The sequence below is a fragment of the Glycine max genome, chromosome 2 (genome assembly GCF_000004515.6).
Source record: "Glycine max cultivar Williams 82 chromosome 2, Glycine_max_v4.0, whole genome shotgun sequence".
Classification (NCBI taxonomy): Eukaryota; Viridiplantae; Streptophyta; class Magnoliopsida; order Fabales; family Fabaceae; genus Glycine; species Glycine max.
The window spans coordinates 43,468,027-43,540,115 of NC_016089.4; the positions used below are offsets into that span (position 1 = coordinate 43,468,027).

The following is a 72,089-nucleotide window of genomic DNA, read 5'->3' on the forward strand; positions in this document are numbered from 1 at the left end:
CGCAAGACACAACCCCAGGAGAGGGTAACATAGACATTATGGAATATATGAATACATAGTTAATTTGCTCCTATAATATTATTGTCATTCAAAAAGAAAACCCCCAAAATAAAATAAAATAAAATAAGGCATTTTCATATTGTATATTATCTTAACAAATTAACTATAGTCAAATTTCTTACCTTTGTTCCTTTTTTTTTCTGTTGTTTATAAACACTATGAAAAATAAATTCTATACTTCTATTTCATAAATGTCCAAATTTTATAACCTCCAACATTCATTCTTATAATCTTCTAAATAAAAAATAATAAAAAATGGATTGATATTATGACAGATTTCAATATTGAATAACAAAAGGAACAAGAACTTAAACTTTCTTTTATTATCCAATATGAAAAACTTTTTTTAATAAAGATGTAAATTAAGAACACTTTGAGAGTACATGTTACACAAGTTACCAACTTTAAAGATGATTTTTCTTTTTCATATTTGTAAACTTAATCAATGGCACCTTGAGACACATATATAATTTTGTGAAGTCTCAATATAAAAAATAAGAAGAAAACACTTTTGCCACCTCGAGACACATTATGTTGTGAAGTCGAAAAAAATATTAGAAGAAAACACTTTTGACTTTAGAAGAAGATTAGTAGAAGACTAAAAGTACTAAAAGTATAAATTAAAATTACCAAAAGACATGAGGTGCGTGTTTCACTTCATAGCTAACACCCATCTGCAATGCTGCTAAGGAAATTGTCAAGAAGGCCAAGAACCTTGTCACACAATGACATTTCTTCCTTTGATTGTCATTGAGGGACATTTTTAAGAAAGAAGAAAGATTATAAAATATTTGAAATTTTGACTTGTAAGGAAATTAAAAGCTACTTATTTTAATTATTTGCTCTGAAAAATAAACTAAGATGCCATAACTATGGCAGAAGGAGTGCGGGACACAATCAAGGATATTCCAGTCAATGTGTCAGGTTTCAGTCGTTGTTTTGCATGCAAATCAATGCAGAATTGTCGGTGGCGTTCAGTGGGAGATCAAACAGTTGGGGATGGGTGTCTCGAGTGATATGAGTGGGGGCCCAAATGATGTTGGTGGCGAAGAAGTGATATGAGATTTGGAAAAGAGGTGATCGCTAATACAATGGAGGGTCGTCGAACGAAGGAACTTCCAGTGAAGGCATCGTCTAAGGTGGTTGAGGGGTCGCTAGAGATGTAGAGAGGGAAAGAGGAAAAATAAGGTACAAAGTGATTTGATGTATAGGGTATATCATAACAGGGGAAGGAGTTGGAGGAATAATATGGTGTGAGAAGTCCAAAATAAAATAATGTACCAAAGATTAATCCAAGGACTAAAAAATTGTGTATCATACACAAATTATTACACTAGAACATGGTAACATGTGTCATTAGCTCATATTTATTCATTTTCCTTGTTACATTTTATACTTTTTAGCTATTTATAGTTTACTAAATACTTCTAATTTAATAAGTTGATTTTTCAACTTCCAACTACCAACTAATTTTCTAACTAGTTTTGTCAAACATAACCTTAATTTACTTAATCATGACTTCTTTAGTGGGTTAACATCTCAATGGGTTGTGTCTAAACATTTAGGGGCCTAAGGCCAATTTTCAAATAAATTTAAAATAATATTAATTATCAATTTTATATTAATTTTCTAGATTTTTAAGTTATAAAATTATTTATTAATACTTTATAATCAAGTTATTCTAATATGTACATATGTGTGTGTGCGCGTGCATGCATGTGCATTAAAGTTGATAAGATATTTTTTTGTTTTTTCCTTATTGTCTTTCTTGATATTTTTATGTGTATTTTACTTTTTTATGTAATTTCTCTTTGGGCTTATTAAAGTTTGGCATACATAACCCATTAAAGTAGTGAATACTTTAGTTTTTCTTTTTCTTTTTTCAGAAATGGACTCAAGGTGGTCCAATTGGATGTTTAGAAACAAGGAAAATAGGTATTTGTTAGCCCAATGTGCCTTGATTGTTGGTAAACATAAAATTAAAATAAATATATCAAGTGGTAAATAAAATTGGATGTTCAAAATCCATCCTCCAATTGATCTAGGAATACTTCACATTCAAATTACTCACTACTGTTTTTGGCCTTTAAAAGGATCATGAATGAAACTCAAATACTCAATACAAATTTAATATATCAAATGATCAATTCTAATACGAAAAGACTCTATTATTAAGTAGTATTTCACTCAATTTTGTTAAGTTTTTTTTTGCTTTCAAAGTAAAACTTATTTCATTAACTTCTATAAAAGTTCAATTTAGGACTTTTGTTCATAAAAAACTTTTTGTTTTAAAAAATTAGAATTATGTTTATCTATTTTTTTCTTTTATAAGGGATAGATCCAAAAAAAATTGGGTCGAACACTTTAGAAATCATCATTTTTAAAAATAAAACAAAAATAATAACTTCTTAGGGAACATTTGTTTCAAGTTATATATTATTATTTTCATGAATAACATTCATGAGAATAATATACCCGTGAATAACATTCCAAAGTTTTGTAATAAAATATGTTTGATAATTTCATGACAATCATTTTTATATTCTTGGGAATCATTAAACATGTATTTGGTTCAGAATATATTTTTCTGTGAATAAATGTTACAATTATCAAAATTCCCTTATTATATAAAAAACATTAATTTTTACTACAATTCATAAAAAATAAAGTTTTTATTACAACTATACATATTTTATAATTAATAATTTTTAGTATCATTTATATTTATAAATTATTTTATAAAAAATTATAACTAATATTTAATATCATTAGTTGACAAATACAAGTATTTTTTTCTGCCTAAAATTTTAAACCATCTAAAAAAATAAGATCTTGTCATCCAAATTTGTATTTATTTAAGTATTTACTTTTAGAGTAAGTGGATCCCTTCTCTTTAATTATTATATATAATCAAATTAATTCTTTGCTAAGTTGATATTGGAAGTAACTTTTTAAACTTACTTTTAGAGTAAGTAGATCCCCTCCATTTAATTATTATATATAATCAAATTAATTACTTGCTAAGTTGATAAGAATACTTATTTAGTTTTCAATTTTCAAACATACTCACCTAATGAGTACTTATATTATGAGTACTTAATATTATGTATACAAAGATACATGGTAAAAAATGTAATGTTGTTTTTTTTACCAAATGTATACAAAGGTATAATCACAAGTTTCATCTACTTAATTATTTAAATTTATTGGATGAGGGGATGCAAGCATTATGTATGACCTTTTTCCAAAAAAAAAAGTTCTTTTAAAATTTAAACTTATTATATTTTCTTGAATGAAAACATTAATAGAAAATGTAAGGTTGTATGTAATTAAGTGATTGGATACAAATAATTAATGCGGTAAAGTTAATGTTAAATTATCCGGATACTAAATGACTTTGATTCTTGGTTGAAACTATTATTGGTCAAATTTATTTAACTCCCAATCAAATTTTGGATTAGTCAATTTTTTTCCCTAAAGAACTAGAGAGTTAAGACAAAAAAAAATGTAAGGTTGTTTGTCATGAACTTCTAGCCCAACCTATATCAATGCAGGTCAAATAAAGTTTATTTAAGAAATAACTAGGTTTATTTAAAAAAACCTAGGTTAAGATTTATTGAGAATCACTAATTTTAGTAGGTTATAATTTATTAAAAATCACTAATTTTGATAGGTTTTGTTTCTTAATTAATGTTTCTCTCTCCTGATTTATATTAAATGAAGTGAAACCTATTAAAATTGGTAATTTTCAACAAAAGTCTATTTAGTTAAAAAATTAAACTTTAGGTCATTCAAAAAATATTTTAAGTCTAACAAGTTGGTTTATTTATGTAAACATAAATATTAGTTTTGTGTAATGTATTGAAATTATGTGTTTATTTATCTTTTTAAATATTATACATGTCACATACATAAAAGAGGATTTCTAGCCGTATAATATCTAATACACTATTTCTAAAACACTATTATTAATTATAATTATACGTACATAATTTATTATTAAATTGCAAGTCACTAGTGGATGTGCTAAACTCAAAACACTTCATAGTCATAGAAGTTGGAACAATTATTTAAGGTCATTCATTTTTGGACCTAGTTGATTCCGCAGGTGAGTTGTTACAACATACTTTGAAAAATTCATGAATATGAAACATGAAGAAAGGGTATGAAGGGTTTTCTCTTCCATAATTTTGTCCAAGGGAATATTTTTTTATTAAGTTTAAAAGTGGCTAAATATGTAAATTCTAAAGAAAAAAAATTAAAAGGTCGTGCTTCTGGCGTCGATTCATCTTGAAACATGATTGCGATAGTTCATGCGGATGTTGACGTAATGTGATTTCTGTCCAATACTTTTAATGTCAAAATGAACAAAATTCACTACAAGAGAAATCATTATTTCTAGCAAAATATTTCTCACGGAATTTTTAAAACAAGTCAATTAAGTCATTCATTGTCTAACAAGAGCATTTAAATCTTTTATCTATCCACATATTTTCGATTGTAGTCCTACTTGTATTAAACCCTACATTCTTCATGAAATAATATAAGTATGTTTCCCTACAAAAAAGATAAAATGTGAAATTCATAAAATTTTATGATTTTCAACTAGCAGAAAAATTGGTGTTTAAAAAAGTATTTTGCTAACATTTCGTTAAGTCTATATAAACTTATTAAAAAATAATTTTATACTATCATATTTAAAACTTTATTATAAAATATATTTTAAAATAAATTATAATCAAAGTTATTGGGAACACTAATTATGTCTTCGACTTTCCTTTATTTATTTCATTAAATTGCTTTGTTTCATATTGATATAATCTCCCTTTTATTCCATGGGTTCAGATGTACGAGATCTTGTAGCACTTACCAACGAGACTCTATCGATTAGTATTATACAAAAAAAATCCATCACAGACACTAATATAATTAGATCTGTTCTTCATAGACAAACTTGGGATTTTCGATCTCAGGTAAGATCGATTCAGGATCATGGGATCCTTTTCTATGAGATAGGAAGGGTTGTTTCACAAAATGTACTTCTAAGTAATTGTTCCATAGATCCTATATCTATCTATACGAAGAAGAAATCATGTGACGAGGGGATTCTTATTTGTACAAATGGTATTTCGAGCTTCGAATGAGTATGAAGAAATTAACGATACTTCTTTACCTTTTGAGTTGTTCTGTTGCTCAAGACCTTTGATCTTTACCCGGACCTGATGAAAAAAATAGAATCACATCTTATGGACTCGTTGAGAATAATTTTGATTTAATTAATGGCCTACTCACGTACAAAAAAAAAATTACAGTCAATTTGATAAAGATTGAGTGACATTAAAGATTGAGTGACATTGCTTCTTAGGTCCGAATCAAGGAATCCAATCTATTACTTTTTGAAATATTGGAATATTGGAATCCAATCTATTACTGTTAAAAAATAATGTGTGTCATCAAGAAAATAATTTGTATCATAATTAATTATATTCAAGAATAATTAAGTAATTGTTAAAAAATAACTTATATGTACAATTATTATATTTTGTTTAGAATAAAAAAGGGAAACATTGTACGTATTAAGTGCCATTTTATTTAAGATTAAAAAAAAGTGATTTTGATATAAAATAACTTGTAAGTTCTTTTGGAAAAAAAAGTTTAAGAAACAAAAGTTAATTATGATACTGATGCATGTACGTGACGGGAAATTAATTTGATCAACGGTCCAATCATTTAACGTGTCCGTGACTGAGTAAAACTTCAATCATGGCTACTAAATAAATTGCACTTAAATTTTTTGATAAAATTATTACCTTGATTGCTTAATTTAATTGTTTTAATTATTCCCTTAATTACATTTGATTACTCTTCACTTCTTTGTCTTTTTTTTTTTTTGAGGTGAACTCACTTTGCTATATATAGATAGATATCGCACGACCTCCCTTAATTATCACCCTATAGTATATACTACTTTAATACCATAGTAGCAAATAGGTAGGGATTAGCTTCTTGCCAATATGCCTCAACTTTCCAACCCAAAAATCTGGTGGCTCTGGCTCATTATCTTCATCATCATCGTTTTGTTGACTGCTGGGATCTGTTTCTTGGTGATCGTAATCAAAGATTTGAAACATCAAACGGTTGAGTCTCCCCATACCCTTACCAAATTCATTTACACTAAAAGTAAGGTCAAGTCTTATCATGGTGTCCTCACTCCTCACCCAATTCAATTACACTAACAACACCCTTTACTACAACCTCACCCTCAACATCATCATACTACGACTACATAAATGTAAGTGTGTCGTACCAAAATGTCACATTTGGTTCCCAAACTATGGAAATGTTAAACAAGAGCCCCAGTGGGCTAAACATGGATCTCAATGGCCACGATTGACATGGTTGAGAGGTTGAGAACAGATATGGGAGGGGTGGTGTTGGTTGAGGGAGCGGAGGATTCTTGGGTGTGACCACATAAACAATCTGGAAAATACAGTGTTAAGTCTTCACATAAGGCTTTGTGCGAAAGGATTGAGGATTCAAATATTAATGATACTTTAGTTGATATGTGGAAAGTGAAACTTCCTCCTAAGGTGAGTATTTTCTTATGGAGGATGATGAGAAACAAATTACCTAGTAGGGGTAACTTCATGAGAAGAACCATAATTGGAGAAGATGCTGCCTATTCTGTCAAAATTCCAATGAATCTGTAATGCATTCGTCGTTTGGGTGTTTGCGGGTAGATGAAATTTGGAAAACCTGTTATGCATGGCTGGTTATTAAAACTGCTTTCCCATACTCTGGATGAGTATTACTGGCAACATCGTATTCCTCCGGAGAACAAGTCATTACAAGCACGTTGGGGGTTCATATGGTAAAGCACTGCATGGGTGTTATGGAACAACATTGTTTTTAACGGAGGTCACTTTGATAAGCAGAAAATAGTACAGGAAATAATGTTCCAATCATGGACGCGGATTAAAGAATTTGATAAGTCTTTCTCCTACTCGTTTGTCCAGTGGAGCATGAATGAATCCGGGACTCTGCTTGTTGGGTGTTAGGGTAAGAACCCTAAAGCTGGCTTCGAGGGCAGCAACCTCCAGCAAAAAAAAGAAGAAGACACAGAGGTAAGAAAAGGGAAATATCATTTCTCATGTCCTGCTTCATTATTTACATAGCTATATATAGAGGAATTCTTCTTAACAGAATTGTAAATTCTATCCAAAAGGAATCTAATAACGGTTTCTGTTTTCATATGATTGCCTATGAGGGAACAACCACTACAAGCAGGATTTGGGGTTGATTCTTGCAATTCCATCTTCCAATTTTGCCCCTTACACGTAGTCAGCCAGGTAAGCAGGCTTTACCACTCTTCTCTTGGTCCCTTCTCCTCTCTGCACCATTGATGCTGGTGCTTCCTGTGTTTCCGGCATTCTATCATGCTTCCCTATCACTCCCTACCCCATCAAAAACACCTTGTCCTCAAGGTGTTGGGTTTTCAGACTAAGGCCTCCAAAAACAATACCGGGGTCCCAAGGTTTATGCCGATGAAGTGTACTAGGTGTGTCAATGGGTAGTAAGTCAGGAGGAGCTTCAGGAAATCCAGCAATATGGAAGCGCGAAACACCCTTGTTGTTCCGACAGAGGTGGCGGAATTGGTGTTGGGGAAGAAGATGCGAAGTGGTGGCGTTCGCGCCCTGCAATTCCACGCAGCGTCCGTGATGGAGGAACATCACACGTAATGGGTTTTGGGCCGATTCCGGGTCGGGTGTGTGGTTTGGGTTCGGGTCGGTTGTGGGTTTTGGGTCTGGGTCAGGTGTGGGTTTTGGGTCAGGTCCTTCAGATACGGGTGTGGCTAGCTTCGGGTCAGGTTGTGCTGTATTAAGACCCAATGGGTCTGCGGGTTCTTCATCTTCTGCGATTAAGAGATGAACCCTAGAGGCACAGCGATGGCCTCTATGAGACTTCTCATCGCATGTGAAGCACAACCCGTGCTCATGGCGCGTGGCTAACTCCTCCGGGGTGAGACACCTGACGGTCGGAGCCTTTGGCGGTCGTGGCGGAGAAGGCAGCAAAGGGGGGGGGGGGGGGGGGAGGGCGTGATGCAAGAGGGAACCAAAGGGGCTGACGGTGGAGCTACCAGCGGTGGAGTTCGCAGCCGCGGTGGAGGCAGACGAAGGTCCGACAGCTTCTGCTCCTCGATCTTCGTAAGGCCGGCGGCCTAGTTCACAGTCATAGGCTGATGGGCCTGGACTGCGCGGCGGATCTCCGATGTCAAACCCGAGATGAAGCAAGGCAACAGGAAGGTGACCGGCAAGCCGATAATTCTATTAGCCAAGTCTTCGAACTCCTTCAGGTATGTGAGCACTGAACCCGTCTGAGTGAGTTTGAGCAGAGCATCGGCGGGGTCCTCAAACGGTGATGGGGCGAACCGGGATTTTGCAGGAACAAAGGTGGCGTGGTGAGGAACTGGTGTGGGTTTGGGCGTGGTGGAGGAAGGCACAGGAGCATGGCAATGAAAAAGCGTGTTCATGTTGAAGGTCATACCGCACATGGTATTGTCAAGACGAGCATGGGCCTCGTCGAGGTTGCAGGAGGCCATGAGGATCAACAATGAAAGCACCAATTGTTAGGGTAAGAACCCTAAAGCTGACTTCGAGGGCAGCAACCTCCAGCAGAAAGAAGAAGAAGACACAGAGGTAAGAAAAGGGAAATATCATTTCTCATGTCCTGCTTCATTATTTACATAGCTATATATAGAGGAATTCTTCTTAACAGAATTGTAAATTCTATCCAAAAGGAATCTAATAACGGTTTCTGTTTTCATATGATTGCCTATGAGGGAGCAACCACTACAAGCAGGATTTGGGGTTGATACTTGCAATTCCATCTTCCAATTTTGCCTCTTACACGTAGTCAGCCAGGTAAGCAGGCTTTACCACTCTTCTCTTGGTTCCTTCTCCTCTCTGCACCATTAATGCTGGTGCTTCCTGTGTTTCCGGCATTCTATCATGCTTCCCTATCATTGGGGCAATGAATCACGATAAAGGGAGAATGGGGGATCAGCAAGGAAAATGCAGGTATGCTAGGAAACAAAAATATGGTATTGCCGGATTTCAGCCACGTACAAAAGGAGTAACAGGGGATATCGGGTGGTGAAGTTAGAGAAAGGTGCAAGGGTAGTTGATTTTGTCAATATGCTGATATATAAAACAACAATGAATGTTTGATTGATTAACTTTCAAGAATGGCTGGAGAATATCATAATGGCTACAATGTGATTGATTGGCACAAAGGCACCATGTGCTGATAGTGGCTACGTGTAGGGGCTGGAGGTTTTGTTGTTTTGACTCTAACTAGTAATTGGATGATTTTTTGGGATAGTTTTATGGTTGGGCTGAAAGGGATATGCCATGCATGGTTCTTGATGCAGGATTCTGATGTTGGCGCGCGTTTGGTTAACCAATATTTGCATAGCTTATGTTAAGATTGAGTAACCAAGGGTTTTTTAAGAATTGATACAAAGATTAGTACATTATTCTGCAAATGGATTTTTCAACATCCATCTGTCCTTATATATATATATATCTTAGCTGATAGTTTAATTTTATGTTTTATGAGATATGAGATATTTATATTTATTAAGAGTTCTTATTCAGTCTTTTGGTTTTTTTTATAGGCAAGCAACTTTTTATTAAAATTATAAATGGTACCAGTGGTACCTCAACTCTTACAAACGAACCACTTAACATCTTTTTGTCATATCCTCTATACCTGAATACAAATACCTTGTCCTTTGACCAGCCCATTAATGCCCTTCATAAATACATGCATGATTCAATTGTCCATTACTTAGCCGGCTCTCATAGACCAACCCTCCTTGAATAAATGCTATCTTCCACGTTCTCAATTTAATAGCCTTATCCTCTTCCTCTTGTGACGTCGCATGCATGTTGTCATCACCTTAGTTCCCATCCGTTGTCTTCCTATGGTTTTTCCTTTTACAAACATTGTAGACATACCAGTGGATTAGTATGCCATTCAAACAGCGAAAAATTGAAGCCTTTGACCTTCGACTCTAGCCACAGCCAGGATTTAAACTTCATTGTTTCCAACACGGAGTCAAAATTCAAGCTTTGAACATCAAAGATTATCTTGTTTCTATGGCACCACAAAGACCACAACGTTGCACACCATGCATACCACCTTCCAACAGTTGTTAGTCACCCTCCCCAGCCAGTCACAATCATGCATAAAGAAATGTTGTGTTGGTTCATTATGTTGAACAAGCACAACCCCTAGCCATGCGTTGCAAGCATTCTAAACTGATGAGGCAAACATGCATGTAAACATCACGTGGTTTAAAGACTATTTCCCTGGCCTTGTTGGCAACCTATCCAAAGACAACCTCCAAATAAACAATAACACATTCTTTGGAATATGAAGTTTCCAAATTAAGTATTTGGTATAATAGGCTTTCAACAGAGGTTGGATCAAAAGCCATAATTTCATAGACCTCTATGACCGAAAAAATCCTTGTTGAATTACTTTTCCACAACACCTTATCCACCTCTTCCCCCCTCAGGCTTACCCCTCCTAACTCCCTCATGAAGATCTCTACCAAAGATTTCTCCCATTCAAACCACTCATGCCTCCAAATCAACCTCCATACCCATCTCCCCTCCCCCCAACACCCACAATCCCCCACCCGAGCTTCTTTTTGCATAGAGTTTGTAAACAACCTCTGTTATTTCAAGGCCAATTAAAGCCTCATTTCCAACCCAAGTGTTGTTCCAAAAGCTCAGTTTTTTTCCGGTTCCCCACTTTCCACATGATGTTTTTATCAAATCATGACATCTCCACCTTCTCCCCCACACATGAACTATGTCCCTCCACCAAATAGAGTCTGCATTTGATACCCGTTTTATACCCACACCCTCCTCCCCACCATACTTTGATTTTAAGACAAGACTCCGTAAATCACCTTTATCTTCCAAAAGCTTTTATCTCCATTTACTGAGCACATTGAAAGACACATTTTTAATACCCAACCCCCCTCTCTCTAGGCCGACACACATTTTTGTTTCCAACAACTTAACCGCTTCCTACATTTCAACAAAATAGGTTCCACACACTCTCACTCCTAGTGTTTGCTCCTATTCAGTCTTTTGGTATCTCTTAATTTAAATATTGCTAGCTTAGTTACTCTATCTTGCACCATATTAAATTTACATTTTATAATTTATAAGAATAAAATTTTTATATTATTTAAATTTCTAATATATTATTAATTATTTAGTTTAAATTTTAATAAAAATATATTAATAGATATGTCAATAAATATTTAAATATATTTTTATACACATATGTTTTAAAAAATTGTTATTATTGAATGTTGTCTTATGTAAGATTTCTTTTTCACTTTATTAAGTTTTGCAGGTTTTCTTTTTGATTTTTTTTTAAAAAAATTAATTTAGTTTTTTCACCTTTGATTTAAGATAACAAATTGAGTAAAATTATTTAATTAGAATAAAATTTCGTGTTTTTCTAATCAAATATATTTATCATGATTTGCACACGTATTTTTATATTTTACACTTGTAACTTGTAGCTAATTGCATAATTTTAATGTTTGAAATATATCACAATTAATAAAGAAAATATTTTATTTATAATTTTGATCACATGATAATTAATTATTAATTATTTTAATCATAAAAACTATTCCAAAAAATAAATAAATTAAAATAATATATAAAATAAAAATTTATATAAGATTTGACGATTTAATTAAGAAAAAAAATGTTATACATTTAATTAATTAGAAATTTAAAAAAAAAAAAAGATGAAACACTCTCTGATACTATCTTAAAATTTTAGAATGTGGATTTAAGTGCAAATCAACTCTAAAAACTAATTCAAGGGATGAGGATTGTCCCTCATTTATATATTTTAATTTGACTTTATTTTTAGTGGATATGAGACTTAGATTTTTTCCAACACAAGGAGGATGATGGGTGGCTTGCTGATATTTGTGTGAGAATTAGAAAACTTTGAGGTTTCAATCTTGCAAGAGGCTTGATCCCAATCTGGATATGGAGGAGTATTTGGGTTGCTGCCTGAACGGTTGTACTAGCAGATAGGTCAGTCGTGCTTGTTGAATATTTTTTTAAAAAAAAATTAATTAATTAAAACACAATAAAAATGACATGACAAATTCAAAAATGGGTTGTATGCGTAAAGTTATTTTACTCTCATGAGCATTTTTATCTTAAATTAAACCAAATATATACTCGTGAGTCATGACAAAATTTTTGTAGATAACTTTTTGTTGAAGAGTAATTAAAACTAAAAAATAAAAAAAGAGAAAAAAATCACAAATAGAATGATAAAAAATCCTAACGAAATAAAAATAGAAAGAATGTTTACTATATTGATCATAATTATCTTAATGATTTAAATTGTTTTATTGAACAATTAATTAAAATTGTGTATGTGCATATTTTATAATGTTGTGATTTGATTTAAATTTTATTGTGTAAACTTTAGCTGTGCGAATCAATTAAAAATTGTTTTTAATCATTATTATTAATGAAATTGTTTAAAGTTTACAGGTATATATTTTATAACAAAATAGATTACTTTATGATGGTCTTAAGCATAGTTTAAATAGGTACGAATTCCTTTATCTTTATAAAAAAAATGTTTTACTTGATGATGGTTTTAAGCATAGTTTATTAACTATTTATTTTATTGTAATCAATTTTGTCTTATATGTTTAAAGAACATTATTAAATTGATTATTGTTTTTTCTTCTCCTGCATTCTGAGCCTATCTTTTAAAAGGGATTAAAAACTTGTTAGTGAGAAATTTTGTAAGACTTAATTCACCATCTCTTAAGTTATTGAGGTCAATTGTTTAACAGAAGATACATGGAACAACTATATTTTGATGGCATGACAATATGCAATTATGTTAGATTTTCAGATTTATTCTTGACTTTTACATGTAATCCACAATGGCAAAAAATACAAAGAGTTTTAAGACCACTTAATCTCTAAGCTCAAGATCAGACTGATATAGCAGCAAGACTATTTAAAAGATCAAGCTTGATCAGTTGCTAACTAACTTAAAGAAGAATAAATTTTTTTGGGAAAGTACTTGCACGTAAGTTAAACTTTATTCCCCATTTAATCTCATATTATAATTAAGCGTATACTAATTCAAAATTATCTTAATGCACTAATCATGCTTATTATTTACAAATTTTATCCTAATATATTTACACTATCTAATTCCAAAAAGGAGGTTTACCTCAAGTTCACATTATTTTGTTCTTACATCCTTCTAATAAGTATCCAACTCCTGAAGATATAAACAAAATTATCTCAATCGAGCTACCAGATCAAAAGGCAAATCCAATTTTACATGAGTGCGTCAAGAATCAAATGATACATGGTCCATGCGAATCAGCTAACAGACATTTACCATGCATGAAAGATGATAAATATTCTAAATTTTCCCCTAAAAAGTTTCAACTAACAACTATTGTTGACCAAGACGGTTATCCTATATATAAAAGAAGGAATAATGGGAATGTCATCGAAGAAAGTGGTGTCATGCTCGACAATCATTATGTTGTCCCTAATAATCCAAAGTTGTTGCTAAAGTACAAAGCACATATCAATGTTGAATGGTGTAATCAAAGTACTTCAATAAAGTACTTATTTAAGTACATCAACAAGGATATGATAGGATAATTGTTGCTATTGTATCATTACTAGATGATACAAAAACACAACGCATTGATGAGGTAAAACAATATCTTAACTACAGATACATCTCACCCTATGAGGTTTGCTAGAAAATCTTTTCTTTTCCAATTCATGGAAGGACACTAGTTGTTGAGAAATTATATTTTCATCTACAAGGTGAACATTCTATTATTTTTAATGATGATGAAGGTATGAATTCTTTACTTTCTAAGCCAAGTGTAAAAGAATCTATGTTTACTTCTTGGTTGAAAGCAAATAAAATCTACAATGAAGGGAAAAATCTCACATATGCACAATTTGTTACAAAGTTTGTCTACATTGCAAAAAAATGATGTTGGCAACCAAGGAAAAAGGTCTATAATATCGGTAGACTATATTGGGTTCCACCAAACATTGGCGAATTATTTTACTTAAGAATGATGTTAGCTGCAATTAAAGGACCATGTAGCTACAAAGAAATTAAAACTATTGTTGGCGTAGAATATCCTACTTTTAGAGAAGCTTGCTTTGCTATGGGATTCCTTCATGATGGTAGAAAATATATTGAGGCAATTAAAGAGGTCAACAACCAGGGATCATGTCTTACAAAACTCAACTTGCAATGTTGTTCAAAGTAGTGAATTAGCCAAGCTTTTGAAGGTCACCAAGCTTATAATATGGGATGAAGCTCACATGGCCCATAAGTTTTGTTTTGAAACGTTAGAAAAAAGCCTTAGAGATATTATGAGTTCATCTAATTATAGAGACTCACCTTTTGGTGAAAAGGTAATTGTATTTGGAGGTGACTTTAGACAAATACTACCATTCATCCCAAGGGGTAGCCGATCTGAAATTATGAATGCTACTATAAATTCTTCATACCTTTAACAATTTGTCAAGTATTAAAATTGACAAAAAAAACATGAAATTACAAAGTGATAACAACAACTCAAATCTTCAAGAGCTTCAACAATTTGCAGAATGGTGGTTGTGTGTAGGAGATGGCAAATTGGCTGAACCAAATGATGAATATGCATAAATAGAAATTCCTAATGAATTTCTCATCACAAGTTATGCTAAACCAATTCAGGCAATTGTAAATACAACATATCTAGATTTGGTTGAACATTACAATGATGAGAAGTTCTTTGATTCTAAAGCCATCCTGGCCTTAAATATTAACACTATTGATCAAATTAACGATTACATTCTTTATTTGGTTCGTGGTGATCATAAAGAATATCTTAGCTATGACATAGTTGACATGTTTGATGTAGTTGATGCCACTCCACTAGAGACAATTACTTCTGAATTTCTAAATACATTGAAGACATCTGGTATTCCTAATCATAGCATCAAATGAAAATTAGGTACTCCAATTATGTTGCTTAGGAATATGGACCAATCTGAAGGTTTATGCAATGGAACAAGATTAATAGTAACAAGACTTGCAAATCATGTCAATGAAGCAAGAATCATTTCTGGAAAGAACATAGGAAATCTAATTTACATTCCAAGAATGTCTTTGTCTCCATCTCAATCACCTTGGCCTTTCAAACTTAGCAGAAGACAATTTCCTTTAATTGTCTCATATGCTATGACTATTAACAAGTCTCAAGGGCAATCACTTCAAAACATCAAATTATACTTGCCTAAACCTGTATTTAGTCATGACCAACTCTATGTGACCTTTTCAAGAGTCCAAAGTAATGCAAGATTAAAAATACTAATACATGACAAAGAAGAAAATTCATTAAAGACAACCATGAATGTGATTTTCAAGGAAGTTTTCCAAAATCTATGGTAAATATCTCAAAATTGATTCAGTGTATTTATAATATTTATCTCTCTATGAAATACTAATCATATTCTTGATAATTGTGCATATTTGCACACTACAACAATAATTAAGTGCATTTTGAATCGACACTAAATATATTTTGGTAAGTACTTTTAAAAATTGATGTTCTCATATTTGGTACTTTTGCTTCCAATTCACAAATTCAATAATTATTGACAACACGCTTTCTATATAAAAATCTAAACGATAATGTCAACTATTATAATAGAAATTCTACTGATAAATATTTTGAAAACTATACATTTGTGTTGACACTAATAAATCAATATTCTAATTTTTCATTACATAAATCACTAATTTGCTAAGTTTATGTTACTAGGTACCAGTTTACCACAATAGATTTAATCACGATTGTAGATGCAACAAAGTATACATTGACCAACTTTTGTCAATATGAGTTATAAGTTTCTTTTGAAAAGGATTTGTAACAATTGTATTAGAATATTCAAATACAATTATGTTGTTTTACTAATTTATTGTAATAAACATAATTATTTTTAAGATAGGAGATTTGATTAAACTCATTTCTTAATATTGTAACTCTATCTTTTTGGTTATATAATTTTTAATTAATTGTTCATTTCACATATATATTATTTGTCAATTGATATAAAAAACACATAGGCAGTGGTATTATCCGTCCATACGCATGGCTATCGAACTAGTTTAATTAAAAAAAAAATGTTTGTTCTTTCACATCTCATGCGTTAGCAGAAAACTATTGTAATGACTTACGAGCTGTGACACAAGCCACCGATGCCAGCAACTTCCCGAAAAGGTGCCTGATGTGGGAACCTTCAATGCTATTATGAAAACAAAACAATAGTAGTTTATTTTGTAGCATGAAAAATTGTTAATTGCTGGAATCACTTATCAAGAAAATTCAAATTAAAGATGCTAATTGGTGAATCTCAATTTCTAACCTCATTGGAAATTTGGATAAAGAAATTAGCTTGACAGCTTGAAAGGGATTTTGCGCGAAAAGTAGGAAAATGGTAAATGAATTGCTACCACTGTCAAACGAAAAGTATGTCAATAGGGCGTTCACGTATGAGAATAAACTCAAACATTTGAAAATGAAGGAACCAAAGACATGTTTGAAGCTTGGAAAGCTTGGAAACCTCGTCAACAACATCGGAATCATACTAATCGAAAGTGACATCTAGTTTTTTTGTTGAATTCAATTTCTTTTAATTTTTAAAAATAATTCAATTTGATTTAATGGTTATCTTTAAAATTAAGTTAATGGTATTACAAAATTATACTTTATATGATATTTTAAAATTGTCATTAAATAATTTTAAACCATCACAAAATTTTATTTCTTAACACTGATTTTTAACTTGTCAAAAGATTCAAAATGAATTAGTTTTAAAAATTATAAAAAAAAATTAGAAAATCAAATCAAACCTAAATAATAAATTAGAGAATAAAAAAAATTAATTTAATCTTGCTTTTTTCAAGTTTTAATATGAATCGCTGGATGTATCTAAGTTTTGCTGGAGAGGAGTTGGAGGCTTGTGTTGGAGACCATCCGGATCCATGATTTTGGCTTTTCGGAACTTTGATACTCATGATTCATTAGCCAAAAGTAATCAAGTTATATTAAATATTTTAATGTTAAGTAAAGATTTTATTATATGTTTTATTTTTTATTTAGTCACTGTATAATTAAAATATTTTTTTAAACAAGCAATGAATAAACAGCAATGTGTCAAATATTGTGATCAAAAGGTTCTATATCTCCAAACCTAAAATGTCAAATTGCTTGCAAACTACCTGTTGTCTTTTTATGGCATCTAAGAAAGAGTTATGAGACTACAAGAGCAATACTAGTAGTTTATGGGTCTCGTGTCTCACATTTTTAGAGTAAAACGAGTTGATAACTCCTGCATAGGTCGCGTTCGTTAGCTATTTATATTTAGGTTAAATTAGTGTTTTATTCCTTTAATTTATTTTTTAAATTCAATTTTATCATTTAGTTTTTTTCAATGTGGTCTTTTAATTTTTAACTTATACACATTTTCCAAAAAAAAATGAATAATTTTTAAAAATTAGAGAACTAAATTGAATAAAAAATCAAAGAACCAAATTAAATCAGTTTTAAAAATTAAAAAACCAAATTAAAAAAAATAAAGTATTAAATTAAACCTAAATAATAAATTATATGATCAAAATACTAATTTAACCTTATATTTATTCATCTTAAAAATAAATAAGATAGCATATGAAACAACATGAATAATTTAAACCATAACTAACCAAATTTACCATCCCAAACATATCATGTTCACACTTCAAACTAGCCAAATCCTCATGTTTCCTTTTTTTGGCTCAATAGTTTCTGTGACCATTTTCTTCGTTTTTCTACCTTGGAACTTTTCATCAACCAATGCATAGTTCTTTGTCATGGCCTTTTAAGTCAGCTTCAAGTTTTTAATTAGCAAAATTGTGACAATTTGTTAACTTCTACGACTTTTTCTATCTTGATATTTATCAATACTTTAAGGCAGTTAGCATGATCATTGAAGTCATAACACAATTTTAATTAAGACATCAAGGTTTTATAATCATGAATGACTTTTATAAACACTAGTTAGTAGTATATATTCACAGGGATATTATTATTATTATTATTATTATTATTATTATTATTATTATTATTATTATTATTACATGGGGACTTGAATGACTTAACAAATTGGTTTATTCATGATCACATGTTTAAAGGAAAAAATTATTTATATTTACCCTTTGAAGTCTAGAGTTTAGACTTCTCGCGGGTCTACAAAGAGACCTCTTGGTGGGGTGTTGGTTAATTCATGAAACCTGTTTGTTCTTCCATTTTTCTTCAAAGCCTTTATACACCACAAGTCTGGACATGAGAACAATTTCCAATGTGGAACATGATGAATAAGCTCATGATCTCTTTCTCCAACTTCTGTCACAATGATCTTGCAATGCTCAGTCTTAGAAGCCATGTTGTGCACAAACTTGCACAAGGCCCTCACCAGCTTCCCAGAGAAAGGCCCTTCTTGGTACACCCCATAGATGAAGTAGAATCCAAAAGGACTAAAGAAATTAGGCAAGGTGGGCAATTTCAAGCAAGGGAAGATTCTATTCATCAAGCTCAAACTCTTTGTGAATAGCATGCAAGACAAAGGTGTTTTCCCTAGCCTTAGCTTGAAGATTTCCCCACAATTCCATACACTAAGCATAGCCCAACTATTGGGGACTTTTCCTTCTAAATTACCAAAACCACTATCCCCTTTGAAATAAGCCACCCATGTTCCCAAGCTTAGGTTGTTGGTTAGTATATTCTCTATGTCACTAGGGAAGAACTCAGTGGATGCTCCCATGAACCCTCTATAGAGGGATTCAGCTTTTTCAACCTTGATCCTGGCTATCTCTATGTTGGATGAGATTCCAAAAGGGTGATGATTCACTGGGTTTATGAGTATAGATGGAGTCCTAAACTTGATGTAGCCAAACTTGTTCATGAAGAGATTGATTGATGCATGGTTTTCTTTCTCTGTGGCCATGTATGCATAGTCCACATCATTGGAAGTGAACCATTCTTCTAGCTTTTGCACTAGGCTTGAGCCAATGCCTTTTTTTCTATTATGTGGAGAAACTCTTAGGCCTAAGACGTACCCTACCTTTGCCATATCCTTATTAGGATGATGATTATGAAGTGTGACCGTTTTTATTGAGCCTTGAATGACACCAACCAATTCGTTGTCCATCTCTGCCACCTAACACCAAATTGACCAATAAGTGATATGTACAAGTGAGAATCAAAGAATTAAAGGGAAGATTATAAATTGTGATCCATATATATAGAAATAAAGGGAGAAGGGTAAGGGGTGTGGATCATGAAGATTAATTAAGTAATAAGTAGTTATTAGTTAATGGTATATATGGTTTTGTATATTATACCAGCATTATGTACATGGGACAGTTTCGAATCCTACACATGGGGTCACCCATAGTGTCTAACACGCTTTCTGATGGCCCTACCTTGCATCTTCTCTCAAGATCTTCTACCTGAGCTCTATCGAATTGACACTCATAGCTTCGGATTTTGAACTCCTTCAATACCATATTCAATGAAACGTGATATTGTGTTGAAGATGTTTGAGTTATGCGTGGAGCAATAAGGAAAAAAATGGAGAAGCTCAAAGCCAAAGAAAATGTTCCAAATACATGTGGCAGATTAATCCAGCCAAAGGGAAGTAATAATACAAGTACTATAAGAGGAATAATGGTTGGGGGAAGACTTCGTGCTGGTAATCATTTATATGCACGAAAAAGAGAGATGTTACTAATAATAATGTATTTTTGTAAGTGTTCTTTTATCTTTACTTTTTCTTATCAATTTTTTAATCGCATATTCGTACGTATCACATGTTTCTCTTTATTGTAATATATATATATATATATATATATATAGTGAGATTATTAGTTATTTTGAGAAATAAGAAAAAAAATATATAAAGAGATCATCAGAAAGCGAGAGACGTGGGAATGCCTCTTTTTTTTATCAAACCATTAATAAATTAGGCCTCTATATAAAGTTTAATTTATTAACTATATTTTTTAATGAGTGATTTTAATTTTTTATTTGAATTTTATCCTTTCTTTTTAATCATTCAAGTCAAGTACTTTAATTTGTTAGTATTTTTAACCTTAAAGTTCTCAAATTCGTTTTTTTTTTATATAAACTTAACCTATTAAACTATTTTAAGCTCTCTTTTATTGAAACTCACCAATTAAAATGTCAAATTTGTTCAAATTTATAGGTTTTGGACCTTTCCAATTATTTCGTATTCCAAAACTCTCAATTATTAGTAGAAATAAGAATTGAGGTTTTTACCTAAGTAAAACTGATAAAAAGAATTAATGGTAACGTACAGTTTGAAAAATATATAAACCAAATTCGAATAAAAATATTGAAGGAATAAAATCTTACCTTAATCATAATAGAGAGATAAAAAAAACAATGTAATAAAGGCTGATAGTAAATCGAATATAGATTAATAGTGGAATGTGTCTTTGTACGATAGTTCAACTGAACATATTACACTCATTAAGTAAATCCGCACTTTTCATATCATATCAGTCTAAGTTTTATATATATCTACGCTCGGTCTCACGAACGTACCTATAAATGCCTGTGTTAATTTCTGTCCTACCCTGTTCGTTACTCGTTGGCCAATCGATTATGAGAATATGCACAAAATCAGGTGCATGAATTTGGAAAGTATATATATATATATATAGTATGAACTTGGTACTAAATAAACTTTGATTCATCTAACTAAAAGTACAAATTAGTACAAATAACCCATTGCGATTTGCAAACCCACACTTCATCCGTACTAAATAGAGATCGGCAAGTTATTAAATATTTTCCAGCAACAATAATCCAATCAATGGATTAACGACGATTAGTAAGACTCTGTTCATTCTTAAAAAAAAGACTCTGTTCATGGATTAATTAATTAATTAATCAATTGTGTTAACCAAATCATACATGTCATGTCTCTGTTATAATTTATAAACATGTTAGCAAAAGTGCGAAAGAAATTAAACATTTTTTTTACAAGAAATAAAACATATTTAATTAAGTGAAATAACTAACTTTATGATATTAACTTAGAATTTAATTTTGATTTATTTCCTCTGTAAATATATATATATATATATATATATATATATATATATATATATATATATATATAAAGAGAGAGAGAGAGAAGAGTTTGTCTTTAATACAAATAATTTAAAAATGTTCTTCCAATAATATGATAATATATATTTGTGTAAAAAAGTAATTAAATTACATTTCTCTTAAAAGATGCTTAAATTTTACTATTTTCTTTTCTTATATACACTCTCACACACACGATTAACGAGTAATTTTACATATTTACTATCAATTTTAGGATATTAGAAGATGAAATAAAAAATCTAGAAGACATTTTAAAGCAAATAAATAAGGTATATTCAAAACTTTATTCAACTTCTAAAATACTAGAATCAATAATAGGTTTAGTTGTTTTTTTACAGAAAAATTAGTTGTTAATAATATTAAAACTTGTAGAAAAGGCTAAATATCATTGAGAAACATATGTTTAATTATTAAACAGTATTAAAAATTTATATTAAAAAAACTTAAATATATTTATCATCCCTAAAAAATAGGTTAATTTTAATTTATTATCTAAAAATTTACATACTTGATATTTATTTATGTTTTAATTATATGTTATTAATCTCATTTTGTTAAATAACAACATCACAGATAGATAAAGTGTGCAACCTCATCAAGCATCATTTTTATTATTTAATTATTTAAAAAATCAAATTCTCCTTCTTCCACATCAAGCCTAAATCCTCATTCCTCAGCAGCTTCTTCAGTTCTCCTTTCCCTTTTGCGATTTACACAATCCTCATCCTTACCACCGGCACCCAGCATCGTCACCCTCGTATGTCGTCTGTTGTCTGTACTTGTCCTTCTTCGTGTTTCTACACCTCACCTCAGAAGTCACTCTCCCTCACACGACCAAACAGATTCCCACGGAGAAACCGCTCTTAGCCTCGGCCGATGGATTGGAGGTTTCCAACGAAGCAACGGCAGCGGTGATGTATTTGACTGTTCTTTGATTTTTTTTCTTTCCTCGCCTTTTCATGAAAGTTTATGCATTCCACCTATATGTTTAAATTCCCGTGTTAATCATTTTCCTAACTAAGTTCATTTAGGCTTGCAGTTGGGTTGTTGTTTGATGCATACCATTTTTCAATTGTTATGGTTCCCATTTCTGTGAACACATTCTTTGAAATCTTCTATTCCCAATAGGATCAACTTCTTGAAATTTGGTTTTGCATCTACCAAATTCAAGAGGCTTGATATTGAGAAGGACCAGATTTCGTAACTAACTCGTGCCTTCTTCGGGTTCTATTGGGTTAAGAGAGCGCTTCAATGGTACGTGAGGGGAAAGAGAAGAAGGGGAAGGAAAAGGAGAATTAATTTTTTTTAAAATAATTAAAAATGATATAAAACTCATGTGTTAATGATTAGGCTTAGATGATGCCACATTTCATGGTTATCATCTAATACAATGAAACCAATGGTATGTATTACATTAAAATATAAAAAAATTTAGATACTTAGATAATAAAAAGTTAATTTCAGGTAATAAATTAAAAATAATTTATTTTTTAAGTATGAAAAATATATTTAAGTTTATTAAAAATAACAAAATACTTTTATAAAAATATATAATATTTGATGTTATTAATATGTCTTGAAAATAATTTTTAATAAAGGTATTTTTATTTGTTATTACTTAAACCAATATCTCACCCGTTAGAAGCCATTCTAATTATAAAGATTCTATGCATTTTGAGTGTGTGATCGCGGCGGGTGGCCCCTTCTTAAAAGTTAAAACACGAGATTCTTAACTCTTAAGTGAAAGTTTTTTGTTTTTTTTAAAGAGAACTCTTAAGTGAAAGTAAATTAAAACCCGCACCCACCACTCACTTTCTGCAAAATTATAGTTTTATAATTAATGATGAGATTGCCATAACTACCAAACAACGGCACGACTGCTGCCACTAACAAAGAGTCACACTACATGACAATTCTAAAAGCAACTTTTGAGGGAAAATAAAAAATAAAAAACCCTCTTAGTTGGAATCATGGCCAAATTGCTTGTTATTAATGGGGTTTATGAAATGTGAAAAACATCATTTGAATTTTAAAAGGTCAAGGGTATCCATAATTGATTAGAAAAATAGTCTCACATTTATTTATTTTTAATTAATAGCAGTAAAAACAAGACAAATATGAATTGCCTTGTTTCATCAAATTTGGAGACAAACACAGAAGAAAAAAAAGTGGCACCAGATAAACATTTTTCTTACTAAGCCGAAATTAATAGAAGCAAAGCATGTATCTGGTTAGTTTGTGGAGATCATAGAACCTAAGCTAACTAAATAAATATAAATAAATATCAATATAAGATTAGATATAAGTTTAATAGGTATGTACCATTATTATAGAAGTTCTGGCAATGTTAGCCGATGATAAATCATCTTTAATATGATTTTGAAGATTTTTTTTTTATTATAAAAATCAACAAATTATCATATATATAAAATAAATTTACATTATATAAAAATGGTTACAAGAAGAAAAAAAACGTATTATTTTTCTATTAAACATTTCATTATTATTAATGAGAAAGTTTAATTTCATTTTATTATTATATATAATGGTAGTTTCTCTTTTATTTCTTACCTTATGATTTTACTTTGTATCATTTTAAAAAAAATCAAAATTTAAAAGTTAATGAAATAATGTGATACTTTACAATTAGAAACACACACGCACACAGTTAAATAGAAACAAAAAACAATCCACAACGCATTATTTTTCTTTTAAAATTTTTTACAGGTACACACAACAAATAAAAGAAGAAAAAAAATAGAGTGTCGTCCCTGAAAGTTAATGACCATCAACTCCTGAACGAATACACTCACTGGATACTGAGGATAGTGTGGCTTTTCTTTCTTACTAGGAATCTAGGGTAAGAATCATGCATATGCTTCAGGTTTGGTTGAGCTAATAGTTAGACTCGGTCTTAATCATAAATTGACTCAAAATAAAACTGATGTTGACCATGTCTAAAATTTAGACAATGTATAAATATATAGGCAATAAATGTATGTGACAAAATAAGATTTTGAAAGAACCAATAAAATATTAATTTAAACTAGATAGCTGTATACATATACTTTTTGTAAAAATATATGATAAATCTAAGATATTTAAAACATTAAATTGAGTTAATCCAAAATATTTACAAGTCAATTCTGATATAAAAAAAATACATCAAACCTAATTTTCAAATTCAATTTGGATCCAATTAACTTCATGCCATACTGAGCTATCACACAATTTAAGTATTTAATCACTCCTATTTTGCACCTTTTATCACTAACAAAAAGAGAATAGAAAAGGGAGAGGAAGAGGGCAGGAAGGGGATAGCGTGGGTTTGTTGGTGGAGGATGTATAAGCCAAAAGAAGCGAGGGTGAAAATAAAAGATACATAACTTAATAGTTTAGCACTTATAGGAAAATATGCAAGATGTAATGAAAACCGGTAGAGGAAGGAGATTCTTTGAGAAAGAGATCCAGTTCTGGTAGCAAAGTATAGATAATGATATTTCTTTTATTAGAAAATATTAATTATTTGTTTGTTAATTTAGATTAGCAGAAAGGATGAGATATTAAGATAATAGTATCTTGATAGAGAGGGGATAAGGGAGGATTATCTTTAAAAAATGGGTGGGTCTTTTGATGGAAGGGACTTTGAAAAATTATATATATGAAGGTTCAGTGTATCGTGGAAAGATATTTGGATACGTACGTGACCAAGGGTAAGAAAAGGAGAGAAAATGGAATGGACTTTATTTCGACACAATATTTGTGAAAAGAAGCTATGCCAATCATATGATAAGTTTAATATTATTTTCCTTCTTTATGAAAATATAAGGAAGAGGATAGGAGTATGTGACTTAAAAAGTGACCTTGAATTCAAATTATGAGTATGAAAATGTGTTAAATATATTTTTTTGACAAAAAAAATATGTTAAATATTTAAAGAAAGAATTTTATCAATCAATTAATTAATAGTGATCTTATTTAATTCTATTAAAATTATTACTTTTTGAAGAATACACATGTGTTTTGTACTTAAAAAATAAAAAGGGAAACAGAATACGGCTCTTAAAAAAATAAGGAAGAGGAGGATGAGGGGATAGGGATCGGAGAATTTAGGGAGGGGAAAAGATAGAACCATGGAAAAACAAAAATCTATCAATATACCTAATTAAAATTTAATACAAGTTTCTTTAGATGAAGGTAATTATAAATGAGTCAACCAAACTTAAAACTCAATTGGAGTAATGATTAAATTTATAAAACTTAATTATCATTTTATAGAAAAATCATTTCTTTTATCAGCTATAGAAAAGTTATTAAAGAGTGTAAATTTGTAAAACATACCACTAATATCAATGGATCTTAATTTTTTTTTCAATGGGGTGGGTTAAGTTGAGTTGATTTATGAGTCACAATCCATTTGATGATTCTATAGAATATTTTAAATCTATGTAATTATTTATTTTAAACTACCCGCACATAATTAATTAAATGCAAATCTTTTTTATTAAGTGTTATGTAAACTTTGTTTGATTGCTTACATCACCATTAATCCTTTTCTTTTTCCTCTTCTATTTATTCGCTTTATAAACCATTTAACCTGCTAAGATTCTTCCTTCCACCTACCTTTTATTCACTAATTTATCATAGCCCTCACTATTAATGGAAAACACACCATCACCAACATGAGTTTCATCATTCCACCAATGGGAAAATGCACACGTGTAGTCAAACGGGGTTGGGTCCAAATTCAAGGCTAAAAGAAAAGGTTTCTAAAGGGGTTCCCTTTGAGTTCATGATTTTATCCTACACAACAAATTGCTATTGATCCAACAAGTGTGCCATCTGTCTTTTTGTGTCTTTCTTTGCATGCATTATGTTGTCCTCCTCTCTGCATACCCTATTGGATGGATACTTTAACTTTACGAGTTTTTTCTTTGTTTTAAATTATTTGTCATTAATATACATATTTAAAAAATATTAATAACATAAATTATTATGTTAATTAATATAATATTTTGATACAGAAAAACAAGTTTGTTTGATTCCAATGAGAATGTTATAAATAACAAAATTCTTCTTACAAGTATTAAATTCCAAGTACATATCCAATACGGTATATATATTTATTAAATTTTGATAGTTTGTTTGATCACATGAACAAGGTTTTTTCTACGAGTATTAAATTGAATTACATACACAATACTCAGTATATGCAATTTCATTTATTGCATTATCAACGCATCTAAGAGAATATTAGTTAATATCAAAATGAAATTGCATACATGTTTATCATAGGAGAGCTACATCGCATAAAGAGATCATCAGCATTTTTCTACTTCCATTTCCATACCAGCCCTTATTTTGCATGTAAAAAATAATTGATGTTACAAAGGTTTCATATACTTATCTAAATACTTTCTTTTGACATCCTTCTACATAATTGATCCAAAAGGAGGCCAGGATCAGTACAAGAAAAGTTGAATTCGATCATAAAAGAACGCTTGAGATGCAAACCAATAAAAACAAAAATTGATTGTGCTGGTATAAACAAACTATAATCTTATAACGAAGACTAAAATTTGAAAAAAAATAATAATGGTAATATATCATTGAGTTCCTTAAAGAACTTTGTTTCTTTGTTTTCACTTTGACATAAATAAGTTCTGCCAAAAAAAAACCTTGCTTCTTTGCTTTCTCTTTTGCTTTGATTTCATGAATAGGTAATTATCAGTTCGACTTGAAGTCATTTTCATATAAAGCAACCGATTCCTCTCTACCACACCATATTAAATTTTTTATGTTCTTTTAGTCAACATTTTGTTCTTTTAGTTGATGATGGCTAGTCGTTCGAATTAATCGTATCACATGGAATATTCAAAAACCATTTACAATTGAATTGCAGATAGGAAGAGAAAAAAAGACAATTAACAGAGGATTGATTGGTATGCTAACATGAAAACTACATGTTTTTGGTTAGATTCATATACTATTGTTTAGGCACTAATATTGTATTAGCTGGTGACTAGTAATTAATTCAATCGGACAAATTACTTGTAAGATTAGTGTTGCCAACACATTTTTTTTAATATTACATATTTTATTAATGATTAAAATTTATTAAAAAAATTAAAATTATGAGTGAAATTCATTAAATAAGAAGTGAGATTTTAAAAAAATATGATTTTTAATAAATTTTAATAAATAGTAAATATTATGTTGAAAATAATATTAAATTAAGGGATTTAGCTTAGTTAATTGAATCATGTACATCTCACATCTGAATTCGATTTCTCTATTAAAAATAGCAATTTTCTTACTTGTCGATGACAATTACCTAATTAACTTTGTGATATTGAAAATGGGAGAGCCTGCCGTAATTTGATAGCGAAGTGTTAAGGAAACTAAGACATTCATCACTAGCATTTTGGAATCTTTGCTGACATAGAAGAAGCAGAATTGCAAATGATTTTGTAATCCTTTTGTTTGTTGTCCATCATTGTTAGCAGACTTTAACTTCATTTTTATTTTGAGGTAAAGATTTCGTCAACTTTTTTTATTGAGGTAAAAGATGTATTTGATTTTAAATATGTCGCAGGTGCTGTATTTTAATTTTTTTTTTTAATATTTTTGTTAGATAATAAGTGATGAAATGGGAGACATTCTCAATTAAGGATGAAAATGAGTCGAGTAACTTGTTAAAGGGTTTTTGACTCGACCTATTTAAAGTTTGTTTATTGTAAAGGTTAAGTTCAAACTTTTTAAAAAAGTCTTTTTAAATAAAAAGGTCAAACCCAAATTATAAAAAATTTGTTAAGCCGACCTATTTAATAATAATAACTATTATTATTATTAATTAAAAAACTATTAAAACGATGATTATCTATACGATGATTATCTATACTTTAATTTATTGGTTTAAAGGTGTATATCTTGAACTATATTTTGTTTGCTAGCTTTATAGCAACTGACAAATTAACGATGATTATCTATACCATTTTTATGGCATTATGAATCACAGGATGAAGTGACATAAGATGCTTAGAGAGTTTGCTTGCATGTGAAAAATTTTAAAAAAGAAAAAGACTCAAGCTAAAAGGATAATGTAACCACATTAATACTTCCAAGGAAAAAGAAGGTTTTGTAAAGATATTTTTAGACAATTTAAATATTTTTGTTTGGCAATATTAGTATAAATAATCTCTAATCCATACATTTTTTAATATTATACTCACTTTTTTTATTTTCTTTTGATATACTTTGTGTTTTAACGGCTTAAATTCAATATGATTTTCTTTATCAATTATTTTTGAATTTGTACATTACTTATATGAAATTTTATAAGTTTCTTTTTTTTAGTTAGTATTTCACCAAGTTTTAAAATAATTAATTGATTAAAGACGTCTTTAAACAAGTTTTTAAATAGGTTCGTAAGCCAAAATCATACTTTTAAGTAAGCGAGTCAAGCCTTAAAAAAAAATCTATGACAGATAATGAGCCAAATTCAAGCCGAGTAAAACTAGACTTGACTCAGATTATTTCCACCCCTACTCCCAATACAATAAAAACTCTCTCAACCACATGCTAGTGTTATCAGCTGAGATCTACTTAGAAAATAATTAATTGATATTGTACAAGCCTCAACGACATACTAATCAAGTGATGGTTGTTATATACAAATTAAAAATAGCTATAGAAAAAAAAATCCAGTTTCAATTGTATCCCTTATTGCTGTACTTCTCAACTCAAACTTGACTATATATATATATATATATATATATATATATATATATATATATATATATATATATATATATATATATATATATATTTTGGTGCAAGCTTGACTAGTATATATGATTACCAAATTCATGTTCGTCAATCCTATTGTTGAATAATAATATTTATGATTTTGATTTAGCATTTAATTAATTAATTTAAAATACACGGGAAACAAGAGTTAAACAAATTACTTTAATTAATTTTCCATGCAACGATTGACCAAATATTTTACCTTAGTAATAAGTAATAACCATTTATAAATATAGATAAAATTAATAAAAAAAATTATCCACAAATTATAATGACTAAATGCATGTGTATAATCCCAATCCAAAGATCTACAATTCTTTTTTCTATCAAAATTGACATACGATTCATATGTATACATAATTATGTGTGTATCAAACTCGAACCCAGTCACCTAATTATTATCAAAAGAAAAAAATTATATATATGCATTATAACTATAACAGATATAAGGTGGGTCTGTGGATGAAAAAGAAACAAATACGTGAGACAAATAGGTAGGGAAAATATTTTTGAAAATAAGAAGAAAAAATCAAAGCATGTTGAAAAAAAACTATATAAATTAGTGAAAAAATAATAGATGCAAATGTGCAGGAAAAGCAACCATGCCATTGAAAGGAAAAATGGATGGAAAAGCCATGTATATAAGAGGGGAAATGATGAAAATGTGCAAAAGAAATAGTGGAAAAATTCTTTATATATGAGGAAAAAATCATGGAAATGTTTCGAAAAAAATAGGAGGAAAAACATATTTAAATAAATAAGAGAAAACTATGACTGTCAAAAAAAGAGAAAACTGTGAAAATGAAAAGTAAAGGAACTGAAAAAAAAAATGAATATATCGAGAAATGGGCTAACAAAATAAGTAAAATGACGGGGGAACCAAGCAAATAGACAAAAAAAAGTTTAAGAAATCAATGAGAATAGATGGGGAAATGGCAAGAAAAATAAGTTACGTAATGAAACTTTAATTATAAGAAATAGAATATAAACAATAATAAAATAACTACAATAAATCATTTTATACAAATAAAAAAAATATTTGTTTTTGTTCTGTTTAATTCATTTTATTTTAAATGACTCATAAAATTAATTAAAAACCATATCAAATGATTATAATCCATCTGGAGAGAGCTACTTTGATAGTATAGTCAATTTGTTCCAAATAGGTCTGTTTCTACTTTTAAAAAATACTCAAATATTTGTCACAAATTGATTGTAAATTAAAACTTATTAGATGGCGAATCAAAATAACTATACACATTAACATTCATATTATGGTCTACTTGTGGAGAAACATTTACTTTGAACTTTGTATCATCATCTTAAACATTGTTGGATAAACATTATTGAATAACTAAGGCTCAAACTCGAGACAGCTTTTTAAGCTGAAATAACCGTATCAATTTTAAGTTGATATAAAATTAGTTTGGTAATAAAGAAAGAAGAAAGGTGGAAGAGATATCGATGGTAGACTCAAATTCTTCTAGTAACAAAAAAAAAATTAACCACTAAAAAAATATATGCTCTCCTAAAACTTTATTGACACATTTATATTAAATAATTTTTATGCATCTTTATCGCATCTTCTGTTTATCTTATTTTTTAAACCTTTTCTGTTTATCATCCTCTCTTTTATTATTATTATTATTATTATTATTATTATTATTATTATTATTATTATTATTATTATTATTATTATTATTATTATAGTAAAAGTTATCATAAGAACCGAGTGAGAATGTGTCATAAGAATGACATTATTAAATTCAAAAAGCTGGGTGACGTTAATAATTCCTTTACGAGTACATGTCTGCATGTGTATGATTTTTCTCCAAAATCTACTTCCATCCACGAAGGCAAATTGGCGTGTAGCAATTATGTTGTCATAGACTCAGAGCAGTCGAATTTTACAGAATGTTCGTCTTAAATAGGCTTAGCAAAAGAAAAAAAAATTGGCGCGGTATTGTACTAATACTAATACTTTGTAGTTAAGTGTTGATTTGAATTAGAAGCAGATCGATCCTGTGTTTTTCCATGTCTCTGTGAGGTCCTATGGGAACACCACCAAAGCTATGATATTCATCTAGAAATAAGGATAATGACTCTAATTAGTACCACATATGTTGAAATGATTCTTGCATGTGTACTAAAACTAGTAGCTTTCACCACCAACCAAACGCGTGAATCAAACTAGTGTGAGATTGATTTAGTTTAACTAGATTAAAAGTCATGAATATGTAGTTGCGTTAAATGTTTGGAGAATGAGTTTTTTCATCCATAGTATTTTTATTCGGCTCAAATAGGATTGCCTCAAGTGAAAGATGTCTATGGTTTAGAAAAAAAAAAAAAAACTTGTAGCTTCAAAGTGTTGATCGAGTTGAATTAGAAGCAGATCCTGTGTTTTTCCATGTCTCTGTCAGGTCCTATGTGAACACCACCAAAGCTATTATTCAACAAGAAATAAATAAGGATAATGACTCTTATTAGTACCACATATGTTGAAATGATTCATGCATGTGTTACTAGGCTGTGTACGGTATAAACTTTTGTACCAAAACACTACTTTTTCTTTCTTGTGTTATAATTGTAACATTGCAAGCGGTGTTTTTGCAAATGACAGTTGGGGGGTCCCTATCCTGAACCACTTTTGTTTGCTTACTCCAGTGTCGTCTTTTGTTATTCTGATACTTTCTCTCTTGCTTCTCTCAGTTAGCTCCACCTTCCTCTTTCTTTATCCTATTGCTATATTTTACCAATTTTAGTTTTACCGTTGTTGTTGGCAATGAAAAAATCATCATCAGCTTCAAAAGGTGCAGCAGCCAATGATGGAGTTATTAAGGGAGGAAGCATAGATTGGGAGCTAAGACCTGGTGGCATGCTTGTTCAGAAGAGACAACCCCTTGATTCCTCTTCTAGTTCCATGATCAAAATCAAGGTCTCTCATGGTTCTTACCACCATGAGGTCACTGTTCCTGCACAATCCACTTTTGGTAAGCTTATTATTATACATTATGCAGGAACATTTAAATTTTGGGGGGGGGTCAATTGTTTCCTCATTTACCTTCTTGGGTTTTTATATGAAAAGGTAACTTTTATTACAATTTATATAGCCTCTTTTGAATTCATCAAAAGTTTACTTTAGAGAGGTTTTATTTTTATCTCGCGTGAAGTATCAAGTGGGAAATTTCTTTTATTAGGTGATGTTGGAATTAGTGCTTCAGGTGTAATAATTCTTGTGGAGAAATTCACATTCACAATTGCTACTAGTCTTGACTCTTGAGAATATTTCATCAATTCCCTTCTTCCCTTTTATGTTTGATCTTTATTTGACATTGACCTTGCTGAAAGCATACGTTTTGGCCAGCAAAATTCATCATTCCCTTTTTGTACTATTATTATTATTATTATTAGTGCACCTTTAATGTTAGGTTGATAAAAGTTGTTACAATTTAGCTTTCATTAATTGGGGTATTTTAGAATAGGCATGTTGTTCAAATAAAAGCACTTTGCTAGATTCTTAAATTGAAGCCTAAGTTCTCTGTTTTGGCTTAATGGAAGGGCATCTAAAAATGGTGCTTACATCCGAGACTGGTCTTGAGCCTAAAGAGCAAAGGTTACTATTTAGAGGGAAAGAGAAAGAGGATGAGGAATGCTTGCATATGGTGGGAGTGAAAGACATGTCTAAGGTTATATTGCTAGAGGATCCAGCCAGCAAAGAGAGAAAGCTTGAGGAGATGCATAAGAGTGAAGATATCTCAAAGGCATGTGAAGCCATCTCCAAAGTCAGAACAGAAGTTGACAAGCTATATCAAAAGGTGCTATTACTTGTCATGGAAATTGAAACACTTGCATTGAAATTTTGAAAATAAGACTAGCAATATTTGATGATGCTTGTTAGGTGGTTGCTTTGGAGACAACTGTTTGTGGTGGTGCTAAGGTTGAAGACAAAGAATTTGCTATCTTGACAGAATTGCTAATGGTTCAATTGCTTAAACTGGATTCCATTGCTGCTGAGGGAGAAGCCAAAGGGCAGAGAAGAGTTGAGGTTAGTGATAACTAAGCAACTTTAGCAATTCTTGTATTAAGCACAATGTATATACAAAAATAATAATAATCAGAAGCTCAACATGTATTTCAATAATAAGAAAAGAGGAAATAGTATATGTAGTGTAAAAATAATTACAAATTATCATGTATTTATTTAATTTTTTAATAATTTTCTTATAGGTCATATCAAATTACCAATCCTAATTTCTGATTGATGAATTGATTGTGTAAAAGTTTTTTTTTTACTTTGATTGTATAAATTTTAACTTCATAATAAAATAAAAGGTTAAATTATTCATTTGGTCCCTATGATTCTTACAGTTCCTATAATTTGAAAGTGATCATTTTAGTTCCTATGATTTACATTTTAATTCTCTTTTAGTTAGTCTCTGTGTAGTTTAAAAATATTCTTTTTAGTCTTTATAGTTTGTATTTTAATTTCCTTTTAGTTCCTATAATTTAAAAATTATAGAAATTAAAAAAATCACTTTCAAACCATAAAAACTAAAAAGATAAGAATCATGAAACTATAGGAATCAAATGAGTAATTTAACCAAAATAAAATAACAAAGTCATTGTTATTATTTTAATAGTATCTTTCAATTAGTTGTGTCTACACACAACATTTTCATACAAGAATAACTCTTTTATTAGTAGGTGATCCAAAAATAGTTCCCACCACTTTCTTATTCAATGCAGATTCCAAATTGATAGTGAAAGGTGCTCACATTTAAGTCCTTGTAAACATAACACAGGTTCGTCGTGTACAGAGTTATGTGGACACAATTGACAACCTGAAGGCAAGAAATTTTGCTGCATTTAGCAATGCTGGTAACAATGCAGTCCCTGTGATTTGGGAGGCCTTGGAATCCGGAGTTGGAAGCTTGAAGTCACCAACTTCATTTCCAACATCTACAGTGATTACTCAAAACTGGGAGCACTTTGAATAAATACAAGTTAATCCTTCCACTTTATTTATAGAAGAGGCTTCTATGATGACACTTGGTTTTTTGTAATGACAAGCTGTTTTTGGTAGGGAAGGGTTATGCTTGTACAAAATTAATACATGTACATGTTACTTCTCTATGTCCAAATAAACACTGATTTTGCCTTGTGTGTTCAATCAATCAATCAATAATAATAATAATAATAATAATAATAATAATAATAATAATAATAATAATAATAATAATAATAATAATAATAATAATAATAATAATAATAATAATAATAATAATAATAATAATAATAATAATAATAATAACTCAAAGTGTTCGTCAATTGGATTTGATCAATTTTTTTAAAAAAACTATTTGATCCAATAATTTAGGTTTTTTTAATTTATCTTTCAATCAATTTTATTCAAAATATTAATTTGATGTTATCTTATTCAATTTAAAGTAGTTTAGATTTGATAGATTTTTAGTTTTAATCTTATTTTTATTTTTTAAAAAATATTAAATAAAGTATATGATATATAATAAAAAATTAAAATATCAAACATTTCATTTATATATCATAATAATAATATAATTTTCTTATTATACCAAAAATAAATTTACACAACTTCATAATTTTATTAATGTATCTTAACTCAAAAAAAGTATCCTTAATTCAATATATTTTATATTATATATAGTATAAGTTATGTGATAATTTCACAAATATATAATAAATAAACATGGGTGATAACGTGACATTATAAAATTATGGATAAATATATGTACATATGTCTAAGTTCGGTTTTGAATTGGTTGCATCAATTTTGAAAATCAAACCCAAAATCTTATTTGATCCAATAAAAAAATCTGATTTTTCAAATTTTTAATCCATTCAATTTTTGATTGTTTGGACCGTTTTTTATTAAATTGGATCGGTTTATAAACAACTCCAATAGTATCTTCATATTAATAAAAAAAATAGTATTTTTTAGAGGAGAAAAATAGTATTTTAACTTCTACAATCCACATGATAAATATTTATTTATATAACTAAAATTTATAATAAATATTTTTAAATATATAAATTATATAATAATTAAAATTTATAATAAAAATATTTTTGATATATAAATTATATTTTAAATTTATGATAAAATATTTATATTGTAATATAAGATTATTTTTAACTATTGATAATTTCTTTAAAAATTATTAAAATTCAATTTAGAAATAAATATAAAAGGAATAAATTATAAGAGACGAGAGGTTAAAAAAAATTCCTAAAAACCCTCCTGTTAAAAAATCTTACAAAAACACTAGCTAAAAAAATTCCTACAAGTATTTTTCTTATTAAAAATAATTATTTTAATTTATATATGGAGAAAAGATGATATGGCACTTTCTCTTTGAGATTACAGAAGCATACAAATTTAAAACATAAAATTGATGCTGGATTTCAGAAGAGTAGTAATTTAGAAAGAACTAGAAATCCAAACCTCTTGCTGAAGTCTAATTCAATCTTTTCGCTTGAGATGTATGCCACTTTTTATGGATAAAAAAATTTGATATAAAAAATAATAACTTTTTCATTTTTATTAATGGATACCAAATTTAGTCCCGGATTCAAACTAATTCGTGAAACGAAACTCCACTGTGAATTCACGTGAGTGCTATAATGGTATGCAGAGAGAACTATGATGACTTTTTTACCCATAAATAAAATTCAAAATTCAAAATTACATAAATAATAGTAAGTTAAAGATTATTTACATAATTGATACAAATTTATGTTGATGTTGAGAAATCAGTTTCTCTCAACTGATTTTTCACTTTTTTTTTTAATTGAGAAATCGGTTTTTGGGGATTTTTTTTTCAATTGCATATTTATTTATTTTGTTTTTTAATTTTTTTTTAATTTTTTAAGAATGCTTGCATTTCCTTTTTAATTCCAATTTTATGCTTTATATATTTAAAAATGTTAATTATAGGAACTGGTTGATTCTTTTTAAAGAAAATTGGAAGTTGTTTTTTTTTTATTATTTTGTTTATATTTATGATGTTTTATCAATCGAATAACAATGTAGTTCCATAAATATAAATTATGGGTTAAATATAAATTTTATTAACAATAAAATAATTTTATTTTTTTATAGAAATATTAAAATATTTTTTAAAAAAATGAAAATCCAGTCTAGATACAATAGTTTTGTTTTTTTTCATTTTATTTTCATTTAAAAACAATTGTGGATGTATTGCTAATTTTGCATGATTGAAGAAGAAGAAAAAATGATAAATTTCATAATCCGCATGAACTAACATGATTAAAGTAAAAAATATAAAAAAAATAACAACAAAATTCCAACGTTAAATTAGAAGTTTAGAGAAAACATAAATATATATGATTAATAAAATGAAAATACAAAGAATTTTTACTCTTGAAAAATGAATAAACAAAAAAATGCATAAAATTAACAACAACATATGTCAAATAATATTTAAAAAATGATAAATATATACAATTTAAAAAAAATGATATAAAATGTATAAAAAAATTAAAAACGCAATTAAGAAACTAATTTTTAGGCAACCGATCTCAAACTCATGTGAAAATAATAATAAAAATGACACCTTTAGAGATCAATTCCGTGGGAACCGATTTCGAAACACACGAAAAAAAGCTGTACAAGTGAAAAAACCGTTCTTATAATGAATCAATTTCTCACTTAACACAATAAAATTTCTCATTTGGGTAAATAAAAATGGGAATGTATTATTTAGGTAATTTTTTAATTTCTTTTTTGTATTTTAGGAGTAAAAAAGTCGAACTATGATATTTTCAATAGTTAAAAAAAATCCATAAACATTTACCTTACGAGTGGACAAAAATAAAAGGAGATAAAATCTTAAAATTTGAATGAAAGGGGAAGAAAAAAAATTATTTTAAAAAAAAATTGTCTTTCCTTTTTTATTTTCTTAAAAAACCAATAAAAATATATTATGTTCCATATTTTTTTTCTTCTCACTATTTTCTTTTAGGTTGGTTTGAAAAAACTTTGTCATGGGAAAACGTTGTAATGAAATGAAACTATGAAAGGGAACATTAAAAAAAAAAAAAAACAAGAAAGAACTATGAAAGTGGAAAGGGACTTTGCACGCCAAAAAAAACAAAAACTATTTTGAACAAACAGTGGGACGTGTTTTTCTTGCCTTTTCTATTCTGTTTTGTTTTCTACGACTTGTGTTCCTTGGAACTTTGTAATTACTGATCAGTTTATGTACGGATCATTTTAAGATTGGGTTTCTTTCAGGGTTTGCATTTTTTTTTATATGGGTTTGTATAAATTTATTAATGACCTTGGTATGTATTGTTAGATTTTTTAAATAATTTTCTTAATAAAATAAATTAAAAAACAAAAGATATATTTTATGAGGAAAAAATTATATAATAATAATATAAAAAGTTTTACATAATCATTTATTAAATGATCGTATAAAATAATCTTACATTATTATTATATAGACATTAAATTCATACTTTATTATTAAGTAACTAATAAATGATAATTAATATTTTATTTTATTAATCAAGAACAAATCAAAGAAATAGAACTCTTAAAAAATATTATAAAAATAAATCATTTAACTCAAGACACCTAATTTATTTATTTATTGGCATTCAAGGGGCCAAAGGCCCAAAAAGAAGAGAAACTACATCAAATTAAGTATGGGAGGTTGCTCTAAAATCACAAAGTCACCCTACATCATAAGCTGAAGATGTAAGAGCATCGCACAAACATTGTCCTCACAAAAAAATTGAACAAATTTAATACGACAGAAGAATTGCATGAGTCTTATAATCTCTTGGATCATACTCCATCCATTTGAGCAACAGCTAAAGAATGTATTTGCACAATTCAGCTATATAAGAAGTAGTTTTACCAATTTTCTTAGCAAAATCTTAAATCCAATCACCTCTTAGAGGTCCACCACAACTAGTCTCTCCCCCGAACCATCAGTATTAACAGCCAACCCTTCCATGCTTTGGAGGCTAAGACACATAATTTCAATAATCTTAAAATTTAAACTATTATAATATAATATAGTATATCAAAATTTAAAAATTTAAATCAAATAAAAAATAAAATCAATTAAATTAAAGTAATAGTGTTTGAAAGTGGGTATTTTAGTCTTTGAGCATTTTGTATCTAGAAAAAAAGTTGAGATAATTTTGTGTCGTCCATTTCACTTGTATCGTCCCATTATTATTTTTTAAAAATCAAACATGAAATAATTCCATTTGTCCTATTCATTACCATGAAATAGCAAATCAAATAGACACTAAATTATAAAAATAGAACACACAAAAAATAAGTTAAATTGTGTTTTATAACTTTTTAGTCTATTTTCTAACAAATCAAAACTTTTGTAGAAAACCTTCCATATTAAAGATGAAAGTTAAAAAAGTTTTCACTATATTATCTCATGGAGTAAGATGATGCAAAAACAATTTTGTTAAAAAATTATTTTCTTTTTCTTAAAAAAAAAAACTTTTTTATAACCGTAGTATAAGAATTCCAAGGAGGTTTTAAGGATGCACAAATAGATTAAAACAGATATTGGAGGTTCAAATCAAACTAAAAAAACAATTCCAAACAAACACTCAAATACTAAGGGGTTAACTTAGTCAAATAACCAATGCCGATGAATAGTTATAAATACTTTAGTATTTAACTTTAATTTTTACAGATAAAAAAATACTCAAATGTTCAACCAAGTAAAGGTATGATCAAAGTTAACCTTGATCATACATTCACGTTTTCTATTTTAATTCAACTCAATATAATAAAATAAGTATAAATAAATCATTGATTCTAATGATACTGAATTTAATTTTCTTAAATAAAGTCTTGATAACAAAAAAGTACATATGATAAAATAAGTGTGATTTTTTTTGTTAGTAAAATACACTTTATTAGTTAAAATTCCCAATTAAAACTTAGGTAAATTTTGGTTATATTTATTTTAATTACGCTAACCTTCCATTAAGTTTAAAAAATTAAATATTCTCTTCAATTTTTTAATTGCATGTAAGGTTGTCATATAATTGGATAACTATTAATAATCAATTCTTGAAGATTAGCATCAAATGTCAACTTGGTTGCCAGTACTCATCAAATTTGGTGTGTATATATATATGGACAACTACTACACATGTAAATTCTTGAGATGTAAAATCTTCTAAAAATTAATTAAGAAAAAAAGTTAACTTCTGATTATTGGAAAACCAAAGGGATTCAAGTCACTTGGACTATTTTAAATAGTTCACATTTGAAGAAGTAGCAACACTAATTAAGAGAACTACATACAATACCTGTACGTATTTATAATCTATTCATCTTAATTAATAGTTTCAACCTCCAGATCCGGTATAAAAATCAATGTTAGATTTTCTACGGTCTTGAAATATAGTATCTGACCAACCTCATCAGTCATCATTGCATAATTCATCAATGAATTGAGATTGAGAAGAACAAAGCAGAAGCATATAGGTTGAGTGAAGTTCAAAGGAAAATGCATGATAACTTCACTTCGTTGCAGCTCATGTCTAATTCCAACCTTAACCCTTCAGCCTTGGCAGGGTTGGATCGATGAAACTGAGATTATGTAATGTCTTTTGTTAATTTGTTTAAGAAATTTTAGAACCTAAAAGTTAAAACAGTTAAGGTCTTAGAAATTGATCTTATAGAGTAATGAGGATGGATTGTTGACATCTTTTGTTGTTATGATTATTATTATTATTATTATGTTTTGGGAGACATGATGGTAATGCAATGGTTTTCTCTTTGGTTGAGATCGAAATGCTCAAACTCAAATTGAAACCAAGTTCATCAAAAGTTAGCCCATCTTAGTTTCTTCGGTCGATTTTGAAATGCTTAAATCCGGCCCTTGTTATTTCCACCCAACGTTCTTGCTTTTTAATCTCAAATTTTGCTTGTAATTTCATACTCCTGACAATAATGTGTTTCTATTTTGCAAAATACACAGTAAAAACATGTTTTCTTTGTCTTAGGGAGGTGTCCTCCATATATAATGAAAACGAAAAAAATGCTCAGAGTACCTTTTCTAATATCTCCTTTTTAGTATTTTATATGGTTGATTGAAATTTATTAAAAATTATCAATTTGTAGAAATTTATTTTTTTATTTAATATTTTTCTCTCTCTATTTAAACTTGGAACTCACAAAAATGATTTTTACTCAATCACAAAGATAGTACTAGAAAAAAGGTATTAAAGAGAATGACATTAGCATTCATAAAAATATATTTCTGTTGTACAAAGTTCATGAAAAAATATGTTATTGTTGTATACGGAGGATGCACCCCTAACATAGCATAAATGCAATTATGTAAAATTTACAAGTAAAAAGAAAAGTTTACAGGCGATAATGACAATGTGGCAGAAGGGGGAGTCCCTCAAATTAAAACCAAATTCATCTAAAAGTTAGACCAATAATAGCCCATCTTAATTTTTGTTTTGGGCCATCTTGGTTTATATTAAAGCTTCATTTTTTCCTTGAGCACTGATCAGGTGTATGAATTTTCCAAATAAATGTCATTATGTTTACACAGCTTTTAATAGTAAAAAGTCACCTCAAATCAATTTCTGCCTTAATAAATCTTCCACGTTACTCTTACAATTAAGACATTTGGAAACCAACCCTTATTATAAGAAAATTTATCTATAGTAATATATGGTATTTCTCTTAAATAATTTTTTTCTTCTAGATATTGTATCATCAATGTTGGAGCACATAGACTACCGGATCCAACAGTCTCAATTCACGCAAAGACATAAATTTTATTGTTTTGTATTTCTGGGAGAACCTTAATTTATTCTGTTTCTTAGTGCCAGTGGTTAAGGACTAAGTAGTTAACATTTTCGTTGATTGATCAAGTCCTTTTCATAACGGATGAATTCCAAATATTTTATTTATTATAAATAAATAAAAACATTTTTATTAATGGATTGAATTAATTGCTATTATAATTTCAATGTATAAATAAAATATCCAAATTCGACGACGAAAACTATATTTTTATTTTCTTTGCATAATCCGCCATTTTCTCTCTATTTTTCTTTTTCTTAATATTCTTTTTAGTTACAAAGTTTGAAGTCTCTTCATATTTAACTTTGATTAGATCATTCATTTTTTCCTTATGTTATAAAAGCAAATTCTTTGTTTTCTTTCACTTTTTCTTTTTCTTTCTTTTACTGCTCATTTTCCTCTTATTATTGTTTTCTTTAATTACAAAGACTGAAGTCTTTCCTTATTCAACTTCATTTGGGTCGTTCCTCTTTTTCCTGATTTATAAAATCAAATACTTTATTTTTTTCACTATACTCTCTCAACCACAATTTATCTTAAGAAAACTTTTTCTAAAAATTCTTTTCTCTTTTTTTTTTTTTATCTTTGCTCTTCTTTCTCTTATTATTTTTTTCCTTAGTCACAAAATTTGAAGTCTCCCCATATTCATCATATATTATTAGTAACATTTTAAAAAATGTCACCAAAAGATATCACGCTATGCTATAGTGTAACAATTTTTTATGAAAGATTTTAAAAATTAAATCAAATGATGCCAACATAATTATGGAAATTATGATAAAGGATATGTTTAATAAAATTAGTTAGAAGATGAGAAAATTAATTGGTAATTGAAAGTTGAAAAACTAACTTATTAAATTATAAATATGTGATAAAATAAACTATTAAAATAGCTGAAAAATATAAAATGACAAAAAAATAATAAAATCACAATTTATTTAAAAATGTAAGAAGAAAAATAAATAAATATATAGAAAATAAAAGTGAAATAAAATATAAAAAATTAGAAACTATTATTTTAAAAAATATCATTTTAAGTAGTGTTTTGAAAAATATTAAAAGTTACTTAAAAAAACTTGTTTAAGAATCAATTCAACTAGTAAAAAATAATAAAATTACTGAAATGTGTTGAAAAATATAATAAAAATACTTTTTCCTTTTATTTTAAATTTTTTTGATTCGCTGCATTTATACACTAGTAGTTACTTTACATTCAATACCTTCTATAGATAATACTAATGGAAAATAGTTACAATAGAGATTTAAAGATTTTTTTAATTAAATATCACCGACAATTTTGTACACCATACCACTGGGAATAATACGTTTTTTATATTATGTTATACTAAGTGGCTTACACACTATTAAAAAATTAAAAAATAAAACATGAATCTTGAGGGCTCAAATTTAATAAATATATTAGAAACATAGAACCCTTCATTGTTTGAAGTGTTACCACAATAGTGGTGGATTTTGTTCGGCCACCACGTTGCTTGACCAAGTAAGCAACATTAAGTTTCCTAGTGCGGTTGTGTTAGATTTTATACGGCCATGATCTGGTCTAAAAAAAGTTTAAAATTTTCCCGTATTCAACTTCACCTGAATTGTTCATCTTTCCCAGTCTTATAAAGATAAACGTTTTATTTCCTTTTTCTTTCATCTCTCAACCACAATTTTTCTTGAAGAAACTTTTCAATAAGGATGTGGATTGGATGAGAAAATTTAAAATTCAGAAAAATTTTAAATTTTAAGAATTTTAAATACTTCAATTGAAATTTTTTTATTTTCAAAATTTTGTGTTTGGATAAAAAAAATTAAAATTGTGAGGGTGAAAAAAAAATGAATGCAAAGAGAAGAAAATATATGATTGGTGTGCTTCCAAAGAAAAGAATATTGATGTGACATGAAAAGTCGCAGGGGGTCGGAACACGACGATGTACACCATCATACCTGACCATAACATTTAGTTAACGGCGCAAGGTATGGCCCATACCCTTCGCATCGACGAGCACCTCCACCACGTGATAGGCAGCGACAACTACTCCCCTGATTGACAGGTGCAATTCTACGTGTCTCCCTACGCCCGCACCCGATCGATGTTTCCCGAACTCAGACGATTTTTGAATAAGAAGATCATTGGCGTGAGGGAAGAGTCTTGAGTTCTAGAATAAGATTTTGAAAACTTTCAAGTAAAAGAGAGGATGAAGGTTATAAAGAAAATACACAAACATTTTGAAAGGTTCTTCTATTAAGAAGAAAATTTCAATTTCTCGCCTTTTAGAAGGGAATTAAAATTCCATATTTTTAATTGTTTAAAATTTTGTTTTAAAATTTCAAAAATTTAAATTCTTCATAAAAAAACATCCAAACAATAAATTTTAGATTAAATAAATTTAAATTCTCTGATCAATTACTTTTCTCAATTAACATCTGTCCAGACACACTCTAAATTATTTTCACTCTCTTTTCTTTGACTTTCCTCATGATCTCATCTCTCGTCCTAAATAAACTTTTCAAAATATTTAATTCCATCATTTCATTATCTATCAAACCCTTTGTTGTAAACCACTATTTTAGTATACAAAACCACTATTTTAGTATACAAAACTATCTAATGTTGTAACATCAGTTTCTCAGACTAATTAAGAAAATTTTAATTAAGTTCTTGAATGCATAATTCGTCAATCATTTTAACATTGAAATTGTTGTGAGTTTGGGATCACAGTCCTTTGGATTTAGCTCTTCTAGTAAGACATTTTTTATTATATAAAACTCAAGACTTAAAAGAGAAATTAAACATATATATTTTACTTTTTAATATCTATATAGGATTTAATAATACTTTTTTCCTCCAAAAATTTGTTATAAATTGCTTTGTTTAGCGTTCTGATGGTTTGCGGTAGGATCAAATTGGCAAGGCATTATACACACAATAGTTTCTCGTATATATGTGTTATTATTTGATATCATTTTTAAGCCTAAACTCTCTTTGAATTCCTTTATTTGAAATGTATTAATATATATATATATATATATATATATATATATATATATATATAGAGAGAGAGAGAGAGAGAGAGAGAGAGAGAGAAATATTATGTTCTCCTGCTTCATTTACATTTTAGTCTCATGTTTCACTGGAAAATAAGATTTTGGGGAGATTTATGGTGTTATGTATTGACTTTTGAGGATCTACTTATAAAATTTTGAAATTATGATAAATTTATTAATTTTTTAAATAACTACTTAAAGGATCATATTAATAATTGATTATGTAAAAAAATTTAATTGCCAGTATATAAGAGTTAAATTCATATATTTATAACTCCTTATTTTATACACTTACCCATAGCAATGCTTTAGATTAGATACATCATCAACGTTAAAAATTCCCCTCATATCATCACATCTTGCAAATATAAATTGTGCAAAAAATTAATGTACTATCATTTTGAGAACTTACCCGAAATATACCGCACACAAGACTTATGTTTAGTGCCGCACGTTTTTTTGTCTATTAATATGAAATCAGAACCAAGTATAATAACCAATATGAAGCATTGGCACTTGCATAGACTTGAGGAATCGCTTTCCAAAAGCCAGTTTGAGTCATTTCGCACAAGTTGGATAAGTATGCGTTGTGGGACAGCACAATAGAGTGAGAACATGCTTCAATGGTGTCACATGGTGATTGTAGGGACACGATCCTTATTCTTGTCCTTTTGCTATTCACGATGAGCCTTGTTCCTTTGACATCAACTCCAATTTGTGTTGATGTGCAGAAATTATTCTTTTGCATGTACATCTAATTATTGACGCAATTATGTTTGTAGAAGTGCCACTTTACGTGGTTCACCATGATTCAAAATGACACTTTTGAAATTTAACCCAGAATTCATCTGTGTTTGCTCTAATATTTTTTAAAAATCAATATTTTCTTAGATCGGTTTTAAACAATAAAATATGATGAATTAACCCGTTTCGTTTAAAATTGTTTTTTTAAAAAAACTTTTAAAACAATGTTGTTTTGATTTTAAAAAATATTATAATTTATGATATTTTTATCATTAATTTATATATATTATATAATTTTTTAATATTATTAGGATGTTATATTTAAAAAAACATTTTATTAAAATTCATTCGATCCCAATTAAATCATTAACCCTTAAATTAGTCACTTCACTATATGAACATTGTTCAAAAGTATAAACAAAATTATAAAAATGAATTGGTAGATCTAATTGCGTTCTGGGTCCCCAATAATTAGCTCCATGACCATTGTTCATTGGCTAGAACGTCGAGATTTTATTTGTTTTTAGCACTTTATTTAGAGATGGTCAAGCATATCCAGGCAAGTTCACGTGTTGTGGAGACGTCGTGGATTCTTTAAATCGGTGTTGCACGTATTGTTATATTTTAGTATTAAGCTTAAATGGATCGTTTACTTTACATGAAAATATAAAAAGAATTGTTAGTGAGTTTATCTTTAAATTATTTAATAAACTCAACATGCATTTCTATTAAATAATAAATTTTATTTAAAATAATAATAATGATAAAGTAAGTTGCTAACATCAATATTAGTATATTAGTATAAAGGGATAAAATCAAATGATATTTAGTGGAAAAATTGGTGCAACGATACTTTTAATACTTTTCTTTTACAAAAGTCAAATCTTATCAATTTAATTTTTATATTAAAAGCTCTTATGAAACAGATCAAATTTATAAAAAAAAGAATGTAATTTAAAAGTCAAATGACATATTGTTGCATTACTTTATTTTAACATATACTATTATATTTAAAATATAAGTATAGTTTATTATGAGAGTGCATATTTTAGAAAATTCTAAATTATGTAAAGAGTAAATAATGTATTATTTTTATATTATTAATCAATCACAAATCATATTATATATAATAAGTTTATTAATTTTTACAAAAATTATTTTAAAAATCATATTAATAATTATTTCTGTTTGGTTGGAGTATAAAATATTTTACAGCAATAATAAATAGAAATTGTACTCTTATTTAAAATTATAATTTAATGGTTGCATTCATAAAAGAATGCTTTTAAAATTATATTTTTTGTGTGCCAAATTATTATTTATTAAATTTAATATATAAGATCATTGTATCTTATAACTAGTATAATAATAACATATTGAATTGAATTTATCAAAGGAAATGCTGTTGCTTCATTACCAATCATACACTATTGACTATTCCCGTCTCTGCCAAAAGCCAAAAATGAAAAAGGGGGCCATTTATGATAATATGATTTAGACACTCAACCAATATTCACAAATTCATTTATTACAGTGGTGATCTTTATCACAGTGGTGATCGCCACTGGAAGAAAAGTTGAGTTGACAATTGCTTTCTTTTATTGGAGGATTTCTTTTATATGTATAAATCGAAGATAAGTGATGCAAGATTTTTAATAATTCATGTCTTATTCAATCAAGTTAGATTACAGATAAGAAAATAATAATAAAAAATAATGATTTTTAATTAATTTATAATTAAATTAATAATTTTATTAATTAGAATTATGTGTCAATAATCTATTAGGGGATCTAAATCATTAATTGTATTACGATTAAAAATAAAGAGATTAAAGTTATGAATTTAAAAATATAGAAGAATCAAAATTGTAATTTAATTTTGATAAAAAAAAAAGTGGGAATTTAAAAGCCCTTTTATATTCGGGGAGTGGAGAAAAATAGTGTAGAAGATACTAAGAAAATGTAATGACCTGTTTGGTAGTGATAAGACCGCTTAACCTGATAATAATGGGAATGGTTACACAACTCACTCCACCTTAGCCACCTTTGCTTGCCATGCAATAAGCAATACCATCCAAACCCAAAAATTGCGGTTTATTGAATCCAAAAGAATTAAAGCAAACATGGTTAGGTTACTAAGAAAAGGAAAACCTGATAATGGAAGCAGTTGACCAAACTAATTTGATTGGAGAGGTTCTCTCCTTGTGTGAATGAGTGAGTGTGTGGTGGCCCACCCTCCTCTATTTCCGGAATCATCAGTGTTATTAATTTATTAACTTTATTAGTAGAAAAAAATTTAAAATTAAGACATCTCTTTCTTTCTCTTTTTCACATCATTAAACTAATCTTATATTATTAGTATTATTACTTATTGTCCATTTAGCAGCTCGTGTAGACGTGTAGGCTGTAGCCTGTAGCAATCGAATAAGCTAAAAGACAAACTAAACTGCTTTCCTCCATACACACACAAACCTCTCGTTGTGCGGTCAGTCCAAAAATCTTCAATCCCACGATTACTATGAAAGTTAAATTACATTTTTAGTCCACATGTATTATGTTTTAATTGAGATAATTGCTCTTCTTAAGTTTATTCTCTTTTGTGAGTATTTCTTTTATATTATATTCTCTCTTTTACATTAGACTCAGAGGATACAGTATAGTATTGTTAACATTCTTTCACATAATATAAATATGTATTCATAGAGATTAATTGGGACATAAAGGCTTATTAATATCCAATCATACAATATTTTCTCTGGTATCACCCGTGATATAAAGCCTGAATTTAACACCTTTTTATGATGCCGAGTTCTGTTTAGGCCACTTTCTCTTCCCATCAATGCACACAACTATGTAAAAGTAAAACACCAGTACCAAAGCGAGAAAAAAAAAAGCATTTTTTTTCAGATATAAGCTTCATTGTGTTGGGTGCTGCAAACACCTCCTTCCCCCTTCTCTCTCTTTCTCTCTGATGGGTTTTGGAAGCATGTACGAGGAACATCTTATACTCAAAGGTTCACACTCACACCCCTAGCACCCATAGCTTATGGGCATGCCAAAGTTAAGCTCTTTCTCCCAACAAGTGCTTCAACACTACAACGTGTGTGTCCACTGAAAAAAAAAAAGAAACAGAAGAAAAATGCGAGACCTGAAGCTAGTTGAACGCTTCAAGAGCACCCAAGTTCATGCCCTCAACTCAGAAGCAACTAGCAGAAGAAACAAGGCCACAGTGGGAGCCAGAGCCAGAGCCATCACAATCAGATCATTGGTGTCAAAGTCCAAATCCAACACCACAACAACGTCAACAACAACAACAACCTCAGCAGTTGCAAACCTCGTTGTTCCCCTTCAGCTCCCTTCTGCTGACACTCTCGAACCTTCCATAGAGCCTCACCTTAAACCCATCAACCTCGTGGAGGCCTTGTCTGAACTTTACCAAAGGCTAGAGTGTTGTTGCCTTCAGTCTGAGAAAAAAACATCACTTTGTGTGGAGCAGTTCACGCTTCTGCGCAGCCTCGGAGATCAGAAGCTTCTGAGAAGGTGTCTAAGGACAGCACGGCAAAACGCTGAGGATGTGCTTTCCAAGGTTGTGCTTTCGGCATGGTTGAGGTTTGAGAGGAGGGAGGATGAGCTTGAGGGTGTGCCTTCAATGGATTGTGGTGGTGGTGGTGGTAGTTGTGTTCTTGAATGTCCAAAGGTGAATTTGGTGAAAGGGTTTAGTAGTCCTTGTTCAATCAATGATAGGTGCCAGTGTCCACAAGGGACTAAAGAGGAAGCAACTAGCAATGAAGAAAGTGTGTTTTTGTGTTTGCCAGATGAGGAGAAAAAGGATGTTTCTTTTTGCATTGGGATTGAGGAAATTGATTGTGTTAGGTGGAGAATTGCAGCCCTATCTGACCCTTTTAAGGCCATGCTTTATGGTGGCTTTGCTGAGTCCAAGATGAGGAAGATTGATTTCAGCAAAAATGGGATATGCTCAAAGGGTATGAGGGCTGTGGAGTTTTACAGCAGGGCTAAGAGGTTGGACTTTTTCTGTGCCATGACTGTTTTGGAGCTTCTTTCCTTTGCCAATAGGTTCTGTTGTGAGGAGATGAAGGCTGCTTGTGATGCTCATTTGGCTTCAACTGTTGGAAGTGCTGATGATGCATTGACACTTATTGACTATGGATTGGAAGAGAGGGCACCCCTTCTTGTGGCTTCGTGCTTACAAGTGTTGCTTAGGGAGCTACCAAATTCTTTGCATAATTCAAAGGTGATGAATGTATTTTGTAGTTCTGAGGGAAGGAAAAGGTTGGCCATGGTGGGGTATGATTCTTTCTTGCTGTACTATTTCCTGAGTCAGGTGGCTATGGAGGAAATCATGGTGTCAAAAACTACAGTTATGTTACTGGAAAGGTTGGGAGAGTGTGCTGCTGAAAGGTGGCAGAAGGCCCTTGCATTCCATCAATTGGGGTGTGTGCTGGTTGAAAGGAAAGAATATAAAGAGGCTCAGCATAGTTTTGAGGTAGCAGCTGAAGCAGGTCATGTGTATTCTGTGGCTGGTGTGGCTAGAACTAAGTACAAGCAGGGTCAGCCATATTCAGCCTATAAGTTAATTAGTTCTCTCATATTTGAGCACAAACCTGCTGGGTGGATGTATCAGGAGCGCGCTCTTTACAACATGGGGAGGGAAAAAAGTTTTGATTTGGATGTTGCAACTGAATTGGACCCCTCCCTTTCATTTCCATATAAATATAGAGCCCTGGCAAAGGTGGAGGAGAAGCAAATAAAGGATGGAATTTTAGAGCTTGATAAGATTATTGGATTCAAGCTCTCTCCTGATTGCTTAGAATTGCGGGCTAGGATGTTTATAGCTCTTAAGGATTATGACAGTGCCATAAGAGATATCAGGGCATTGTTAACTTTGGAACCAAATTATGTAACTTCAAATGAAAAGATCTCAGGGAAATACTTGGTTCATCTCCTTAGCCATGTGGTACAGCAGAAGAGTCAGGCTGAATGCTGGATGCAATTATACGAACAATGGTCTTCTGTAGATGATGTTGGTTCTTTGGCTATTATACATCAGATGCTGGAGAATGAGCCTGGAAAGAGCCTACTAGAGTTTCGTCAGTCTCTACTCCTTTTGAGGTAAGCACATGTGTTAATCAAAACCACAGGCAGTAGCTCTCTTCTTATAGTTTGAATTGTTATGGTATTTATTGCACGTTGTTCTGGAACTGATAAGCTTATCACGTTGTTTATTATACATAATGCTCTTGCTGGTATCTAGAGATTTGATTTATTTTGATTTTTGAGTATGTCAATGCTTCCTGGTCTGTCAACCCCAGTTAATAAAATACAATATCAAGAGAATTCATCACATTTATGAAATTCATAGGTTAAACTGTCAAAAGGCTGCAATGCGCAGTTTGAGGATGGCCAGAAACCATTCTAGCTCAATGCAAGAAAGATTAATTTATGAAGGATGGATTCTATATGATACTGGCTATCGGGATGAAGCGCTGGCTAGGGCTGATAGGTCTATTACAATTCAGAGATCATTTGAAGCCTATTTTCTAAAAGCATATGTGTTAGCAGATACAAGTATGGATCCCGAATCTGCTTCTTATGTTATCGAACTTCTGGAAGAAGCACTTAAATGTCCTTCAGATGGTCTTCGCAAAGGACAAGTTAGTGACCTCATCCACTATCCCTATTATTGATTAAGTCTTCTTGGTTGTCCAGTCATTTGATTGTCTTCTGCAATATTTTGTAGGCACTAAATAACTTAGGGAGTATTTATGTAGATTGTGGTAAGCTTGATCTTGCAAAAGCATGCTATGAGAATGCCCTTGCAATTAGGCACACAAGAGCTCATCAAGGTCTAGCACGGGTTTATCATCAGAAAAATCAACGAAAAGCTGCATATGATGAGATGACCAAGCTAATTGAGAAGGCAGAGAGCAATGCCTCAGCATATGAGAAACGATCAGAATACTGTGACCGTGAGATGGCAAAGGTTGATCTTAATGTAGCAACCCAACTGGATCCTTTAAGGACATATCCATATAGATACAGGGCAGCAGGTACTTCACCTGTCTTTCATTCTTAACCATCTGCCATGTGCTTTTTAATTGGAAACTGGGATTTAGTTAATAACTGAGTTTTAACATACTAATATACAGGTACTCATCAAACTTGCTTTCATTTATTACAGAAAACTTTACTTGTTAAACGTGATGAAGTATTTTTATTTTGAAATGATGTTCTGATTCAGTGTTTTGTAAACCTATTTCCTATGTCACTGACAACAAAACACTTGTTGCGTATTGTATTTCTGGGCATGGCCAAGCCTCTAGAAATATGTAATGTGACTATGTTTTGTCTGTAGTTTGTTTTGTACTTTAATACTGGGTTAGCCATCTATATTTATAAGTTGATTAAATCTGTATTCTGGAATGACAGTTATTTAAGCATTTGTTTGGGTGGTCCTCACTCAATCTTTGAAGTTGTCACGATCACACACTACTGCTATTGTGGTTAAATAAGATTGAGACCCTTTGCAAGTTTTAATGAGGGATAGAGTATCATTTTCAACAGAAAAATATAAATTCCATGCATATTTTTATGATGCTTCTTGATTAAACCTTGTTTTTATTTTTGATAAGTGAATGGCTTGATTTTGTCTTAATTAAAGTATGCTTTTGTAAGATTTTACACACACGTTAATGAGTGTGTGTGGCACCCTGTTTAAATCGTTGATCTATGCACACTATTCCTCTCTTTGAAGCTTGCATCTTGATGGATCCTAGTTACTCTTCATGAAATATATCAATAGCTACACTGACACTAGGAAAGTAGAAACTGAAAAACTTGCTGTTAAATTTGTTTTCAAAAGACCTTTTAATATAGCATCAAGAATTCTGGTCACTGTCTTAATGGTGAAGAGGATAATTGATGTATGGCTTTAAATTTATCAACATTTGACCTACACATCAAAAGGTAAATTTAATGGCTAGATTAGTGACACAAACCACTTGTTAAACTGAAATTTTCTCACATAAAATGTCACATATAACCAGTGATGATGGATGAGCAAAAGGAATCTGAAGCTGTTGATGAGCTCACCAAGGCCATAAATTTCAAACCTGACTTGCAGATGCTTCATCTCCGAGCAGCATTTTATGAGGCAATAGGGGACCTATCATCAGCACTTCAAGATTGTCAGGCAGCTCTATGCTTGGACCCTAACCATACAGACACACTTGATCTGTATCAAAGGGCACGGAAACTAAGCTTTTAATCATAAACGATATGCACATCAAATGGCTAAAATGTGGAGATCTTGGTTAGGAAATTTCTGAGGCATCCCAACTTTGTTAAGACACAAGGAGAGGACATGGATAGTCCAACTGTTGAAACAATGCCAAGACCCCTCAAGAAGCAATACTTGGATGATTAGAGGAAAAGATGGAGTCATGTGTTTCACGTGATCAGATAGGAAGATGATTCAGGTGTACATCAGAAGATGTTCAGAATGAGAATAGTAACTCCATTGTTAAAATATAGATTCTTGTGAGCCTTGTGCACATAATTTACCTCACATATTCACACATTTGTACAGTGACAGGGTTATGATTTATAGAGAGATTCACACTTTGTTTCCTACAACTACAATGTATAATTTATTGTTCTTTATGAAAGGTTTTATTTTTTCTGCGTCTTGCCAAAGAAAATGATAAGTAATGTGTTTCCAACTCATCAAATAATAATAATTGATGATGATGAGCTAATAGACGTCACGAGCATTTCCATGTCTAGCATTTTAGAAACAAGGACACTCTAGTTTGTCAACTATGTATTCACAGTACAAAATGAATTCGTTTTATGCTCATAGTAGGCAAACATATAACAGCCCTTTACCCTGCCCCAACAGCTGTTTCCCAAAAGAAGATATTCGAAAGGGTATTATTAAGGAAACAGTGTCCCTCCAAATATTAACAAAAGTCAATTCCTCTACAATGAGACAAATGTTATTTGTTCTCTACATGCTTTTTTCTTTTTTCTGTTGGCTTCAAAATAATAGTTTAGAAAACATTAGTATAAACATACATATTTCAAAAGTGCATGAATTCCAAATTTAGAGTAACTGTACAAATTATCATCCAACTCTTATTTGTGTTATAATATTAATGTCTCAACTTGAATCAGTGGATGTAATTGCCATTTCTGCCCACCAAAGTGGTGATGCTTTTGGATTTGCTCCATCAGGCCCCATAGCTGTGATTTCCTTGAGTCTAGATGTAACTTCTTTCATAGTTGGCCTTTTCTCCGGATCTGGTTGTACACAGTTTCTTATCACTTCAGACCATTCCTCAATCTCTTCTTCCTGCAAAGACTTCAGCCTTGGATCCACAACATCTCTTAAGGATTTCCCCCACCTTACATATTCTGCTGCCCAATCTGCCAGAAGTTCATTGTTCCCAGCAAGGGGAATTCTCCCTGTAATCAACTCAAACAATACTATTCCAAAGCTGTAAACATTGTCCTTGGTATCGGCTGACGATGTTTCCAAGAATTGTGTGGTTGCAGACCCATTCTTTGTATCACACATGTCATTCCATAAACTAAGATCTGATATTTTAGCAGCATAATCTTCAGTAAGGTATATAAAGGAAGATTGCAGGTTTCTATGGGCAATGGGTGGTTTCAGCTCATGCATATACTCTAGGCAGTAGGCTATCCCCATAGCTATCCTCATTCTCATTGTCCAATTTAGTTCTTCGCCTTCTCTAACTGCAGCATATGCAAGAATGAAGTCAAAATTGAAAAAACTTTAAATGCCGGTGCATATTGCAAACAATTTTCAAGATGCCTATGAACTAGTCATGTTTGAATAAGTTATCGATAAACACTTAAGGGAAAAGAAAATTAGATAAAATAATTGAATTCCTATAAATTAAAATCAACTTATGTATTTAACTTTTATAGTTCCCATCTTACTTCTTCAAAAGTTGAGGTATGTAAGTTGATTTTAACTTATGAGAGAAGTTCAATTAATTTTATTTTTATTTTTCTCTTATAAATGATTATGGAGAAGATTATTTAAACAGGGCTAATTTATATTTTTACTTCTGGTTGAAGAAGTTAGGTTGCTATGAGCCTGTAATAATCAAAGGAGGATATGGTTGTGGATGTTAGTAAATTTTGATCAAAATGTCACTCACTGTGTAGATGCTCAAATAGTGTTCCATTTGGAGCATACTCAAGCACCATCATTCTTGAGAATGGCTTATTCTCTTCACAATACCCAATGAGATTCACAAAATTCTTGTGGTTCACCCTAGATAATGTCGCAATCTGCAACCATGCAAAGATTAGAAGTAGGATCACAATTTATGGTGCATTTGCTACATTTGTTGCTAGCTTACCTTCTTTCTGAATTGAGCTTCCATACTTTTTGACCAGTTTTTAGCTGTGGTCACTGCAGATGATGCTACAGCTATCTCAACTCCACTGGAGAGAGTCCCCTTATAGACAGTTCCATCAGGAAGAGAACCAATGATGTTACTGAAATATTCAGAAGCTGCTTCAATTTCTCCTCGTTTGAGACTTGGCACACCTAAATCACACGTAATAAATGAGTTAACTAAATCCCACAGAAAGAAATAGTTGTGAAGGGTGGAAGGCCTAGAAAATCAACTTCATTCTTTGTATTGACAATGCATTTCAGAGTTTGAATCTATTTCTAATCTTCTGAATGAAGTAAATAAGATTCAGAATGCCCATGCAAGCATAAATTACCTTTTACGAAAGCTTTCTGCAGCTGGCCACTCAACCCTGTGGACCATGGTTTAACAGCCACAACCTTCCTACTTTGGAAACAAGCAAAAATAATGGCTGACACCAAAATCAATAGGGAGAAGCCCCCAACTGCAAACCAGATTATCACCGAATGATGTATTTGATTGGAACTGTCTGTGTTTCCTTGGTTAGAAAATGGTGAAGGGCTAGGCGCCCAATTAAACTCGGGTGGTAGTGTGTTTGCTGGGGATGATATGCCTGGAGTTGGTAACACTACAGGTGAAGGAGTGAAAAAAATACTGGAGGGAGATGGCAATGGCGAAGGCGAATATGATAATGGAACTGCTCCTGGTGAATATGAAGGACTTTCCGATGGTGATGATGAGAAGGGCTCAAAATCTGGGGGTAATGAAAAAGCGAAATGTGATGCTGATTGTTTAAGTGTCCCTCGGTTAACATTCCCTTGGATTCTAGGTGTATTAGCATCATTTGCTACCTTGAGAAGTTGCCTCCTGTATGATCTATCCCCATGTTGGCCAATGTGCCTGAAACAAAATTGTTACAAGCAAATAACTTCAAACTTGAACTGAAAATGAACTTTACAATGAATAAGCACGTTTTAAGCAATATTGGACTGAAGATTATTTTCATGTTAGAGCTATGTTACGGTAAAAAATTTATGTCATTCAACCATTTACTAAGGAACCGTTCATGAAATCCCAATTTTTGTATTGATGAACTCAGAAATCTGTTTTGTGCAATCCATCATCATATGCTTACCGTAAATGACATCTGCAAACAAATAATTCTCTAGTGGTGGCACCAGTTAGTTGTTCTTCATTGGCATGAAATTCAGAATTCATCTTGAGCTTATACAGCTCTGGAGTTAAGTTGGTAAGATAGTAATTGTTGTCCAATAAACTGCAGTGTAAACTTGATGACATTAGTCAACTAATGAACAATACAGGAAGAAAATATTTGGCATGAAAGGATCAACTTACAGAGTGGTCAGGGATGGCATACTGCCATGGTCAAATGGAAGTAATCCACTAAAGTTGTTATATCCCAAGTCAAGGACTTCCAATTTTTCTAAGTGTAGTATCTCCTTGGGAATTTCTCCAAAGAAGGAATTGTTGCGCAAAATGCTGCGGAGAATACAAAGTGTACAAAGTTTGTTAAGGAATATTTATTTCTAAAAACATATGGATTGGCATGTGAACCATCTTACATTGATTTTATGTGAGTCAGCTTTCCAATTTCTGGTGCTAGTGTTCCTTCAAGACAAAGGTCTTTTAAATTCCTGCAAGTTGAATATTCACATTGTATACTTTATACACTGATGGACAGAAAAATATCAAAAGACCACCCCCACTGGGGATGTATCTGGATGCAAGAGTTTGGAAGGAAAGAAAGGTAGGAGAAAATTTCATTTTAAGAATTTTTTTATTTTTTTAATGAAAAGAATAAAATTAAAAATAAGATAAAATAAAAATGTTTTATATCCCCCAATTTTCAGTTAAAACTAATCTATACTTTTAAAACAATGATTTTGTTTTTTTTATAATCGACAAATTTTGTCTCTTTTTCTGATATTACAAAGAAAGACAAAATATGTTTGGGTAAACTTAGACTTCTAATAAAAGAAAATATGAAGAAAAAATAAATAAACTACTCCATAGGTTAAAACTAATTTATGCATAAGTTACTGTGTTTAAATTCTATTATATAATCTTTTTAGAAGATGAGAAAACTTATACATAAATTATTTTAAACTTATGAAGAAGTTCATTTTTTCTTGTTTTTTTCTCCTAAAAATAAGTTTACTTAATCAGACCCAAAATCTTATATATATATATATATATATATATATATATATAAAAGAATTAAAATAATCAGTTTTAGATGGGAAACATCGCTCAGTCAGCCGGAAAAAACGGTAAGCGGAAAAAAAATATAAAGATTCTAACAAAATAGGGTGCATTTAAAGAATAATGAAGTGTTAATAAATATTGATATTGACAAGCATATAAATTAATAAATACGAAATTATTAAAACTCACTCATTTGATTTTATCAGCAAGTATTTATATAGTTGCATTTGTTAACACTCACTTATTACTTTATTTTGAAGTAAACGTTGCCTTTTAAAATAACAAATCCGACAAAAACAGGTATACTTTAACAAACAGAAGAAAATTCCTCAAGATAAAAAAAAAAAAACACAGAAGAAATATGCAAGATGATTAAGATATTACTGAACTCAAATATGAGAAAAATACCTAATTCACACTATTAAGAATCATTTAGCTTTTTGTTTCATAAAAAAATATATTTTCTAAACAATTAGTAATCATATTTATATTTATTAAAGAAGGTATTCAAATTTGAATTTAAGATTATTTTTGAAATAATAATATTAAATAGGATTAAATTAGGTAAAATTTGTCAATATTTCACTCCACACAACTTAAGTTTATCTCTATTTATATTTGAGTTAGAGAGTAGATATTTCCTTATTATTTGGTATAATACACAATTCAGTGTAATGTTGGAGACTTCAAAAGTTGTTTATTACTTTATACAATTGATGAGCATAACTTATTACTGCCTTTGGTGTTTTATAAGAAACAAATTTTAATGTAAAATATATTAAAACTTGTTATTTATAACAAAAAATAAAGGTAATAATTTTTTTTTATTCAGCAATTTTTTTTACACTAAACTAAATTATTTTTCACCCCACCACAAGAAGAGAATTTTTTTCTTACACTTAGCAATTAGTGGGGATTATCTATCGATAAGATTAGCAATCTATATTTCATACGGATTGGTCAAATTCATAAGTCTTTTCAATTTATATATGAGATTTACAGATTGACAATTCATAAGTTCATACAGATTGAATTAATCAGTAAGTCCCATACGAATTGAGGATGAAATTAAATTTTTTAAAATATATTAAGTGTAGAAGAAATTTATTAAGTATAGGAAGAATAATATGGATGAAGAGGTGTCTGCCGTCCAATTTAAGAGGGAAATCAAACCTGAATGGACCACGCTTCCCAGGGCCCAGCCAGTATTAAAGCCCAGCTGTGTAACGAGACCAATCAAAATTCGTTCGAACATGGCTTAAAACAGTGGCAACAACCTCAAGAATCTATTCAATGACGTGCTTAAATTCAAACGCAAGTGTCAGGTCACAGATGAGATTAGTGACATCTCCTCTAATTGGCCTCATCAATTTTATTTATTATCTTTTGACCACATTTCTCTTCTCGTCATTGATATCAAGATAAAATCAAATTATTATAGTACTTTCCATTTTTCCTCTCACTAATCTTGCCAAAGAAAAACAAACATTTGTTGCAGAAATTATTTAACTAGTTACCTCAGTCATTGGTTTGCATCTTAAGGAATAGACACTTCATGTTCAATTCAACTTGACATAGCATGCATGTGACTCACGTTAAAAATATGTCAAACTACATCAAATTTGTAGAAAACGTAGATGTTATAAGTTATAGTTTCCAGTACAGAACCAAACAGGCCCTATAGTTCATGTCTAGCAAAATGCAAAAAATCCAATTAACTCTTACGCGATATCGTTGACAACACTTGGAAATGTTGACAAATTCAATTTTGTGTCACATAGAGAGAGGGAAAAATAAATTATAGTTGTATCTCACTATGTTATAATTTTTTATTTTAATTTTATATACCAAGTATACTCTATTAATCAATTAAAAATATTTTAAATATAACTTTTAAAATAACTACTACAAATATTAATATATTTTCATTTTAATTATCTAAAAATCCATAATAATAACGTAAAAGTCTGTTACATTTTTAATATATTTTAATTAAGTTCTATTTTTTTAAAACTCAAATTCTATTTATTTAGTTTGTTTGTTGTTGTACAAATGAGATAGCAAGAAAAATGTGAGTAAATGCTAATTATATGCATGAAAAAAACAAATGAGATAGTAGTTAATTGTGTTGTCATAAGTAGTAATTATTTGCGTGACTTAATAAAGTGATTTAAGATTTAAATCTGAATTAATTTGTGAGCATAAAATAAATGGTGTGTCATAACAAACAAAAAAATATGCATAAAAAAAAAGAATTTTATTTTTATACCATGTTTGATCTCAAAATTGGAATATGTGGTGAAATGATTGATTTTATCAATAACTATTACTTTAAAAAGTTATAAATATGGTCTACCTAGTTTACACGAGAATAAGAAGGAGAAGAGTTTGGATGATGAAAAGAAGAGAAAAAAGAGAAACTAAAGAGAGAAAAGAGGTTAATTACTTACAAGGTCACAACATAACCATGAAAACACTCCACACCGAACCACGAGCAAGGATCAATGTCTCCATCTTCGCCACTCCAACTTGATAAAGCCCCCTGCGGGTCACTCACCACTCGCTCCCTCAACGCCAGCAGCGCCAAACCTGCGCCATCCAAAACGACACTCCGTTCCGTAAATAATCTCGCTTAGTTAAAAGATAAAACACAACACCAAACTAAACGAACCTCTCAGCACCGTCGTTTACATAACCATTGTTAATTTTTGTTTACCTTCTTCGCTCTTGAGCGTGGAACAGAGACTCTGTTTCTGGCTCAACGTGAAAACCAGAGTTAACAGAAGCAACTTCGACGGAGTGAATGGTGCCATGGTGAGATAATGATGAAGGAAATTAATTCCCTGTTGTTCTGGCTAAGGGGAAGAGAAGCCCATAGAGAGAGAAAATCAGAGTGTTATCTATATATATAATATATAACACCATAGGCACAATAATAATGATAATAATTCAGTTACTACTAATCACGGTATATATCTCATTATCTATTTAAACCTACCTAACATTGCTCTGTTTAACTTAAAACTGTTGTTCTTTCTTATCAAACATGTTTTATGAACATTATTCAATAGGTATGTTCAAGCAAAACGTCCAAGTCGTGTCATTAGCTATTTTAGTGATTGATATTATTAAAAAAATTATCTCTTATTATATTATAAGTATAAAATATTTCTCCTTAAAAAATATAAAATATTTACCGACTTTAATTTTTTATATTTGATACACCTATTAAGTATTTGCCAACTTTAATAATTATTAATCTTTATTGAAAAGTATAGTTAGTCTTTTTTAATGAAATTTTTTTCTCCTAATTATATTTTTTATCTACAATATTTAAACTTAAAATTTTGCTTAAAAATAAGTTTAGTTTTATTAAAACCCACGTAATACTAGTAGTTACTTATTAAATTTGATAATGATCAATTAATTTATTTATAGAATTTATTCTTGTTAATTCGGTTCTAATGGTGTCAAATCAATCAATTTAATATGTAAATTTGATTATTATTTTGAATATTAAGAATCAAATTGATTAAGATACACTAAATCTATAATTAAATTGAGTGATAAATATCTAATTTATGGATGCAGTTGTACGTCTTTTATAATATTAAGAATTAAATTGATTAATAATTACTAAAAAAATTAAATTGATTTTTCATAATTCAAAGTAAAATAAACGGATGATGCTAGTTTAAGGAATTAAATTAAGAATTTATTTTATATTTTCAACGATTTTAACCTTTATTTTTTATTAGAAAAATATGCGGTCTTGATTAAGTGACGTTATTTTTTTAAAGTGAAATTTGTATTATTAGGTTAATAAGTTATTTTATACACCATATCTTAATTATATTTGTATTATATAATTTTTAAAATTATTTTATTTACATGTCAGCATCTTATTATATTTGCGTGTTTTTGTGTGTACTGTGTTTGGTTGTGTTCCAAACTAATGCTTAAAATGAAATTACATAGGTTGATTGCTACAAAGTCTACCCAGGTTGAACTGATTAATGGGTTTAGTCACCGGTTTGTTAGTTCGACCAACTGCCCAATAAATAAAACTATTATTATGCCAAAAGTAAGACAAAAAAACAATTTGAGAAAATATGTAAAGCAGCTAGCTTAACATAGAAAATGATTTCTTAATTTTGTTAAGAGTATAAACTAACGAAAATCTTTACCTTTTTTAATTTAAAGATAAGGTAATAAGTGCTAGAAAAGAAGCAATCAAACAACGAAGTAGCAGCACAACGAGCTTTTTTCAACAGCCCCATATGTACCCACGAAACACAGATTTTTTTAAAAAATAAACAACGTAACAAAAGACTGTAAAAATCATTCTCTTAAAATGGACATAAAATGATTATAAGAAAAAATTGCATTCACTCCAAATTTGAATAGCTCGGCAATTTTTTTTAACCTGGTTAACTGATTAACTAGTAGACATTATTTATAAAACCGGGATGATTAATTGTAACAAATAATTTTAATTATTTGATAATTATTCATGATTAATTAGTAGACATTATTTATAAAACCGGGATGATTAATTGTAACAAGTAACATTTATAAATGGAAACGAATATAAAGCAAACTAAATATTGAACAATTTTTTAAAACTGGATTATATTTGGATAACCATGATTCCAAAATAAAATCGGTTAACAAAACAATCAATATTAACTGCTTTACATTTAATATTTGATTCACAATTTAAGTTAAAAAGAAATACCATTATCTTTATTCTTCTTATTTTTTATATAGCGACAATGTTGAGGTTAGAACTTACGAATTTATGTAAACTATTCAAATTTTCACCACTAAGATGACTCTAGTAGGTTAAAAATGTCATTATCATGCGTAAAAATAACATGTGTTCTAATTATAAAAAAAATCTTAAATGTAAATTTGATTCTGACAATTTGTCTAATTTTTTTTGTCCTTGTAAAAAATCTAATTTTTTTTGTCCTTGTAAAAAATTTGTTGGAAATTATTTCTATAGTTGAAAATCATTTGTCTAATGTACATTAATTTGATCATTTCTATACACAATATGTTTATATGTGATCAAATTCATTACTTAGCTAACATTTAGGGCTACAACTTTCATGAAGGTCATTTTTTTAAATTTGATCATCTAAATCACCTATAGGGTTACTCAACTCGCTCAACAAGTTCAAGCTCAAGTGAAAAGTTAAGTTTTCTGTCATTCACTAATACACAACTCATTTAGTGAGTCTGCCGCAACTTAGGATTTTAGAGTTCTTGCGAACCCAAACATATTTCTATTATTCCCAACCTCTCCAATTACTCAAATGATTCAAAACTCATTCCAATACTCAATACAAGTCCAAAACAACATAAATGAACTATCGAATTCTTACACAACAACATAAAAGAAGTGTTTGTTTCTCTTTCTTACCTACACTACAACTTGTTAACATCCTAATATATAAAATGTTATTTTGACTCACTGCATAATAGATGCACAATAGATATACTCTCTCTCCTTCCTAACATCATAAGACATATCATGTATTTTGCTAACATGTATTTTGCTAAGAACTTCACAGCTCTTCAACATATTGTTCTCCCTAAAGCTTGTACTCTCATTTCTCTGTCTCTCTTTCATTTTCTCTCCTCTTCACTTAGTTTTTTTCTTCTTTGGTTTTCTTTGCTGAGAACTTCATCTCAGGGAGCCATGTTTTCCCTGTAATTCCTAACTTGTTCAACTTCCCCAAAAACACAAGTACTTTCTCCTTTGTCTCTCTCTCTCCTTTCTTTTCTTTGATGATTTTCTTCTTCCCTATTATCCAACATTTCACTTTCTATGTATTTGCAACTATCATGTACTTCCAAACCTCCATTATCCATGTCTCGCACCTCCAAAAATCGATACTTTCCTAGTTTTTTACTTTTATTGTCTGTTTGGGTGTCATGCACTATTTTATTGTTGTTATTTCCAATTCTTTTCTAGTTTATTGTTATTACTTTCCTGGTTTTCCTACCTCATATGATGTGTGTCAAGTGTTGAAGAGAAACGGCGAAAGTTCACAATTTATGTACATCCACGGCGAAAGGAAGTTAGGATTTTTTTAATGCCTCGAATCAACAAACTTGGAGTGATGGAAGTACTTCCCAAGAGGTTTAGTTGACCCTTTTGGTGTATAGGGAAAGGGATGTTGATGTTGTTGGTACATGATGAGTGCACATAAATGTATTATTGTTGTCGTTGGTATACAATGTGTCCACAGTTGGTAGACAAAAATTTATTGTTGTTTCCACTAGTAAGCAGTGGGTGAACATAAATGTATTGTTGTCGTTGGTATATGATGTATGCACACTTGGTGCATAGGGGTATGAGTAAGCACGTAAATTGAGGGTGTCAGGTGGGCTCAACCTAATGTTGGAGGTTTTTGAGGCAGCTAACAAGAATAAGTCTATAGAATAGATGAGTGAGCAAAATCCCTTGAAATATACAGTTTGCAAACCTCGAAGGTAAGTCACTACCCATACTTGTTTATATTTGATAAAATCACTCTTCCTTCGTAGGGTCAGCCCAAGAGACTCTTGAAATTATCAGATCATAAAATACGACTATATTAGGGATAAGGCTCATAAGAACCACTCATATTTTGTTAAAACTCCATGGAGTAAAGTCAATGTTAATGAGTGCTAGTTGTGGCCTAGTTTGTTGTTGGTGTATGTCAATTGTAGCTTAGTTCGTTGTTGATGTGTGAACGTTGTGTTATGATTATGTATGATGAGAAATTGTAATAGTTGATGTCAGATGTGGTTATCATGGTTATGATTCATGGGGATGAGTATTTGATATATGTGTTGTTGATACTTCAGGAGTTGTATTATGATTATGTTGATGGATGTTTATATGTTGTATATTTCACTTGAGATAGTTGAGAAAAGATTGTTTTAAGTGTTCATTGATGATTCAAAGGAAAGAACATTGTATATAAGCTGCATCATGTGAAATTTTGACCTTTTTATGAAAAGCAATTTCAATGGTTATAAAAGTAGTATTCTCCCTTTTTCCATAAATTGTTCTAGTTTGTTTGTATATGTATTTTTGTTTTAGTGAGCTTACCCTTGCATGTTGCATGTGTGGTTCGTGTTTGTAATGATCATGTATCTAACGTATGTGGAAAACAAATGACTTATAGGGTGGATGTTCATCTTGATGACGTGGTAGATGGAGTGAGTATGAGTATGTGAGTGTTGTAAATCTCTTGATATCTTATTGAATTCCTACAGCTAAAAAAATCATGTTTTTAATTAATGAATAAAAACTTATTATTATAAATCAATATTTAGCAATTGTATTTCATGATGTATCATATTTTTCATAGGGTTTTTTAAGCATATTAGATAAAGGTAAGTTATCACTTAATTATGGGTAGGTTGATATTATTGTCGTTTCTTCTATGTGCATCATTGATTTTATCTTAACACTTATATTTAATTTTGTTTTTTGTCCTAGGTTGGAGATCACGGGTGTTTTCATTCCCCCAATCCACTGTATTGAAGACTAATTCTACTCGAGATGCATGATTATCGTTGGCTTAAGAAAATTTTACACATGATAAGAATTGAATACAAAATTCTTTTATTAGACAGATTGTTTTTTTTTCATGTAAAAGCAACAAGGTCTTACACAAATACGTCAATCATTCGTGATATATTAATTTTCGTTTAAAATATTGCTTTCAAGGGTTTCACGTGTATTAAAAAGTAAAATCTTCCCTTTAGTATTCTACCTAAAAATGTTTTAGTAAATGACATTGTATTTAGGTTCGGACCAACTGCTTTGGTTCAAAAAACACTAATTTTAAACTTAGTACAATACATATGAATTCAAGACCTGGATCCTCGGCACAAGCTCTCTCCTGGCTCTCTATTTGTCTTTACTTTCTCCTCATCTCCCCATCATTTGTTTTCCTTTTTATTTTACTGTTTCGCGTGTGCATTTGCTTTTATTATAATTTATTTATTTATTTTTGCTGAAGAAGCTTGAGAGGCAGGAGGGGATATAATTTGATGAATTCATGATAGTGATTTCTAATTCGATGTGGAACTTGAAGTCTTTTTTTTTCTTTTTTTTTTCAAACTTTCATCCACATTCTTCGTTGTTCTAACAAGTTCAATTAAACAAAATGCTAAAAAGAAGTATAAAAAATCATATTGTTTGGCTTTGCAATATTTCTCTAGTGAATATTGTCTTCATGTTTGCCAAGTCCACTTGAAAATAATTTCTACGTGCGTTTTTAGATATACAACCGCTGACTACTTATCATACGTATAGGCCAATTCCTAATCCGAAGCTTAAATAGTATACATATAAATGATATAATCGACCAAACATTATAAGCTTAAATTTGTAACGTCGCTATCCAATTTCATATCTCATTCCTTAAACTAGAGGGAAACACTTGAACTTTGAACTGCTCCACACAACTCCACATTTGTATCATTTGATTGGACTATATACTAAGAGCCTTCTTACATATGCATGTCTTTTTATTACATAATTAAGGCCTGCACAAGACATAAACATAACCCTTCAAGCTTGCAAGTATTCTGGCCTTCTATTTACATAACAATCATTACAAATAAGATTATAATTAAACTCTTCGAGAGTAGGACTTGCTATATACTATGAATGCCGTGTGGACCAAAGTTATCTTAATTTAAGTTTTTAAAAAATGAGGTTCGGATTTCCTAATTTTGGGTTGAAATTAATGATATGTTCTCAATCATTCTCATACAATGACGGAGATTAGCCTGGGAAAAGAGGGAAATGAGAATGTCATTACTTGAAAAACAAGTACAGAAGTTGGGTTGGAGATGTGATGTGTAATATCCCATTTGGCAATTAGATGAGGGATAATGATATTCGACCTTCTTTCAAAGTGACACGAGTAATGTAAAGATCATTTGCCCATTCTTTTCACATTCTTTTTTTTCCCACAAATTTAGGATAAAACAAAATTGTAGACCAACTTATAGGGTAGACAAATCTTTGGGGCATAATTTGTAGTAAGTTCTTTATATAAAAAAAAATTGTAGGAAGTTATGAACCTATGATATATATTGACTGCGACTCAATTTCAATTCTAACTGTGTACGGAAAAACGATGTTAAGACCAATGCAGAGGTGAGTGTTTATATTTTTTACTCCTAAAGTGAGTGTGCAAGGATAAATGTAGATGTGGCCGCTAATTAAAAATAAACAAATCAATGTTTCTCTAGAGGTTTAACTTATTGTTTGGTTGCACACTCCTGTAAACCCGTGAGAATGTACTTTTAATTTTCATCAATGAAATCTCTTATTCGTTGTTAAAAAAAATTAATAAATCTATTTTTCATTATTTTTTTACAATGAGCAAGAGATTTCTTATTCCAGAAGCATAAAAAGATTTTAATTCATTATCTTAGTTGTTTTTTTAACCTTTCAGTTCAAAAAAATAATAATAATATAACTAATGATTAATTCAGAATTCGATCAGCAGTTCAATAAATTTAAATTTAAAATTTAGCTCACCTAAATATTTAAAAATATAAAATTTGAATTTCATTTATTTAGCTAAGCTATAATTTAATTATTTTCCAGTATTAAATATTTTCTTAAATTATTTTCGTTATGTGCATTTTATTAAAATTTATAATTATACGCTCAAAATAAGTCAAACAAATAATGATGGATCTAACTCAATTAATTAACTAAGATATATGTCATAATGTAAATTCTCTAATATCTCTCTTCAACAAAAATTCAGACAAACAAATTAGATTTTGTTAAAAGAAAAAAAAGTTTTGATTCATTTAGAATGTAATTGTTGATTGAAAAACCAATACCGAATATTGTAATAACATACATATAGTAAGTTAAAATCTTAATCGATGATATTTTATCATCGCACTCCACATTTTTAAAATGCACTCGAGCGATTTATTCTTTAAAGTGGATTGAATATTTAATAACTCAAACTTAGTGGGGGTTGAGAATAACTTATTTCTTAAAAATATTTTTTTAAAATGATTATTCCTTTAAACTAACTTAAACTTCACCGGTTCATTACCAAAAAAAACTTCACCAGTTAAAAATTTATTAACTCATTGATATCTTGGTTAGTCTCCTTTATTATTATTAACAAATAGACAAGGCAACCTCCCTGTTCTAGCAGAAAACGGCTTACAACCTTTGCCAACTCATAATGAGTACGACACAGAGTCACAAATAATTCATCTCTATGCCACACCATAGCCAATTGCTTCTAAATCTATAGTAATTAAGCTTTAGGAAAAGCTACTTCTTACGTGACAACTTGCTTTCTATTATTCCACTGTTCCATCATATAAGAGCTTGTGATTATAGCACTAGAGATTTTCAAACCAAAATTGTTAAACGGTTAGAAATTTGTAAGGTTGAAAATGAAAATTGTATATATTAAATACCACCCATTTCATCTGTCAAATCTTAACCTTTTTTTTTCCTTCCTTTTTTAACAAATTGTTTGACTAAATCTCACACAAACACTAATTAACATGGAATGGTAAAAAATTCGTAACAATGTTCTTCGAATCATATAGCACAACTATTTTCAAACCTGTCTCCCGGGTAATTGTTACATATGGGGTTAGTGTTGACCAATTTGAACCATCCAAACTAAATGGCATAATTGGTTAGTTAAATTAACTAACCATCTAAATTATTAAACCCTAGATTGAAATTACACGTTTCTATTGAAAATTTTTTGCTCAAGCGACACCAATTACCAAGCTGTGTGTTTGGATTTCCATTACAAACCACATTGAACATCAATAATATGCCGATTTTCTTCCATCACATTACGGTACATTAAACTTCATGTAACATCAACCCAAACATGTTACATATATAGTCTATTTAGAAATCAACTCTTATAGATATATATTTATTTTCTTTTCCATCTTATTTTCACTTATTTCTTCCTTTTCATCACATTTATTAATTTCGCTTTTTTGTCTTGTCTTTTCTTTTTCCCACTCAAAATAGGTTGACGAATACATTTTATTTTACAAATTTCATGATTTTCTATAAGGCATTTTGTCTCCAATTTAGCCTACTCACTCTTTATACTTTATGGATATATATTTTGTGGGAGTGGAAGTATATATCGATTAATTAATATATTTATTCACATTTTAATTTGTATATATTTTTAAAACTTATCCTTATTTAAAACTTTAAAATAAAGTTTTTATTATTTAATTTTTCTCTCAAAATAACTATATTCCTAAAATATTTTTAATATAGAACACACGTAGTATTTATGAAAGGCAATATTACTTGAAATAATTAAGTTGGATCACTACATGAGTGGCAAAAACAACCACACATTAGTTGATTTAGGGATTCCATGGTGCTTAAAACACTTCTTTTATCGCAGACAAACTTAGCTCAATTTTTTGTTTTCACTAACTGAATTACTTTTTTACTGGTTATATTCATTGTAATTAAAAATTTTAGAAAATATAATATAAAAAATTGGAAATGTATCATGTTTTATTACAAATTATAATTTAATTTATAATATATTAACATGTGTTTCCAAATTATATTTTATTACCTTTTTGAAAAGCTAAAAATCAACATAATATCATTTTTAGGGGGAGAGAGATGAACAGTTCTATTTGAGTGAAAATTAGTGGAGACATTTAAAAAAAAAGTAACTCAGAAAGTAGTAAAAATATAATTATTTTATCAAAATACATTAAAAACTATGCATGCATGAGACGTTTTCATTGCTATTTGATTGCTTCTTTTTTTTCTTTATGCCCAACGACTCAATCCAACCAAAGCTGCTTGGATTTTTTTTTAATCCATAAAGTCATTGGGCTTGAGACCTAAACTGGCTATCTTCAAAATTAAACTAAGTCCAAACTCAATTTTATAGTATTTAAAAGATATCAAGGCATTAAAGTGGCCATAGATTAAATTAAGTCAGTTTTACGCAAAAAAAAAATAAAAAAAATCGAACCAATTAATTAAAGTTCGATTAGATTAAACTGGGTTAAAATATTATCAATAAAAACCAACTAAACTCAACATTGACTCATTTAGCTGGTTTAGTTTGAGTCAAATATTTGACTTGATATCTGAAAAAATGATAAAAAAGAATCATTTTAAATTAAATGTCAAAAGATAAAAAAAAATATTTTATATAAAGTTATTTTATTGGATTGATTCAAGTTGGAAAAAAAAATACAGTACTGGAATTGGTTGAGTTAGATTGCGTAAAAATTAACTCTTCTACTAAATCCATCCCATGTTTTATAAATCGTTTAAAGTTAATCTGATCATTAATTTATATTAGACGAGTGAAAGTGGGACTTCTATTGTGTAGCATTACAATGCATCATATCGTTGTGCCAGAGATTTTTTTACAAGATTTGAGATCCTCTCTTATTATAATTAAATAATATAAATAATTCTATTGAAAAGGAAAAAAATACGCATTTTTTTTTACCAATACTGTCATCAAACAGTAAGTTCTTTTCAGTGAGTTGTTCCTATTTTTTTTAATTAATATTCATTTTTTAAGAAATTACAACTAGTAGAAAACAGCTCATATGGCCCACTAACCACAAGGGTTACATTCCTATTATTGTTTAGGTTGTTCTTCATGAACCAAGTTTCTTCCTGCATCCTTTTTGAAATATTTTGTTTACCTTTAGGATGGGTCATTCTGAAAGTAAAAAAAGGAGTGTATTCCAAACTGTAATTTTACATTTTGGATTGATCATTTTGGAATCCAAAAAGAGGATACAGGAAGTAACTTGTAGGTGCAAGAAGCAACAACCTACTGTTTATTTTCTTTCCGGGCTTTGCCACTTATACCAACAAATCGTGTACATGTTACATAAGATACTTCATTCTCATTTGGAAGTTTTCTTCACTCCTAATCAAATAGAAGAGGACAAAGTTTCAATATTTGAAAGTGAAAGGAAGGAACATGTTTTCTCTAGAAATTGGATGCTTCCTCTCCATTATTACATCCATGCGAAAAATCATACCCGATCAAGTCATGTGTTCACGATCCTTTCAATGTAGACAATTACTTAAGAGAAGGTTAAGCTAAATCAGAAAGTTTTTGCTGGAAATAAGAAAGAAAAACAAAACTAACCAACCAACCAAATTTGTCAGCCACTAATAATTTCATAATGAGCAAGGATTACTTTATAATAAAAAGGTATAGCAATCGAGTCCCAACTATAAGAAATGCGTGCATGTCAACCAAGCTTTCTAAATATTTCATTCGTTTTCTTTTCATCTGTTTCTTTAGGAGGATAACACACAAATGAAAGAATATAATTATTATTTTTATTTATATTATAGTTTTTTTTTATAAATATATGGAAATTATTTTTTAACTTGCTAATGCGACTTCCATTAACGTTTTCTCTCATTTATGACAAGTGTGTAAAGTACTTAAAAATTAAGATCGAAGTGTAACCGGAAAGATAACAATCAATAGTAATAGTTATAAACCTTTTGAAGGACAGAAATAAAATTGTAGCGATTTATTTTTTTTCAAAAGGAGACAAATAAAAAGAAATGAAGGGTGTAATTTTTTTTTTTTTTTACTTGTTCGATCAAAATTAAAGGATTTTTATTTTATCAACAGTATCAAGGGTTTCTAGCTAAAATTAAGGAACAAGACAACAGATTTTTCATCTACTAGTATTGAACGCACAACCAAGTAGCATGTCAGCTTCGTCATCCAACTTAAAGAAAGTGACATTTATGATGATATCATTATAAGTTTGGTGCAAAGTCTTACCCGTTTCCAAGCTGGTTATCATTATATTGCAATTAATGGATCATATTAGAGTTTTAATGTTTAACCATTGATGGTACATTAATAAGAATAAAAGCATGTAGTAATTGCAGTTTTTGAATATCCCTAGTGAAGTGACAACTACATTGCCAAAAGAAAACGACTGAATTAGTTTTCGCTATCCATGTGGATACTCTTCACTTGTTAACATATCTTGTCATCACCTATAATTGAAGTCCATGTAATGAGAACAAACCCATGAGTTAATACAAACCGTACAAGCTTGAATTAGAAATCATAACCAGTTATGAGTTATCGTTGTGTTGGATACACTCGATTCAGTGTATGGCCTGCTTGCTACCTAGTTTGATCAAATCTTTGCAGCATCAAGGCCAATATTATGGTTAGAGAATAGCGATGGTGTTCTACAGACTACAATGGTATTCTCCCAAAATAAATAATTAAAATATATGAATTATTACCTTCCAGGAATAATTTCCAAAATAACAATACATATTAACTTGTGAACATATTCTATGAAGTGTAAATTTGGATATTAGAAACTCAGGCTTTATCAATATTTGTTGTGACAATCATAATAGTGGTGTGAAATATGCATGGTTTTACACCTTTACCAATGAAAAATCGTCGCCAAAATCTGACTCACTTTTAGTGAGAGAAGAAAAAAAAAGCTCACGCATTCATATAAATTTGGCCTGTCTATATTTGTAACAATACCCATCAACTCATCACCGATTCAAAACCAAAATATCGATAACAATTATCAGCAACGGCACAAATCATTTTGTCAGCACTACGCATGATTCAAGTTCATTTATTTTATGAGTTCAATTTTCAACTCAAAATTCAATTCATTTAGTTCATGATCTAAGTTTAACAAGCTAATAAATGAACCAAGTTTCGAATCTCAATAATATCATACAAGCTGGGTGGATCAACTCAACTTGGTGACTTGCCTCATCTATAATAGAATGGGGTCAATGCTTGAATGAATGGCATCTACTAACAGGAGAAGAAAATATTACAGGCTTAAAAGAATCAAATATCATCCCCACAAAAGGTGTATTCAGCAAGTTTGTTATAGATAAATGTAGAATCCTCAATCTCCCACATGCTATAGAAGATCATTTTGTGAATATTACAGTGGAGGGTTTCAATCCAACAACCCCAAACTTAAACCAAAACTGGAACATAATAAAGACAAACTATTTCTAGCAAATCTCCAGAATGCATCCAAATCTAGCTCAAGATGACGACGACCAAGATAAATACTGGATCAAGTTACAGAAATTGACAATCTACTTACCTAAACAAGGAAAAAAAACATACATATGATGGTAATTCTGTCTAATGTTGTTACATATGGTTCTGCATCATTGTTTCTCAGCACAGGCACAAACTCTTTGGAGTTTGGGCTTTTGTTCTTTGTTTCTCATATAATTGATCATAGCCACATCACTCTTCCCTTTATACACACTTTTCGTGTAATTAAACATAGTTACCATAACACTCCTCAAATAAATACTAATTCCTACATTGTTTTGCATCAAAATGATTCTCACCAATTCCTCCACAAAGATACCAATCATGATAATACAAAAAATGCAGTATACAAAATTGACAACATAAGAATTCACTTCAACATTTTCTATACACCCGAAATTAATCCTCACTCAATTAATAAT

At 29.9% G+C, this 72,089-nt stretch overlaps 4 protein-coding genes across 7 annotated transcripts; 2 read left to right on the forward strand and 2 right to left on the reverse strand.

Moving 5' to 3' along the window:
- Positions 1-18,361: 18,361 nt before the first annotated feature.
- On the reverse strand, positions 18,362-19,937 carry LOC100799505 (probable N-acetyltransferase HLS1). 2 transcript variants are annotated; one of them, XM_041008430.1, is made up of 2 exons: positions 19,693-19,937; positions 18,362-19,427 (listed from the first exon to the last, which is right to left on the reverse strand). In XM_041008430.1, exons 1-2 carry the CDS (start codon positions 19,774-19,776, stop codon positions 18,441-18,443), a joined length of 1,071 nt encoding a protein of 356 aa, XP_040864364.1. In that variant the 5' UTR covers positions 19,777-19,937; the 3' UTR covers positions 18,362-18,440. The 2 variants fall into 2 exon arrangements, with proteins under 2 accessions (XP_040864364.1, XP_003519260.3); XM_003519212.3 differs by having other exon boundaries at positions 19,612-19,936.
- An 11,905-nt stretch (positions 19,938-31,842) lies between these two features.
- On the forward strand, positions 31,843-34,385 carry LOC100800041 (BAG domain-containing protein). Of its 2 annotated transcripts, none has more exons than NM_001255103.2 (4): positions 31,843-32,205; positions 32,774-33,030; positions 33,114-33,260; positions 34,018-34,385. In NM_001255103.2, the coding sequence occupies exons 1-4, from the start codon at positions 31,998-32,000 to the stop codon at positions 34,210-34,212; spliced, it is 807 nt and encodes a 268-aa protein (NP_001242032.2). In that variant the 5' UTR covers positions 31,843-31,997; the 3' UTR covers positions 34,213-34,385. The 2 variants fall into 2 exon arrangements, with proteins under 2 accessions (NP_001242032.2, XP_025980030.1); XM_026124245.2 differs by having other exon boundaries at positions 31,859-32,205; positions 33,962-34,385.
- Positions 34,386-47,543: 13,158 nt separating this feature from the next.
- Positions 47,544-52,584, forward strand: LOC100800568 (ethylene-overproduction protein 1). Of its 2 annotated transcripts, XM_003519214.5 has the most exons (4): positions 47,550-50,015; positions 50,266-50,557; positions 50,644-50,953; positions 51,950-52,584. In XM_003519214.5, exons 1-4 carry the CDS (start codon positions 48,025-48,027, stop codon positions 52,168-52,170), a joined length of 2,814 nt encoding a protein of 937 aa, XP_003519262.1. In that variant the 5' UTR covers positions 47,550-48,024; the 3' UTR covers positions 52,171-52,584. The 2 variants fall into 2 exon arrangements, with proteins under 2 accessions (XP_006575422.1, XP_003519262.1); XM_006575359.4 differs by lacking the exon at positions 51,950-52,584 and having other exon boundaries at positions 47,544-50,015; positions 50,675-50,893.
- Positions 52,585-52,806: 222 nt separating this feature from the next.
- Positions 52,807-59,488, reverse strand: LOC100809790 (probable inactive receptor-like protein kinase At3g56050). Its single transcript, XM_003518268.4, has 9 exons — positions 59,259-59,488; positions 58,993-59,131; positions 55,900-55,971; positions 55,673-55,816; positions 55,452-55,592; positions 54,672-55,216; positions 54,299-54,489; positions 54,095-54,227; positions 52,807-53,663 (listed from the first exon to the last, which is right to left on the reverse strand). The coding sequence occupies exons 1-9, from the start codon at positions 59,353-59,355 to the stop codon at positions 53,065-53,067; spliced, it is 2,061 nt and encodes a 686-aa protein (XP_003518316.1). The 5' UTR covers positions 59,356-59,488; the 3' UTR covers positions 52,807-53,064.
- Between the last annotated feature and the right edge of the window lie 12,601 nt (positions 59,489-72,089).

Excerpts from the sequence above, each read along its gene's own strand:
- LOC100799505 (XM_003519212.3), bottom strand. The coding sequence starts at position 19,776 with ATGGTATTGAAGGAGTTCAAAATCCGAAGCTATGAGTGTCAATTCGAT. Across the intron at positions 19,428-19,611 it reads GTCCCATGTACATAATGCTG|GTGGCAGAGATGGACAACGA; the intron begins GTATAATATACA and ends ATTTGGTGTTAG.
- LOC100800041 (NM_001255103.2), top strand. The coding sequence starts at position 31,998 with ATGAAAAAATCATCATCAGCTTCAAAAGGTGCAGCAGCCAATGATGGA. Across the intron at positions 32,206-32,773 it reads TCCTGCACAATCCACTTTTG|GGCATCTAAAAATGGTGCTT; the intron begins GTAAGCTTATTA and ends GCTTAATGGAAG. Across the intron at positions 33,261-34,017 it reads AAGGGCAGAGAAGAGTTGAG|GTTCGTCGTGTACAGAGTTA; the intron begins GTTAGTGATAAC and ends AACATAACACAG.
- LOC100800568 (XM_003519214.5), top strand. The coding sequence starts at position 48,025 with ATGCGAGACCTGAAGCTAGTTGAACGCTTCAAGAGCACCCAAGTTCAT. Across the intron at positions 50,558-50,643 it reads ATGGTCTTCGCAAAGGACAA|GCACTAAATAACTTAGGGAG; the intron begins GTTAGTGACCTC and ends AATATTTTGTAG. Across the intron at positions 50,954-51,949 it reads ATATAGATACAGGGCAGCAG|TGATGATGGATGAGCAAAAG; the intron begins GTACTTCACCTG and ends ACATATAACCAG.
- LOC100809790 (XM_003518268.4), bottom strand. The coding sequence starts at position 59,355 with ATGGCACCATTCACTCCGTCGAAGTTGCTTCTGTTAACTCTGGTTTTC. Across the intron at positions 55,217-55,451 it reads GTTTGCAGATGTCATTTACG|GCACATTGGCCAACATGGGG; the intron begins GTAAGCATATGA and ends ATTTTGTTTCAG. Across the intron at positions 54,490-54,671 it reads GCAGAAAGCTTTCGTAAAAG|GTGTGCCAAGTCTCAAACGA; the intron begins GTAATTTATGCT and ends CGTGTGATTTAG.